Raw genomic sequence first — 60,948 nt, 5'->3', positions numbered from 1 at the left:
TGCTGGGTCTGTCTCGGGGTGATTAAAACAGCAAATGGCAGAAAGAGCCTTGCCAGTTTGAAGACAGGAATAGTAGCAGGGGGAGGTATGAGCCCCAGAACTGGCTGGGAGTTAGAGCAGGGCAGAGGGGCAAGGGAATCCTAAGAGTCTAGAAACTGGATGGGGACTTTGATCACTTGCAGGCTCTTTTGGGTAAATCAGGAACTGCATGACCATTGAGGGGGTGGATAAGGGAAGTAATCAAATGATCGCTTTTCCGGTCAAGCAAAATGCTTGCCTGACAAGATTTCTAAGGAATGGGCCTTTAGGTTTTTGAGTATCCACTAGCAAGCACTACTGCTGTTTACCTGGCCAGAGTCCAGCCATAGCTGAGTCCAGACTGTCATTTAGAACATTGCCAACAGCACTGCCATTGGGGGGGGGGAGCACTTTGGACCTAACATAAACAAGCTAAAAACAGATCTGTAAATTTTTATTTGGGGTCTTTGACTGTTGTTGTAGTCAATAATTGTTGAGGTTTATATATGTTCCATTTACTTAACATCTGAGCAGTGAACAGTTATTCTAGAAATATTAGAATACAGGAGCTAAACAGTTTATGAGAAAATAGTTTCAACACTGTGCCAATGTAAAATTTTTGAGTCCTTAAAATGAGTCTTCCTTTGGCAAAAAACACTGTGACTTCCTTTTGTTTGGCTGGAAACTCCATGTCGGCCGCACTCATCCCTCTCCAAACCCTGGCCCCTCAGAAACACTCCCAAAAGTCCAGGTTCCTTCCCTGAAGCTCAAGAGTCGGTCTACAGGGTATTTAAACCCATGCCTCGAGACCTGCCAGGTGGTTTCTCTCTCCCCCACCACCCACCAGCCTCACCTCTGGGCAGCTGGAAAGTTACCCTAAAGCACTTGGCCCAATAAACCTGGTCTTTTTAATTTGGCTTAATCTGGCTTACTGCATCAGTGGAGAAACCTACTATGGGGGTGGGGGGCAGGTAATCAAAAAACCTATCACCTTTATTCACTGGAAGCCACTTAAAAGTTGCCAATAACAGTTTTATCAGGTGGGGTGTGGTGTGGTGGCACAAGCCTTTAATCCCAGCACTCAGGAGACAGAAGCAGGAGAATCTCTGTGAGTTCAAAGAGCCTGATCTATATAGCAAATTCCAGTCTAGCCAGGGTACATCATGAGACCTTGTCCCCCAAAGCACATATATGTATGTATATACATATACATGGTATTATTATATTATAATACATTATTATGTTATAAATGTATTATTGGTATGAAAAGTATAGAAGGAGATTTACATAACTATACAGATTTTCTAAAGGGAGAAAGAAAGCATACTTACTGTTTTCTTACTAATAACTATGTTGAGTAGTAGTTAACCCTAAGGTAAAGGAAACAGGAACATTTTTTAAAGGTTTTAAATGGATAGTATTTATAAAACATCAGGTCTTTTGTGTAAGTTATAATTACATTTAATATGTAATTTCATATTAAATTACAATAACATTTAAATTTTTATAAAATGGAAAATGAATCAAAGATTGTGAGCCGAAGCATTTTTCTTTGACAAGCTCATTTCTATGTGTAAAAATGCACTAATTCACAGTGAACACTTTAAGAATGTATAAAACCAAATATATGACAGAAGTATAGAAAATAAATTATAATTTGAAAGCACAATTGTACAACGGGAGGTATAGGCATCATAGGTTAATTGATACAGTTATTTCAGAAAAGACAAAAAGCCATGTATGTTCCTTTTAGATAGTATCCATCAGAATGTAGTCCTTCAATCTCTTGAGGAATCTCAAGAAACTTCTACCATACTCCTGCTCTTTGTTCCTCGTTTCCAGTTTTTTCAAAAAACATGAAATCCTGAATAAAACAAAAAGAAAAGTTTTCAACAACAAAACAGAACAATCCTCACATACAAAGGCAAGTTTTAAAAACTAAGCAGCACCAGAACAATGGGAAAATAGAACTTTGCAAGCTCCACCTTCCCTTCCCATTTTAATAGTAATCAATTCACCTCTTCTCCCTGACTATCGCCGTCATCAATTCTCGAGATACCATGTTTACATACCCCCCTTGAAATCTTTTCTTATCTTGTTTCCTTAACTCCTGCTAGTCCTTTCTAGAAACGGACTGCCTCTAGTAACAAGAGTTCCAGGTTCTGCTTCTGACTTGGGTCTGATGCAGCCTTCTTAGTTAGAAAGCGTAACAGGTGGAGTTCACTGGCCCTCAGTAGGCAGCTCTCTTCTGAGCAGGCTTATTGTCTCCCCAGACTGTATTGCCCTTTGAAAGTCTAACCTGACATTTCCTCTATGATTTCTATCAAATCGTAGAGACTTTCTTGGCTCTCTCTTATTTTCGTGTTCCCCTTCTATCGATTTGCTCTATGATTTCTATCAAATCGTAGAGACTTTCTTGGCTCTCTCTTCTTTTCGTGCTCTCCTATCGATTTGCTAATCTCTTGGCTTGAACAATTGCACAGCCACTTCCTTTCCAACCAATTATCACACAGTCATCAGGATTTATCTTTGTAAAGGTGGATTTCTAACAACTTTGCCTAATTTTAAATGAACAGGTTAATTAAATTCTTCATGACCTAGTCTGTGCCTAAAAAAACCGCCGTCTTCCCCAAAACACCAATTTTGTGTTGTAGAATAACTGTAAGCCCCAAGACCTTTGTCTCATGGGTGGACATAGTCTCTTCCATCAACTGTACTAGACTGTGTCCAGTGTCATGTTAAAAGGAATCAGACCAAGTTGAACTGTGAGTAATGATATAAAAGCACGTTCATTTTATAAGCCATTCTGGAATACTGAAATAAGTCAATCCAAAATACACAATTTGGTGAATGATTTCAGAATGACACTAAGAAAACCACTGATAAAGAGGATTAGCAGGAACAGACTTACAATGAGGAAACACGCTCCAAGCATCACAGCCTTCATCTTCACATCAAGGTCTAGGGGAAACTGGATCCCAAAGTTATCTGCATCTGTGAAGGCCTCTCTCACAAAACCAGACCACTGCTTGGAAATTTTGCCAACTACAGATCCTTCATCTAGAGATTTGAGCTGCATAACAAAAATAAAGTCATAAACATTTCCCAAAACTAAATGTCAAACATACTTTCAAATTTGCAATTCAATGAAACAAATATTGCATTAGATTTTATAAACTAGTAAGCACTCACAGATTTAGGTAGGTCCCTAGAACTATTAATTGTAGACTGACAAAACTAACATTCTCTGGTTCCTGCTGAGACAGACAATATAAATTTTGACACTTAAGGCAAAAAAAATTTCAATAGAAAAAATTTTAATACTTCACTGATATACATTCTAGAACCATTGGGAAAATAATAATTGCAAATACTGCTCAAATGCTGCTTTAAGAAACTTAGCCTTCTTGTAGTCTGACATTTAAATGTGGTAGAGGCTCACTGCCACCCATATGTGGTGGGCAGTAGGGGCTGAAGGAATGCAAAAGTCAAGAAAGACCAGCTGGTGAGTGGAAGGAACCAGTAAGAAGCTCCATGGAAGGCTCCTGGGGCAGAGATGGGGTAGGACTTGATAACAAATGAAGAGTAAAAAATAAGAGAAGAGAAGCATGTAAAATCCGATTGCCAATGTGAAAAAGGTTCTGATTTGGGGCTCTGTGGGAGGAAAGTCCAAGGCCCCATTTTACAGTAGAACAGATAGGGCACTAACTAAAGCCACTCCATAGAGGTCATGTGGATGCTCACCAAAGTATGTATACATAGGCATGAAGCAAATGAAGAGGAGGTATGTCCTTTCCAAACTTGCAAAAGGCATCAGAGGAGGGAACAGCCTCCTTTAAAGCCCGGGCCTCTGACAGGATCCACCAAGTACACATGGGGACATTCAGGTGGCAGTCAACATCTTGGTGTGGCTGGAGGAGGATGGTACCTTAACTGTGTTTATGTTTACTTCTAATATGAATGAAGTCACAAATTATTGCTCGTTGAATAGTACCTTTACTCCACACCCACACCAGGCATAGTACACTTTGTGGTCCTTGAGAATTAGGTTTTGTTATACATCTAATTTGATGACAGGGATGGCAGATGACTTGAGTGTTGACCATGGCTTACTGGCTTCGCCTGGATGCGCATCCAATGAGTAGTATCACCTACTGAGCAGCTGTGGGTACAGTCCTAGTGCTGGTGGCCATGTCAGAGGAGCAGCAGGTGGCAATTGAAGTTCAAGGTGTCAGCCACTAGGAGCCAACTCCCTGGTGGGTGAATCTCAGATAGAAAAGGCTCCGAGACCACAGACTGCAGAGTGTTTTTTTCTTCTGCTTACTTTTACATGTTTGCTGCTGCCATCTTTCTCTGGTATCTGGCATGGTGTGAATGGGTGTGGGGAGATCCCCACTGCCTGTAATGTAGTGTTTATCTCATGGAAACATCCTGTTCTACTGGGCATTTTCACCTGTAGATCATTATGAAGATGATTTCTTCCTAAGCTGTACTGTCTAATTGATACTAATAATAATAATGTTAGTTTAAATAGAGTTTTGATGATAAAAAAAATTGAAACAAGGAAGTGTCACATAGCTAGAACACATGAGTTTCTATTGAGGAGCCATACAGACTGTGGCTTAGCTTAATGATTAAGAAAAACAGTTGAGTCCCAGTAGCCCAGCTAGCTTAAAATCTTTTAACCTTAATGTTGGGAGATGTGTTCACAAGTTTAGGAGTGCATCACAGCTGAAACAAAGCTTTGAAAATAACTTAAACCTAAGATGTTTTTGTCAAATAACTTTGAGGTGAACAACACAAGAAGATAGTGTAAAGTTTTAGAAAAGCACATAGTTGAGTGAGGAATTCATTAAGGTCAGGGAACAAGACAAAGCAGCCCAATTATCATTAGCTGATGTGCCTTTCTTGCTAGGATGGGTTGATAACCAACAGGGATGACCAATTCCTTATACCCGTTTCTGCCCTCAATCTCCTGATATAAAAAACTATTGATGATTGGATATATACCCTAAAGATTTAAAGTAGAGCTAATTGATACTTTTTTTTTAAAGGATTTTTTAACTGCCTTAAAAAAAAAAAAAGGTTGATTGATTTATTTATTATGTATACAATGTTCTGCCCGCATGTATTCCTGCAGGCCAGAAGAGGGCACCAGATCTCATTACAGATTGTAGTGAGTCACCATGTGGTTGCTGGGAATTGAACAAAGGACCACTGGACGAATGGGCAATGCTCTTAACCTCTGAGCCATCTCTCCAGCCCCTGATACTTTTTCATGTATAAAAGTTTATATTTGTGATTCCTGATAGGATTACCTTTCAAGTGATTGGTCCTTTCTTTGTAACCACAAAACGCAGCCTGCCAGTAAAAGAATATCTTACTTGTTTATACTCTGTTAATCAAGTTGCTTGGGTATGAATGTATGTGGGTTCTTGGGATAATTTGTTTTTCATCTATAATATATAAAATGTTTAATCATGTTAAGGGATGTGGAAAACATGCTTTTTTTTTTTCTACTTGTATTCATTGTAATCATTCATTTGAAAAACAGAATGTAACCACATTATGATTTTTATATTGCCTGAAAAATTTTGCTGGGGTATATAAGCTGTAAGGGAAAGAATAGAGTTAAAATGGGTTAGAAAGAAAACATCAAGAATAAGAGAGTTAGAAAGAAAACATCAAGAACAAGAGAGAAGGGAAACATCAAGAAAATTAGAAGGAGAAGGAAAACATCAAAAAGACAGAAAGAACATTTCTGGATAGAGATAAGAAAAGAGAATATAGAACACAGAATGAAGAACACAGAAGAATAAAGGAAATCATCGAGAGAGAGTAGCTTTTCCCCTTACCCCCTCAGATAAAAAAGGATTATTAGTATGTGCTGACTCCATAGATTCCCTTTGAGCCCTGTGCTGCTGGAGGCTGGTCCCCCAGGCAATGAAATATGGTGTCTGAAATCCTAGGACCCACTTTCCTTGAGCAGATGGGAGGTCACTTCCTGGTCCAAGTTAGCACCATCTACCTGAGCTTCCATCAATACCCAGAAACTCAGCTGACCTAAAGGTCATGATGTGAATGTAGTGATGTTGACATGAAATCAAGGACCATTATAGTTGCATCATTTTGATAAGCTGGCTTAAAACAAATCCTCTTTTGTAATATTTTAGTATTTTATAGGCAATAGCTGTCACTTAAGCATTTATAGTCAGTCATAAAGGGCCACATAAACCAAGACTGATACTGATAAAGGACTGGAGATGCAAAAAGTACTTAGCAAAGTGCAAAATGGTTTACTGTTCATACAATTCCTGTTATAGTGTTTATTGTATAAATCAAGAAAACTAAACATTTTAAAAAAGACGTCAGTAAAATAGAAAAATATGATAATACCCTATGATGAAAGTTATGGGAATGCGTGTCTCTCTCAAAAATCTTATTTTCTATTAACCCTTCCCTTGATGAAGTGAGTTGAACAGTGCTAGGGAGTGAGGTGAAGGCTGAAGAGGTTATGTGGAGGTTTAGGCTAATAGTTACTCAACCTGTGGGCCATGACCTCTATGGAGGTCCAACAACCCTTTCACAGGGGTCACATATCAGATATTTATATTATGATTCAAAACAGGAGCAAAATTACAGTTAAGAAGTAGCAACATGAGAAACTGCATTAAAGGGTCGCAGCATTCAAAAGGTTGAAAACCATTGGGCTAATGCATAAAGGCTCCTTGGTCATCCAGTGATAGAGCAGAAGAGCGGGTTTCCTGACTGACGTTTAAGATGCTACGTGTAGGACCTTGTGGAGGGTGTGCAGGAAGATGGCTCACATCCAGTCAGGATGGAGCAGGACAGCCTCAGGTTAGTTCGCACTACTGGAAATAGGGTATAATTTACATCTTATAGAGTATTACTTCTGGAACCTTCCATTTTATATTATCAGAGCCATTGTTGACTATGGGTAACGGAACCTGTGAAAAGTAAAACCTCATCTAAGATGAGACTTTTAAACTAATCATATTGAAACTGTCATTAGTAAGGTATATTAGTTTGCATTTGGACCCTCAGCATCCATGTAAGAAGGTGACATATAGGCAAATGACTGTGTCCCACCTCCTCCAGGGAAAATATAGATTGACATCTTGGTCAGAATTCTAAATACCAAAAGTGCAGACTTTCCCTAGAACAGCTGGAGCTTGTAATGCAGAACAAGGGAAGAAGGAAGAAAGGGTCCGGGAAACCCACTTTAGAGGCTTGGTTACTCTTCTAATTTAAAACGTGCAATACAAAGTATAACCAGTTAGTATGTATGTGTGTATACTGTGGGTGTAGGTGTTTGTGTCTGTGAACATCAGTATTCATTTGTGTGGAAGCCAAGTCTGTGGACATATGGTTGACTGCCCTCAACCTTATTTTTGAGACTGTGTCTCTGAACTCCTAATGCAGCTAGGCAGCAAGTCCCAGACAGTCATTTGTCTCTATCTCCTCAGTGCGGGAACATAGGCATTTGCTTCTACGTCATGCTTTTTACATGGATGCTGGAGATCCAAATGCAGATTACTATACCTGTACAGCAAGCACTTTGTCAACCAAGCTATCTCCTCACCAAAACATACAAAAGTTTTAAGTGCTAGATTTTTTTTTAACTTTTCTTTCCCTTTTTTCCCCACTACAGACCTCTGCTTTTTATCTACACTGACCTTTAATCAGAGTAATTGTTAATCATTAACCAGATGAGCACACATCAGTTCAAACTATTTAGGCCATGCATTAGCGACATCCTATAGGAGTAGTATATTCTTTTCATGTCAGCAAAGCACATCCTATGAACACTGTGATACTTCTTACCTCAAAGTCAATGTCTGAACAGCAGCTGCACACAACACAAGGACCAACAACTTTTAGAACATCCTGCCTCTTCTCGTTTTGGAGAGTGAACTTTGGCAGACAAGGGTGCCAGGTCTGAGTCACATAACCGACCGGCACACCAGGAGGAGCTTGGATTTCTATCTACAAAAACAAGAAGAGTGCATGTTGAATGTAACCAGAGCCACACAGTCCAGGTTTAATGCATTCTTGAAAACTCCTGTTGCACTCCTCGGCTGCTGTGGGAACTTCACACTGACCTCCTGGAGGCAGCAGGGGAAGCAACAGCTACTGCATCTCAGGGGTCTCTCCAGAGTCATGACTTCTCGGCCCAGATTATCCAGGATCCTCAAGGTGAAAGGTCTTGCTGCTCCACAGCAGTTTCGAGTACAGCAGTCAGTATCTTCCACAGCAAAGTAAACTCTCTGCCCAAGGCTGTTCTTGATTTCATATTTGTTATTCGTTTCAAAGCCTGTTAAGACTGAAAACACACAGGGGAAACCACATTCACCACTTTGCTAGGACCAGTGACTCTCTCTTAAGGTAGCAGTGGAAAGGTGTGCCTGAGGCTGCAGGGAACAGTGGGAAATGGGAGACAAGCAGTGCAGAGATGATCTGGACTCAGGACAGGGCAGTGGGAAAGGAGAAGAAGATGAAGGTAAGAAGGAAAGACATTGTCCATATGTGAGACTTCCTAAGGGAGCAAGCTCCATCTCCACCTCCATGGACTATCATAAGGGGGCTTCAGTGTCTGTGGTGGTGGAGTGCTGAGGGAGAAGGAGGGGCTAGGTGTGTGGATAAATGCCCAGTCTTCTCATCTGGCAGAGTTTTGCTTTAGAGCTTACAGAGTGATTGTTATGTTTATAGTCTGTGAATTGAATCAGTGTGTGTGTGTGTGTGTGTGTGTGTGTGTGTATGCATGCACGCAGTGCCTTTTCCCCACCATTTGAGCAAAAGCAATAAGAAGGATTTTTCTAAAAGCACAGATGTAAATAAGGAGAATGAAAATGGACGTGAATCTGAACAGGACATTGGGCCAGGGAAGCCATGTTTAGCTCAGAAATAAACAATTCAAAGTGGAAGGGGGGTTTTAGACAAGGGGCATAGTGCTTAGCAGCCATATCTTCAATTCACAGCCTACAAGGGTTATGACACCATGGGCCAACAGAGGGGTGCTAAGTTCTCCCACCCAGAGAGTTTCAAATACTTGCTATATTGACTTTCACACTGCGATCTTCTATTTTTGGTTCAGCCAGGAAGACAGAATAAATATTGTTCCTTGTTCATAGCCCTCTGATACTAGGGTTATGGCTCATCAGAAGACTGCCCCAAACCATGAATAATTATTTAAAATTTGCCGAAGCTCAAAATACCCTATGCCATCTATGTGCAAGGACCTTTGGTTATCTGGAGATGTTCTTTGTCATGATGAACTCATTGACGTGCTTTTGGTGGGTCTGAGACAGTCCCTGAGCTCAGCATTCATGGGAACTTCTTTCAACACTTGGCTGTCACTCAACTGATTTTTAGCAGACAATCATTATCCAACTTATTTCTCTTTTAATATTTTTAACCTCAGAAATCTTGAGCTTGGTCATGAAATTTAAAAACATTTTTTAGCCTCTAATTTTCCTTCCAAGTGCTGGGATTAAAGGCATGCGCCACCACCGCCCGGCACACTGCAGTATTTTAAAGCTTATATATCCAAGAGGAACTGTATTAAAGGATCGCAGCACTAGGAAGGACCATTGCAAGAGAGCTGTCTGAAGCCTCCTGGCTGAACCTCCCACAGAATAGTGCTGTAAGACAGGCAACTGGCAGGCCCTTAACAGTATGAACTGCCCCTGTTTCTAGAAATACCATCATTACAATGGATACATACCTTCCAGAAGTTCAATTTGCTGATGAACCAGAATCTGATCTATCTGTTATAGAAAAAAAGAGAATACTTGAAGTAATCAACATTTCATATTCATATTGCTTTCTACTTAAAAGATAATATCTTTAAATTTGCAAACATTTGTGGAAATTATTTACTATAAGATAACATTTTAGTCAAATAAATCTGATTTATAACAAGTCCCAGTCTGTATAAAACATCATTCTTTCTAAAAGTTTCTCAAGCAATATTCATTAACACTTCCATCAATTTATTAAAGCATCTGTTCTACCAGATAAAAAAATATCATGTGTGATCAGTGACATCATTTGTAGTATGGGTAGATTTTTCCTGATACATATAGGATCCTAATTTTATAAAATCTGTTTTGAAGTTATTTTATGATCAAATGATTGATAAGACTTTCTCCATCTTACACTTTTGAGTAACCTGTGGAAAATCAGGTGGTTAGTACAGAGTATCCACAGAGATGCTGGACTGACTGAGAACTGGATGGTTATCACAAGGCTATCTGCTTATGTTTATCAATTGAACATATTTTATTGCTCCTATTTCACCTAATTTCCTTTATCAAATAAAGGCTAAAAGTCATACTGCTGTATTGTGGAATATTTGATCACACTGTGAACCCTGAGTTTATGTTTGTGTTAATTAAATAAAATAAACCTTGGGTCAGGAGGCCAAATCAGCAACTAGTTGACAGAAAGTAATCATAGAGAGTCACAGAGTGTCTGACTGGGTTCCTTTGTTTTGGCAGAGTGGAAGGATGCTCTCTTTTGGAGATGCCAGCAGAGAGAGAAGGTCAGCTAGTTTAGTTGCTGCCCAACTTCTCTGAGCTAGCAGGTTTTCACCCCAGCCTTTTTGAGTCTTACTGATAAACAGAACAATAGAGATTTAATTAAAAGCTTTATTTGGCAGCAGCCACAGAGCCAGTGCCTGCGGGAACAGAATTCCTGCCAGGCTACAGCCTGAGAGGTCGGGCCAGTGCCAGAGAAGCAAGCAGGCCAGTAATTGCGGAACCATAATTGTTGGCTAAAACAGCAGTAGATTAAGGTACAACCTCTGCACTGTTGGAAAAACAACACAGCTGTAACTCGTTATCAAGTAGTTCGGCATATGCATGGCGTTTTTATCTGTAGGATTTAAAAAACTGTACCATTCAAGGGACACAAGCAAGAGCATAGGTGAGTTTTATTGGTGGTAAAAATGTGAGTCATATCATGAGGGCGTGAATTGGTGTCAACATAAAAGAACACCGAGTTCAGTCCCAAAGTCCAGATTAGAAGGCCAGGCCCACTGTCGTGGACAAGGTATATAATTTTTTTGCACCATCTTGTTTTCTTCTGAGAATCATGATGATTATAACACCTGTACAGCAGAGATTTTCCTATAATGATTCGGTGAAAAGAAAAAAAATACATGAACTGAGTAGGAAAATGAATTTAAAACAGTGCTTAATAACCATTGTCTAGGTAAATTCAAAACTACAGAAAACATAATCACTTTGCACACTAATATTCTCCTTAAAAAGTGAATCGGACCTAGCAGAATTAGAAGTGTCTAGTAGTAGAAAATGTTATTTTTCTATTTTAGACTTTTATGAATTTTTTGGGGGGTCTGGTACTCCAGCTTAAAAACTTAAAGCACGCATTTGTTCATTCATGAGTAGTTCATGCATTTACACTTGCCTGAGTTAAGTACTCCAACCCAGGTGGACAGTTCAGTGGAGGAGGCGGTGCTGGCATCCATGGGGTCCCTCCAGGCCCACCTGGATGATTGTACGCTGGCTGATTTTGGACAGGAAAGCCACTTGGGCCAGCACCTGCATAGCCTCCTGGTGGGACTGGGTAGCCAGCTTGAGGCCCTGCATAGGGACCCTGGGGCCCTGGGTAAGGACCTTGGGGTCCTTGGTAGCCATACTGGGGTGTAGGGAAGCCATTCTGTTCTGGAGGTCCTGAAATGAAAGCAAGTGAAGTAAATCATAATTTTACAGAAAAACCAGTTCATTAGAAGTATCCCAATCATCTATAAACTGAGTTATTCTCTCAGAAATCCTATAGGATTTATCCGAACCTGTAACTTTTATCTGACAGAAAATAGGTTCTAATAACTGGGAATGGGGAAGAAAACAATCTCTGTCCTAAAGATACGGCAGTCTGAATAGAGGATAATTCTGGGGTTTCAGAAAGCAGCATATCCTATGTGTAGAGACCCAGGAAAGAGTTTTCTCCATCTCCTAAAGGAAGAACTGGGAATATATGGACCATTTCCAGAAACCCTGAACTGGGAAGGAGGATGGTGCTGTGATCTAGTGGGTGGAATCCAGGAGTGTTACTAAATAAACATCATCCAGCAAAGATGATAAATTCCATGGAAAAAAAGGACTGTTTAACTTAAATATTATCATGTTACTGCTGAGAAATCCTAGTATGTAGTTAAAGACAAATCATTCTTTGTAGTACATTCCAGCTACTTCTTTGCCAGGAGTTTTAATTCAGTGTATTCCTCTGAAGTTCTTTCTGTCCATTGAAAAAAGAGATCTCCATCCTTATGATTATAAATTTAAATCTTACTATGTAGTTCCATCTAAGCTCTAGAAAATACAATTGATTAGCCAAAGAATATAACAAAAGCTAGGAGAAATTTTTTTTATTATTTCATTTTATGTATATGGGGGGTTTTCCCGTATATATGTTTGTGTACCATGCACATGCCTGGTGCCTGTGGCAGTCAGAAGAGGGCATCAGATCCCCTCAGGTTGGACTTACAGACCATTGTGAACCACCATATGGGTGCTGGGAATCAAACCAAGGTCCTCTGTAAGAGACTACTATGTCAACTCTCCAGGCCCAAGCAAACTTTTCAATAATTAACAGAAAACAGGAGTGAATTAATACAAGTATGCTACATAGTCTCCAATGAGGAATGATTACAGTGAGCTTCCTAAGTCTATCTACAGAGTAGCTACTACATAGAAATGGAATATATATTCAAAGGATTATATGTATCTATGATTTCACATCGAAAGACACGCAAAGTTTAACACTTAGAATCCACAGTTGATAAATAAAACACTTCTGACAAAAATCCATGTCTCACTCAAAAACAAGGCTTAGAAAAATTACTATACCTCACAATGCTCCTTAATTGCCTTAATAATTTCTGACTATAATGGCAAAGGGTCATCAAGGAGAAATTTATGCAGGCTGTCATGTAGAATTCAGGGGTACAAAAAGAACTGACTCAAGAGGCTTACAGTCAGCTTTCCATCCATTAACAAACAAAAACGTGCATTGATGTGAAGGAATCTGTGAACAAGATGGTGGCACAGGAGGTGGTTGCTTTCTGTAGATTACTTTACCCTGATCCATAGCCATGAGAAGGAAAGGGCTCTCTATGTGAAGGACTGATGAGATGTGTTTAAAGTGGAATGAAAGAGTACACCGAAGCCCTCACCAGGAGGAAAGAGGGAGACACACGTGCCTACTCTAAGTTAACTATGAGGCAGACCAAACCATTCTCTAACTCTCTGGCTCACATTTTACATTTGCTGGAAATTCTCCCAACATCGTATTTTGGGAACTCAGCAGAGGTTCTCAAGCCTGGTCTCATAGTAAAAGAACCTGGTAATTCAGAAATTACCAGTCCCTGAAATCACAGGTCTACTAATGTCCTTGTTCTGCTACATTTAAGTTGCTCTTAAGTGAAGGCATGGCTGCCAACAACTACGTGAGGACCATGAAACTTAGCCGGACTGTATTCTTTAATTATAAACATCTGATAAAGATCTGGGCTCCACAGAGCAGTATCTATGACAATCTGTTTGCTCAGCAAAGAGAACAGACTGCATAAACCCTTCTTCCCAATCAGTGCACTATGATAGTAACCTTCAGGTTGTTTTTTGAAGACGTGGATAGCCTGCTACTGGAAAGTCTGGATAAACCATCTACTTCGGCATTTGCAAAGGTTGGATAATGCTGACAACTGCTTTTGCTACATGGAAATCTTTCCATTATTTTATGCATTGGTTCAAAATGAGACATAAGATTTGTATCCCTAGTATATAATGATATGATTCATCTACTTTTCTGAGACACGAAAAACAAGAATCATCATAATTAAACCATTAAGGTATTTTTTCTTTTCTATTTTAGTAATGGGGATTAAATTTATGTTCTCACACATACAAGGCAAGCATTCTACAAATTTGCTTCATCCTGGCCTTATTTGTGTTTTTTATCTTGCATCAGGCTTTCAATAAATGCTTGAATTTACCATCTACCTGCTTTTTCTTACTACGTTCTGGGATTACAGACCTGCATCTTTAAGCCTGGTTAAGAATACAGCTGTTCATCATCCATGTTGCAAAGCAACAAGAACCCTAAGTAGCTTCCAGTGTTAAGGAGCCTTTGCATTGATTCATGACTTCACTGAACACAATTAATGCCCAGTCCTGTATGACTCAAAAACACCCGTGGAAAACTGTCCTAATTCTTGTGACATGATCACAGTCTTCACAACAGATGAGCAGTCTATAAAATTAACTCTTAATTGTGTGTTTAAGTGAAACATTGTTGCTCAGTATAAACATGCTCCAGATTTTACAGCTTTTCTTTATAAATAACCCTTACTAAATAAAAAATATTCCTATGGAAAACACATGGGACAAAAGAAAATAAAAAAGAGCGAAGCTGCCAAAATTCCTTTCATATAATTTCTTGAAAGAGAATTACTAAGATAAAGACATGTGTGCCTCACCCCTTCTTTCTCTCCCTTCCGAATTTCAAATGATTAGTGTTACTTTTCCTTCTGTAACAAGTATTTTACCTTGGAAGGCTCCCGGTGGATACTGAGGGGCATACCCAGCCGGCAAGTGTGTTCCTGGCTGAGGAGCCTCTGTTTGCATGCCTGCAGTTCAGAGAGAGAGGTACATGCATGTCAGCTTAAATAAGATGTGCATCGGGAAGAGCAGTGCACAGTGACAAGACTGTATGCCAAGTAGAACTGAAACAGCCTTGAGTTCATGGCCTGGAAAATAGCTGACCTGAAGGAGACTTTTGATTCAATCACACTACGAAAACTGATTCATATGGTTGAAAGAATGGCATGTGTTTTATGTTTTTGGAATTTAATGTAAGTAGCTTAGAAAAATCATAGACCTATGAGATAACTATCACTAGAGAATATTTAATTTTATTTTTATGTATACATATAGATATGTATATATTTTATGTAAACTTATTCATATACATGCACATTTTATTTCTTTTTTGGCACAAATATACCAATATGCATGTAACTATTTGAATATAATGATTAAAAAAGTGATTTGCCAATGGTCAAATGAATTTCTCTAAGCTGAATGAGCTCGTAGCATGTAAAACAGCACCCACCTACACAAATTTACATTTCAATGGCTTTAATTTTGTTTTATGAATATTTGGGTTGAGAAAAAAGTCATTAAGAAGACTAAGTGGTGTGGCCTGAAAGTTGTCAAATATACTCGTCAAAGCTAGATTATCATAAGATATGGATAATTTTGACCATCTCAACAAAGATGAGAGAAAGAAAAAAATACATTTCTGAGAAAATAATTTGACTAGTACTATTTTCCAAGATATGTAATGTTTTTCTTCTCAGAACCAAAATTTTAATAAGGCAAAATATTTTACTGTAGACTTAATATATGTTTTACTTAGAACTTTTCTGAGAGGGAAAAAAAGAATAGAAACAACCTGATCAATATTATGAAATTCTAAACAATGTGAATGTTATAAAACACACATCATCAAAGTATACATCTGAACACTTTTCAGAACGAACGATAACAAAAAATGTTATTCTTTGATTAGTATGACTAGAATAATCATTATGTATATAAATTGTGCCCAAAAGCCCAGAAAATAAGACATAGTATGCTCTATCCAACATACACATCTGTACGCCTAACATATACCTTTCTCTGTGGCTTTCTTGTTACTAATTAAATGGTATTGACATTTGTGTCTGTCTTTTCTATGCTAGAATACTGAATAAGACAGTGAGGATAATAGCATAACAGCAATCAAAAAAGCAATTTCAAGAACTGAATGAAACATTACAATCAAGTAATGCCTTATCAGATGATATTATAAAGCAGAAGCCTAAATATTCAACATGAATTACTTACTTTGCTTCTCCATGATTTAAACCACTCTGAAAAAAGAATATAATATCTGGCATTAGTGCATTATTTACAGATTTATAGGAGTGATGTGACTGCTCCAAGGTGCTCAGGAGTTACCCAGGCACAGGTCCGGTTAGTCCTCCGAATTCGTCTAGTCTAGCCTGATCCACTTACTCAAACTTTTGGGTTTGATCCTCATCCCCATACTCTTATTCTTAGTAAAATTTCAGAAGTTTTCAGCTGGTCATGGTGAACATATTTCTAAGAGTCTTTGGAAACAGGATCCAAGAGGGAACACTGAAAGACCCTCCAACTGGCAGCAGAGCTAAATGGGTGGCCTTCACAACCTGCACTTTTAAAAGATGCATGCGGCTCTTATATGAATCTCTGAGCTCAGCTGTAGGGATGGTCCAGCAAGGGATCAGAAGTGAATTTCCAGGGCATAGGACTGGAGTCTGAAATCCAGGATCTATGGACTGTCCTACCCAACTTGAGTCACAAATTTGAGAAGGTTTGATATTCTGTTCTGTGGATTAAAAGTTGCTTCTTACTAGGGAACATGATTAAGGTTCTAACGGTAACAGCATTCTTGACAATCCGAGTGACTGCATCTAACTATTGCGGAAGCATGCATTACAACAAAATTTTTACTCCGTACTGTTCCCAGTAATTGGACCCCATCTTAGCCTTTTCCACTACTATCCAGGTACCACATACTGTGCTCTGCATGACAACTCACTCGGTGTCTACTGCTACAACTGAAGCATAGCAGACTAAAGTTCTGTTACAAAACTTTGGATCCTCCTGAATTCAGTTGGCGCCTCCTCTTCTCTGGCACACTCCAGTGTTGGCTGTCCTTTTACTAACTCCCTCTACTGTGCAATTCTGAGCGACAAATCATCCAGTCAATGTGACTACAGAAGTAATTAAATCCAGTATTCTCAAGAAGCAAATGCCATCTTCTACTTCACTTCAAAATTGTTTGTCACTGGCAGTTTTAAGTAAAAAATTTCCTATCTTAATGAAATACTTATTTCTAGGTACTATCACCCCAATTTTAAGTACTTTGTATGCAAGAAGTTCAGCAATGATCAAGTAAATCTCAATAGGTTTAATCTAAAATAAATCTAAAAAGTTATTTGTGTTATTCATTAAATTTCTGTATTTACTTCAAACAAAAGGAACGTGACTTTGTATTAACTGACCAGTAACCAGTTCCAGTGGCTCTCAGCAATCCTTAAGGGCAGAAATACAAATACATATTTTTCTCTAATTAATCCATAGGGCTAATAATAAACTAATAAGCATTTGTAATTACAGTAGAATATAAGGTTATATAGGGCCATGTTAATCTTTCAGAGTCTATTATATGAATACATACATATATATATATATATATATATATATATATATATATATATATATAAACATGAAATGAAATCCACACAGAATGCCATGACCATCTATCTCAACATCAAATTTTCATTATGAAAGGTTATTCATTGAAAGGAATATCAGTTTTTATAAAATATTAAATTAAAAGTAAGACAAATCTTGGAGTAGAAATAGGTAGTATCCTTTATTTAATATGTGAGTTAAATGTCTTTTAAGTTTTCACCTGCATCATTTATATTTTTAAGAATTACTCATTCTTGTTGTCTGTGTTTGAGTGGTTTTGCTTGCATGTATGTGTGTGCGCCGTGTGTGCCTGATGCCTGAGGAGGCCAGTAGAGGGCTGTGGATCCTTTGGAACTGGAGTTACAGACAGCTGTGAGGCACCATGTAGGTGCTGGGACCCAGACTTGGACCTCTGCAAGATCACCAAATACTATTATATTATTATTATATTGAGCCTATGGCCTCAAGTAAACAAAAACGTTAAGGGACTGAATCTTTTATGTTTCTTAAATTTCATAAACAGAGCCCAGAACTGGGGAAAAAAAACCCTTTCATAGTTTTGATTTCAAATATAAAATGAGAAGAGATCCCTCTCCCTAAATCATCTAATGTTCAAGATAAACCAACTCAACATCTCAAGCTTTGAACTAACAATTTAATTAAAACTTTTTTTTTCACTGTGTGGGGTATGCATGCAGGTGGACATGCATATTTGCATGTGGGTATGTATATTTGCATATATATGTACATTTGCATGCATACATGTATGTTTGCCTGTGTGTAGACAGGAACTGTAGTTTGAAGGGCTGAAACTGACCCTGGTATCTTCCTCAATTGCACTTCACCTTATTTACTGAGGCAGGTTTTTCCCTGAACCTAGAGCTTGCCAACTCCCACTAGTCTATCTAGTCAGCTTGACTATGGGATCTTTGTTTAAAAATATTTCTTCTCAAAATGTGGCTGTTTTGGTCTAGAAATTTCTGTGAAACCGGAAATGAAGGGCATGCTAGAGAGAGGGGAATTCCTAAGCCATGTCAGGTGGACCTTAAGAGTGTGGTGGTGTAAAAGTTCTGTCTGCATAAGGTAACCAACTGAGAAGACACTGGATTCCTTTGTCTTGGGAGCTAGAGAACATTTCCTCCTTGCACAGAAATCCCCAAATAGTGTTTGTTTGTCTCTCTTTGATGTTTTCTTATTATTTTATTTAGTAATTTTGAGACTTTATCTATGATCGTGAGGAGAGGCACTTATTAAAAGAAAAACCTGTAGAATAAAATGTGGGTTCTTATTCACCTGGGATGTTAACATCATCTCAAGATTTAAAATTGTATGTGTGGGCTCTAGAGTAAAATATTACATTGCCACTAAGCCTGTCCATGTGTCACTTAAAATCAGCTGCATGTGTCTAATGAATGAAGGCATCTGCATGTGGGCTGCCCACCCGGACTAGTCTCCTTAGCTGTAGAAATGATCCTCTGCCTTCACTTTGGCAGAGCTCTGTCAGCACACCTTTGAAAATAACTTCAATGTGTTCCTCATTGAGGCATGCCACTCATTATTTCAACCTGATGACTTTTACATAGTGTTTTCTGTTCTTGTTTTTTTTTTTTAAGTTTCAGAAAGTTTTCATGAAAAAAGAAATAATATTTATGATGTACCCAAAGGAGGGAAAATATGTAATAAACTCACATATAGATTGCACCAGGGAGTTGCCATTTCCTCAGAACAAATAAAGAACTTTAAGAAATATCCTGATTAGTGAGTTCTTCTTTGCAACTATATTACGTGACACATTTATAGGAAATTGCAGCACCATATACATATTAATATACATAAAGTATACATAAATACAATTATATATAATTTTTGTTTTGTTATTATAATAGCAAATCCCCATTTCTTTTCTGGGGTTTCTTTTTTAATTAATAATTTTAATTAAGAAAGTTTTTTTTTCTTTCAACTGTGTGTGAGGTATGCATGCATGTGGATATGTATGTTTGCATGTGTGTAGATATGGACTGTAGTTGAGAGGGCCAAAGTTGACATCTGGTGTCTTCTTTGATTGCAGTTCACCTTGTTTACTGAACCGGGACTTTCACTAAGCCTGGAGCTGGCCAATTCCAGCTGGCCTATCTAGTCAGCCTAACTACAGGAGCCACCCTCTCTGCTTCCTACAAGCTGGGACTGTAGGCAGTGGCCACACCTGCTAGGCCGACATGTCGATTCTGCTGATCCACCTGCAAGCCTTGTGCTTGCACAAATGCCTTAATCTACTGAGCCATCTCTTCCTCAGTTCTTTTCCGGGTTTTTTTCATAATTGTAAAACATTCCCACCTGGGCCAGGGAGAAACCACGAGGGACCAAGATTACGTTTTCACAATCCATACATGGTACAGAAAACATCTATCTCTTGGGATCTTGAAATTTCTGTTGCTTTTAAAAGCACTTTGGGGGGCTGGAGAGATGGCTCAGAGGTTAAGAGCACTGGCTGCTCTTCCAGAGGTCCTGAGTTCAATTCCCAGCAACCACATGGTGGCTCACAACCATCTATAATGAGATCTGGTGCCCTCCTCTGTATACATAATAAATAAATAAATCTTTTAAAAAAAAAAGCACTTTGGAATATTTTAACATTAGCCATGTCTATAAAATAAGTACAAATGAGATTGAGGTTGTTTAACTAGAATTTACTTGTAAAATGTGTAAGAATAAATGCCTCTCCTTAAATTATCCACTGTAGGAGATAAACCAGCTCACATATTCTTCACAGCCTAAATGTCAATATATGCCCTGACAAGATTCAGCAACACCAGACTGCTTTAAAACAATTATTAGAATCTCAAAGTGCTGAGCATTTGAATGAGATATCACGGTGAGTAAAGAAAAAAAATTAGTAGTAGTCCAAGAAGTAAGGCAAAACCGCAGTAAGTCACATAGCAAATAATTTTCAAGTACTTTTGGCAATGTTTTAGTTAGTCATAAACCAAATGATTTTCAAGTACTTTTTAGTTAAATTTTTAAGTAGGCTTTGTGCATTTGGAAAGATTTGGTAAACATTTAACATGAACATATTTCATCTGTTAAATTGTGGAAATGGTGATAGTCAAACAGAGGCAGATAAATATGCACATATATTTCCACAAATGGGTACTTCAAGGTATTGGTGAGCGTCTGGGGACAGGGCACCCTGACTGTAAACTTGTACAAGAAGTACATTGCTTACAAATGCAATGTCCCTTGTAATAGGAAGTTTCTCTCTCAAAATCTACATCTTTGTTTCATGCTCATAAAAAGGAAACAAGCTTAAACTCTGAATGAGCATAAATTATACACCAACCAGAAACTACTGAAGGTGTAGTGGTCAAGTGTTCACAAGAATGAAAAGTAAGTTTAAGGAAGCAGACATACGTCTCGAAACCCAGTTATGCTTACTAGGTTCCTGCATGATTTCAAAATGCCCTTCTGGGAAGCTCTTTCATTAATATTCGGTATTTTTTTGCTTGCTAATAAATGGCACACCTAGGCCCATGGACCTAAAGCTGTTGTTGAATGACACTCAGTTCACTAACTAGCTGAATTAACATGGTTTCTTCTCACATCTTCATATTCTTGTCTTTGGTTCACTGAAAAAGAAAAAACAAACAACCAAAAAAAAAAAAAAAACCTTCCAACTTTCATTGAAATTGGTTAGCAAATATTTTAAAAGGGATTATGTAAGACAGCAAAGCCTCAGGTTCGAGTTTATTCTTGTGATCAGTAGTTCAATGGCGATGTAAGCTTCTTTCCAAGAATTTAATTTGCAAATGAATAGAACCCTTTGTTGACACACATTAATTAGAGAGTTGGTTCGTTGAGTCCTACTTATTTAACACTGTACTACAAGAATGTGTTGTGTACACAGAGGCATATATACTTATATAAAAGCTTCCTGAAGAAATATTCACTTTGTGAGTATCCTGTGGTTTCAAGGGGTTATTCAGAGTCTATACTATACATATAGTATATATATATATATATATATATATATATATATATTGTCTATACTATATAGAGACAGTATAAAGTCTACATGTCTATACTGTAGACGGCGCAAAACTCTATACAAACCCTTCACCAGTAAACCGAGAGACCCAGGACTGATAAGAAAACTAAGTATATTGTGTAGAACATTGAAAATGCTGAGTGAAAATGATGGGCACGGATTTACACGGGAGTAGTGGCAGTGACCTCAAGATAGATAAAAGTCACATTCAAAAAAAAAGTATCTATTTGCCGGGCGTTGGTGGCGCACGCCTTTAATCCCAGCACTCGGGAGGCAGAGCCAGGCGGATCTCTGTGAGTTCGAGGCCAGCCTGGGCTACCAAGTGAGCTCCAGGAAAGGCGCAAAGCTACACAGAGAAACCCTGTCTCGAAAAACCAAAAAAAAAAAAAAAAGTATCTATCATCAGCCAGGCCACAGCGTTAGGGGTGTGGGTGTGTGCAGGGAGCATCACAGTCAGGTGGGAAGACACAAGCAGAAATCCTGAAGCTAGAATCTCACTTCATTCAGGGGAACGAACAAGGTGTCAATTCCACAGCGGAGGGGGGACAGGTATTTGGAGGTGATAACCAGAGGGGTGCAGGAGACAGCCACGCAGGCAGTGTCTCCACCTTACTCTAAGCTCCTTCAAGGAGCCCGATGCTAACGGCCCAGATGCAGGGACTCTATCTGGCTTACCACCTCCTCTCTCCTTGTGTTTGTTCATGATTCAAAGTGGCCCTGTTGTGGTAGGTGCCTGGGTAGAAAGCTCTGTTGTTAGGAAAACTCAAAAAGGAAAAAAAGTCCCAATTTGCCTAGGGCTTTTCATCACGCTTCACTTGCACTTAACCATTTAGCTTCTATTGCTAAGCCGGGAGAAAGTATAATTGTTTGTCTTGGAACTGGGAGGTGATCATAGCCAATTTCCAGGAATAAGATGACAGAAATCAATCCACACAGGAACCAGGGGGAGAGCTGCAGGTGTGGGGACTTTGTCAAGTTCTTGATAGAGTGAAAACTGATTTTCACTTGGTTCTTTATTGCAACTTATATTAACTGATGCCAAAGTGACTGAACTCTTCTGTTGTTGCTGTTCGTTTATTTTGTTTTTCTCGAGACAGGGTTTCTCTTGTGTAACCCTGGCTATCCTAGAACTTGCTCTATAGACCAGGATAGCCTGGAACTCAAGAGATAAGATTTTGTCACAAGTGATGGGATTTTAAAAAGTGACTCTTTTTTTTTTAAGTCTTGTACTAGTTAACAATTTCAGAAAATATCCATGAAGAAACTGGGTCCGATTTCAAGGCTATGCTGTAACAGAAGCCTGAATCCGGAGCTAGTGGTCTTCTCCACTCTGACCTTTACCCCCTTTGTATTCCCACCTTTGTTATTCTAGAATGCTAGGCATGGTTTGGGTTCTAGTCAGAATCCACAGGAACACGGCTTAAAGAGCTCCCAGGCTCTTTGAAGGACTGACTCTTCAATTTTGTTTTTTTCCCCTTCCCTTCCCTTCCTGCAATGGGAACCAAACTTGGACTGCTGATTTGACTACAGTGCTGCTGCTGAGCTACAAGTGAGCCCAGCTTCTGGCCCCGATTCAGGGCTGCTCAGCAGTGGGCTAAGCTGAAGACGGTCCTGTGGGGACTTTCAGGGAAATGACACCAGTTTGGTTTCCTGAGCAATGGTGGGGACAACAGGGCCTCTAGCTGAATTCTTTCTCCACTTCCGGGGTCACTACCCCAGGTCTTTCGGCTACTTTCCCCAGTCTCCGGTCCACTTCCCCCAGTCTCCAGACCATAACCTTTGCCGCCAGGCCAAAGGGTCACTAATCCTTGCTCCTGCTTAGCCCCCCTCCACACACCCTCACCTCCCGCTCCGCATCCTTGTACCCTGCTCCGATGCGCGCACAGATCACGAGCTCTGTCCTGGGTGGCACAGCATGCCGGGCTCACCTGAGGCTCCTTTTGCTTAGCAGCCGGGGGAGCTGAAGTCAGGGATGTGGACGGCGGGTCCTGGTAGTCCTGAGTCCCAAGCCCTTGCTAGCGGCGCCGCTGTAAGCACAGCTTTCCCAGAAGCCTCGCAAAAGGACTCCGAGTGACGCCGGACAGCAGCCCGCACTCCAGCTGTGCTCTGAAGCCAGGCAGTCCACCTTCCCGCCCCGCCTACCGAGCAGCTCTCCGACTGGTTGGTGCAAAAAGGAAGTGGGATTTTGATGGCCTTGGAAAGAAAGTTCACTTATCACCTGGGGAGTGGCCTCCTTCCTCTAGGAGCTTTTTTACATTACCGGATTTCAAGCTCTTCAGCTATTGGGAGGAGGATGTCAAAAGTTACTTTTCTGCTTTGCATATTTTCCTAAGTGGTAAAATGGGTTACCACATCTGTTCCATCCCCCTGATAGCACTCTCAAGTTTTGCTGAAATCTTTCCCTAGCAGCATTTTTCTCGTCTTTTCAAAAGCCATATGGCTTTTACAATCGTTTGGTGCCTTTTGGTGTAAGGAGTTTTACTTTCTTTCTATAGAAAATTACTGTCCTTAACTTGAAAACATTCAGGTTGGGTTTTGAACTGTTGCTTGCTCACAGGAAAATCAGCGTCTGCTTTTGTATAGTACAACGGTGCTTGTCAAATTACAGCCTGAGATTGTACAGCCTGAGAAGAATCGCCAGGCTAAACTATCTTTGAAGGTCATGCTTTTAAAGTTTCTGATTTAGTATGCCTGGTGTGGAACATTTTCTAGGAACTTTCCCTAGGACGTGGAAGGTATTTTTTCCCACCTCACGTTTTATGAATCATCTGGTGTTCTTTGAGGAGCTGTGTTGATGTAACGATGATGGAAGAGGGTTGCAGGTGAATTTTGATTAGTGAGCTCATCCTTCTTTCCCTGTGATTGGTGCATTTCTAAGTATATTCAACTAAAAGAAAATCTGGAAATCATCTTGGAAAGGGCTAACTACTTTTTTATGCATATGTTTATCTGGACACACATAATCATGTGTGTATAGGATATATTGTTCTTTCATAGAAAGCAATGATGCAAGGAATTTCCATGTTACTGTGAGCCATAAGAGAGCAAGTCTTGACAAATGTGAGGCTCTCATGAAAAGACCCTGAGAGCATGGCACAGCAGTACTTGACAAATGGACCCTGAACTTACATAGCTCAAGGTGGTTTGTGACTTGAACTGGCTTGCTGTTATGAACTCAGGATATTTATCATTATTCTTTACTTGATTTCATACTCCGGCCAAACAAGGGTCCTTACTACCATCCCCTTCTGCATAAAAGGGTTCATTTTATTTAATGTTAAAATATGGTTATAGTTATTTGTGAGGTTTGTTTTTTTTTTTTTTTGTTTTTTTTAAGCTTAAGCAGTTGAAGTTTCTTTATAGGTAAAGCTTATGGCGCTGAAAACATTAGTACAGTTTGAATCTTGTTATTACCTGAGTCTGTTGTGTTTGCCAGGCTAACTTCTGTTACCAGTAGCTCCAAGACTGTCCTTGCCACAGGGGAATAGGGGAGACAGAGTCTCCTGGGAAGCAGCTGCAGGGTAGTGACTCACTTTGGGTTTTTTTTCCCCTCCTAATGTCCCCGTGGCTCAGGTCTACCTAAGGTTTCTACTTGGAAAAACTAACCTTAGCAAATGATTTCAATGTTGTATCACTAGCGCTAATCCATTAGGAATGACAGGAGGTCAAAAAGGAAACATTGAACGGGTAACCACTGAATGGGCATGTCTCTGTCTGCAGCTATGTGTGGTAACCTAGCAGTATCCTAAGACCCAGACTCTGTACTCTTTCATATACAGCTTTCCAGGTTGTTTGAGGCTTTAACATATGGTCTATTCACAAAAGAAGAGGAGGGACTTAGCCATATACAGAGGTTCATGCAATGAATTGATAACACATATCACTTCTATTCTTGGAGTTAGGTTAAAGGGTTACATAAATTGCAAGAAAAGCTTGGAAATGCAGTGTGGAGTCTTCCCAGAAAGAGAAAGAAGAAAGTTTCCTAGTGAGAAAAAAAATTTTTAAATTTTTTTTTTAAATTGTACCATCGTCTGGGAATTTCCACTAAAACTAAAACAAAAACACCTCTTAAATTAATGAGCAAGCAAGCATTTAAGCATATGTATCTATAAATCTTAAATCTTTTTACTTAAGAAAAAGGTTTCCTGAAGTTTGTAATAAAAATATAATTCCAAATGAACCACATATTTAGTCCAATGCTTTTCAGGTCCTATTGCAAAATGGAAGTTTGACATTTTAAAATAATAATGTATAGAAGTGCATCAAGATTATCTAGACACTTATTACAACAAAATCATAGATATTATACAAAGAAGTTATTCATGAAGCAAGAAGAGTAATGACAGCTTTCTGTAATAGATGGCTCAACTAAGTTTCAAAGGAAAAAGTGGGAAGTAGCCATGAGCAGAAGGCCATACTAATTTGTGAAGAAAGGCAGTGGTGTATTTCAAGAAAACAAATACACACAGCTTCAGCAGAAGGAATGGTGTTGACAGAGATTCCTCAGCTTGCAACAGAGACCCAAACTGGTGTTCTCTCTTCTAACAGAACACAATTGTTACCGAGCAGTGGTTATTTGCCCTAGAAATATATTTCCCTGTTTCCAGGTGTGATTGAAATAGTATCACTGTCATCTAAGAAACAGAAACAAATCTGTTACTTCCAAGCCTGGAATCTAGAAAGTAGGTGTGCCTTGGTGGTTCCATTGTCTTTCTATTATCTTATTGCAGAAGGTAAGACATGTTATAGCAAAGCAGAAGGGTCTTTCCATTCTAAAATACCCTCTCATAGTCTCTCTAATTCAACGCTAAGATCTGCTCACCAGTCATAAAAATCCCACCTTGCTAACCATGTGGAAATATGCTACAGCTGCTAGCATTATCTAATTTAACCATGGAGGGGTTGAGAGGGAGTTATAGGGTCTAAGGTCTTGTAAAGAAGACACTTGATTTTATCATGGAAGGTAGAAGATGGTGTGATCTAATATTAAGGACACAGGAGACACTATTAAGTTCTTGTTTATAAAGAATGTTTACGTGAAGAGTGATTTTTTTTTTTTTTTAGGACTAAAGAAACAAACAGAGGGGAGATTATTTTATTGACATTTCAAGACCAAAACAGTGTGATGCTAAACTGAGACACAGAGATGATACTTAGTAAAATTTAAAAGAAGAGGAGTGGCCGAATGTGAATATAATCAAAACATATATGCATGTATGAAACTGTCACAATGAAAATTTATCTTGTAAAAACAATATACACTGATAAAGAAAAATAAGCGGTTCCTGGTGATTAGATAAATTCTGAGAGGGAAAGGAAAATTGTCACAGGGATGTTCCTACCTTAACCAGTTGACCATGCTCAAATTCTGAAAGCATCACAAAGGAGATTTGGGGCAGAGCTAGATGGACTGAATTTGTGATCTTGTAGGATGTCAAAATGAGGACAACTTTGTTCTTAAGATACTCTGGTTACAGTTTTTTGGAGTGAGTAACTGAGCACTTGACTCAGAAATTGAGCCCACCTAGCCGACTATTCAGTACTCTAAAATGTTACAGGAGGGTGCAGGGTGGAGTATTGGAACGGGGGACAAACTCATTCTTAAAGACCATGGATCCTTTACTTCTTCCTGTAAGAGGGAAGGTGTGAAAAGGGAAGGGTGTGGAAAGGAGAAAAGCTTGTTTTTATGAGACTCAATGAGGAAGCGATCTGCTATGACACTCTAAGCTTGAAGGAAATAAGAGGAGTGTTTGCGGATCTGAAGGGGCCAAGCTTTGCTCCTAAGGTAACAGAACCTCATTACTTAAGCTACACATAATAACAATGGACGAGGCCCACAGGTAACTCAGTGCTGACCACAATGTCTACTTTATTGTGCTCTCCACCTCTCAGCGGGAGGTACAACTACATAGGGGAAGAGAAGGAACAATCAGAGATCACGCTTTGTCTACGCTGTAACTAAACCCTGTGACTGGATACCACGAGTGTGAAGAAAGTAGAACCTCCTCACGTAGTTTCTACCCAAGGGCTCCTTTTTTTTTTTCTTTCTTCCAGGCAGTGCATTCCATCGAAGGTAGTCATTAAGTGTGGTGAGAGAAGTGGTTTGCTTCATCTGTTTGCTATGGGGCAGGCAGGGGCGACATTTTTGTGCCTGCGAGAGCCTATAGTGATTTTATCACACACACCTGGGGCTTAGGTGTTTACTTTGCACACGCCCTTTAGCATTCACTCAAAATGCAAATCAACAAAAGCAAATAAAAGGAACTTCAGGCCTAAGGGTTCCTACTTATTTAAAAAAATGGCTAAATGGCTACCTGAAATACAATTATCATTAGGTTTAGAGAAAAACAAGAAATTCTAAGAATGAACAAGAGGTTTTTACAGATTTCCTCAACATTCTATTCATAGCTGCCAGCAACTTTAAAAATAAGGCCACAATCTTAATTGGAATGGCAAAATGGAGTCTGTATTTCAGTTGTTTAGAGAATAAAAGAGAAAAACATGAAATATAGACGATGACTCAGAAAATACTATTGTTGCTAATCAAGTTTACTTAAAAGCAATTAGCATTGGTAAGGCCATTAGCCACAATTATATATCAACACCTCTCAAAGGAAGAGAGAGAGAAAGAGAGAGAGGGAGGGAGGGAGGAGGGAGGGAGAGAGAGAGAGAGAGAGAGAGAGAGAGAGAGAGAGAGAGAGAGAGAGAGAGAGAGAGAGGAGTTACTTTACGTCCACCAAGTGAAAGAGAGTTCAGTTGAATGCGGAAGCCAGAGGACCTTGTATCCCATGGATTTGGAACTACAGGTGATTGTAAGCTGCTTGATGTGGGTGCTTGTAACCAAACCCGGATCATCTGCAAGGGCAGTACGTGCTTCTAAATGTTCCGCTGGAATCTCCAGCTCACCCCTGCTTGATCCGGGAAGCCCCATTCCTCACTCTTCAAACTCCGCCCTCAGAGAATCTCTAAGGAAGCAAAGCCACCCAAAGCCCAGTTCCTCTTTCTGGGTGGCTGCAGCGGCTCCTCCACTGAACTTGTCAGTAGCCCAGTCCCCTCCTAAAGTGTTATAATTAGGCACAAACCCAGTTTGTGGAGGACACACCACCACCCCTCACCTACAGGGTATTTTAACTCCATTCTTTAGTTTGGCCATGTGATTTCTTCTGCCCCTTCCCCCACCTCGGTCTCTGGGGGCTGGAGAACTCACCCAAGAGTTGTTTTGCTCAAAATAAACTTGTTCTTTTACTTTGTCAATTCTGCTTGATCTGGCCTACTGCAAAACCTATTATCAGGGTACAGAAAAACCTATTACTAATCTCTGAGCCATCTTTCTCAAGCCAAGCTTTTATATTGGGAACATAAACCTTCCTGAGAACATCATAAATCAAACAAGAATATAGACATCTTGTTAAAGTTCGAGGGCAATTTTGGGTCTTCTACCAGCAGATTGCAAATTTAGGTATAAGACATATTCACGGTTCTCCAGAAAATCATACTCACTAGGATATATGCATTTCTACAGAAAGGACGAAATGTAAGTGGGTATCATCCTGTGACTATGGAGACCGTGAAGTTTTATATTTTGCCCACTATAGTCTGGAGGCCCCAGAAAAAACCAATGGGTTAGTCCAATCCAGGGCTTAAGCCTGGAGAATCCACTGAGACAACAGTATGGCCCCCCAGATGGAGCCCCAAAACCCGAGAACCTAGTTAGCCTGAACAGTGGCTTTGTCTTGCCCTGTGTTCTGTTCAGGCCAACTTTCACTTGTGCCCCACTTCGGTAATGAAGAGTCTTAAATCCTGTGCTGGGTGCAATTCCAGTTCTTCAGTTAAACAGTTCAGCAAGCTGATATAGGGTGAATTGAGATGCCCTAAATACTGGCTAATTCTTCAGGGCCTTGACAACATCAGAGCCACAGCAGATGTTCCCCCTGGACAGCCCTGAGCACTGTTTCTATCTCTTCTTCCACTACGGCCTTTGACAATGCTTAAATTTGGTTCAAAAATGACGTGAGTTGGACATAGAATCTGTTGAATGTAAGCACCTAAAGTGTGAAGTGTGAATATTTTCTCAGTAACAATGAGAGCCCAGTTGCTGATAGAGCATAATTGGGAACTTTCTTACTTTGCCACAGTGCTGCATGGACAGAGAGCCTCAGAGGCTAATGCTGGGAAACAAGGTAAGGGTGAAGACATGGAAACAAAATGTGTCTGCATTACTTTAAAATATGTCTAATCGCAAACAGATTTCAGGTCATTGGTCGTACACGTTTTCTACAGTAAGTTAGCTCTTAATGTGTTTGTTAGATTTCCTAGGCAGTATTTATGAGAAATCCCTTGCTCTAAATATTCATGCCAAGCACTATACTTCTATGTGCTCTGGGTTACATTTTATCCCAATTTTAGTCCTGATGTATGTTTTACACAGAGCTGAAGATGGGATCACAGCTGAAGGGATTGAGCTTGTTGACTACTCTTGGGGCCAATTCTCTTAAGACGATAATATCCTGCTTTCTGCTTTGCTAACATAAATGCAGCCAGCTCCCAAATAATGATACGGAGACTTCTTATTAATTATGAAAGCTCAGCCTTGACTTAGGCTTGCTGCTAATTGGCCTTATGACTTAAATAAACCCATTTATATTAATTTATGTTCTGTCACACAGCATTACCTCTCTTCTATCTTGTACCTCCTGTTTCTTCTCTGTGTCTCCTGGCTTCTCTTGCCCCTCAATTCCTCCTTTTCTTTCTTGCTCTCTCTGGAAATCCCACCTATACCTCCTGCCTGGCTATTGACCATTCAGCATTTTATTTTACCAATCACAGCAATACACCTTCACACAGTGTACAAATATTCCACAACAAGTTATGAAAAGTAACATCCAATTATATGATCCCAGTATGCAGGTGCCTCCATTAAGCTGAATTTCCACATGCTTGTGTTGACAAAAACACACAGTTTTCACCTCAAAGGGAACAGAGATAGTTTATTCTTATAGCCAGAAATGAATGACCACAGCCCTATACACACATTCAGTTTCCCCAAATACCATGTTCCACTCTGGATGTGCTTACAGAAGATTTTATTAGTTACAGAACAAAGAAAGTAAAAAGTCAAAGCATTCACCAAATACATTGGTAGAAGCCACAGGGCTGGGGGTCAGAGGGAGCATGGGAAGGTTCTACAGTAGGTTTCAGATGACCACCTCAGTTTTTGTATTGGTGAAAGCTAGTGATCTACTAGGAACAGAGTTTAAGATTTTGAGAGTTACAGATGTTAGGTGAGGTACAGGGGTGGGTTGCAGATAACTGGAACTCAAAGTAGCCCAAGAGAATTTATCTTTGCTTTACATCATTTCTTGTTGTTTACTTTTAAAAAGAATTTACTATCTCTTGACATTGAAAATGTAATATTTTTATTCATTTCTTGAAACTTTTGCACATGCAGTGTCATGTATTTGGGTCATATTCACGTCTCATTCCTTCTAGATCAACTCCTTACCCCCACCTAACTTCATTTCCTTCTTTTCCTCCTTTTATTGAAAAGAGATTCTTTTCTCATATAATATACCCTGACTATAGCTTCTCCTCCCTCTTCTCCCATTTCTCCCCACCTCCCCTTCCATCCAGATCCACTCCTTTTCTATCTCTCATTAGAAAAGAACAGGCTTCTAAGAGATAACAACACAACATACCAAAATAAAATATAATATGATAAAACAAAAACCATCACATTGAGGTTGGACAAGGCAAACAGAAGAAAAAGCCCAAGAGAAGGCCCAAGATTCAGAGACCCACTCATTCCCACACTCAAAAGTCCCTTAAACATACCAAGCTGCTGTCTGTAATATATACACAGAGGGCCTGGTGCAGACCTATGTCAGCCCTGGGCCTGTCACTTCAGTCTCTGTGAGTTCATACGTGCTTTGCTTAGTTGGTGGAGAGGGCCTTGTTTCCTTGGTGACCTCTCTCCCTCTGGATCTCACATTCTTCCCACCTCAACATTTCAACTTCTCATAACCTCGATGATGTTCTGTCTTTTAATATCTTTAACATAGATTCAGCTTTTCTCTTCTCCTCATCCTCCTTTTCTTCCTCTTCTCATCCCTCTGCCCTTTTCTTTTGAGAGCCTCAGTTTACACTTGTCCAAGAGACAGTTTCTATAACAATATAGGCACATACGTAGAATCCGTATTTTAGGAAGTCAGACTGGGAAAATAATTTAGCCACGAGATAAATGTAGCTAGGTGCCTCAGCTCAGCTACTTTAGCTTTTCTTGGACTCAAGGAACAGCCCCCCACCCCCAGACAAGGAAAGGCCCAGTGAAGGCACTTCCAGTGGTAGAGGCATTGCACTCTGCATTGGACCACGGCAGCTGGCCAGCACTGTCTTTCCCAGCGTATCAAACTGGTCAGTGTCTCAGAGTTGCTGACTTTAGATATACATCAGCACCTGTGCTCATATTCACGTGCAGCCCCACGCTCCAATTTGTTACACTCAGAAGTCACCACATATGACCAAATACAATGAGTGAGTTGACTTGGTAGTGACGAAACTATAAACTCTGGAAAGATGGCAATGTGTACAAACACTGCCACTCTGCCTCAGTGCCTTCCTTGGCCATCTCCTTTCTTAAGCGTAAGTAACAGTGTCATCAAAATTTGATTTGATATATTGCTTGATGTATTTCCTGACATACATTGTGTATTCAATATCAATGTGACATAAATCAGACTATTATATGGAAATATTATTTGATTTATTCCTGCTTTTATACCCTTTTTATTTCTCATTAAGATTATGTTTAGGAATACAATTTTCAAGATTAAATGAGTGGTTGTATCCACGGGAAAAAGCTCAGTCACACAGACAACCTAGGAAGAGACTAATAACCTGAGAAATATAAACAATGTTCTAACTGGCTATATGTCTTCTCTGTAACTGGAATTGTGCTACATCAGAACCTCCTACAGCTAGGTAAGCTTTTACCACTGAGATATACCCAGCATACAACCTGCACTCTTTATGATTAAAATTCTTTTAGAATTGTGAAGTGCACACACATTTCCATCAGTTGGGAAACTGAATGATTTGAAACAGAATGTGTGGAATCTAATTGTTATTCCGTGGTTGAAGTGTTTCAGTTTATGTTGTGTTGTTGTTAATATATTAAACTTAAATAAATCTAACCATTTTAGAAGATGAAGGTGAACATTTTCCCCTCTCTTTGCTTTCCTAATTTCTTTACCTAAATTGTAAGTTCTTGTAAATGTGATTTAAAAATCATTTGCTAGGAGATATGTTAACTTTAAGCAAGCCAAGTTTTGATGGCATTGTTTTTTGTTTGTTTTTGTTTTTATATAGGATCGTAGAACTAGAATGGCCCCAGGTTCCCTTGTAGCCAAAGATAACTTTGAATTTCTCTAATCTTTCTGTCTCTGCTCCCCAGTGCTGGGATTGCAGGCCTGAACTTGTCTATGAAGCTCTGGGGATTGAACTCAAGGCCTAATGCATACTATGTAATCGCTCTACCGATTGAGCTATATGCTGACTCCAGATGCTTTCTTTATAAAATGGAATCTATAAAATTTCCAAATTGCTTTTCTGAGTTATCTATACATAGCTAACTCTGGATGTCACTCCTAGTAGGTACACCTACATTGAATCATAAAAGCAGCACTTACCACTTCCTGATATTTAGAATCACACACAGTCTTAAACATATGCTCACTAGTGAGTCATTCAGATCAATGTATGTGTGAGATGTTTTCATTTAACTCACTGAGGTAAAGATAAAGAGAACATTGGCATATGTGTTCCGAGGAAGTTAAGATCTATTTTCACTAAACAAACACCGATTATAGCTTTTCTCTTTATCAAGAACCTTGATATGCCTGGGTGGGTAAAAGTTGTTAAAGGTTCTGTGAATGCCTTGTGCTGGCAACTCAAGGCTGCCAGAGACTCTCTGGGGAGCAGGGTCCAGGCTAGTGGCAAGGACTTACAACATTTAAAATCTATTGCTCCACATACATGCACAAACACATTCACATTCCCGTCTTCGACTCGTACTAACTTTCAACAATTGTGGAAAAGTTTGTCTTTTTGTTCATTTCTCTTTTAATACCAGAGTTTTCTAAACGAAATTTAGAGGTATTAAATTGTGTAAACACAGCTGAGTTTTAAATGTTCAAAACTGTCAAGCTTCTGACAATGATATACTTTATGAAAATCAGACAGCTAGGCCACTTGAATAAGCATATACAACTTGTATTGCTAAGCCAAGTTAAAAACAAACAACCATTTTAATATACCATTAATTCTCCTTGAAAAGGTAAAATTCTTAATCATTATGATGGCGACTCCCATTGAAATTCAAGGTCCATTTACTCACAGAGTGACCCTATTCACTCATTTCCATCACTTGAAACATTTCATGATTTCTTGAAAACATTAAAAAACGCTACTAATAATTTCTTTGATATCTTGTATTTTAAGGCTTTATCATCATACAGATGTAAAAATAGGTCTAAACTTTCAGGCTGTTGCTATTTGGCCAGTGTTTCCCACGTTTTTCATTGGTAGCTTCCAACTTTGTGTTTATTAAAGCCCATTTTTCATTTTATGCAGTGTTTAATTTTCGTATTGCGTACAGGAGGGTTTTGGCTATATTGTATTTTGTTCACTTATTGTAATTCTACGTAATTCTACTTCAAGTAATTCTTCATTGGTAAAGGTGACAAGGCAGGTATAATCTCCATATATGGGTATGAATTGTGTAATTTATTTCATATTTAATCCTAGTCTTCAAGCCCAATCTATAAATACAATACTTCTGTATTTTAATTATTCTACTTTCTAGTACTCACTCTGAAGTTCTATTTCACTTTTATTTTTAAGGGTTTATTTTGATTTTTAACTATGCATGTGTGTATGTCTGTGGAGGTTATGTGTGAGTGTGGTTGCCTTTGGAAGCCAAAAAAGGTTGTCAGATTCCCTGGGGCTGGAATTATAGGTGGTTGTGAGCTGCCTGATAGGGGTGTTGGAATTTAAACTTGGGTCTTCTGCAAGTCTTCTTCCTACCCACTCATTCTTCTTTTATTAGTGTTGTCTTCCTCATAGATTCATCAAGATAAGTATTAGAACATAAAGTTCAAAATACTACAAACAGTTCTGCATGTATCATAACTCTTTAAATATTTACACCTATAGATTAGTGCATATCTCAACCTTCATCAGAGAAGCTTCATTTTTGAGTAGATGGCACTGAACATAGAGATTTATAACTAGTCAAAGTGAGGAAAATAAGAAACTGAATTGTTCAATCTAAATGGGACATCTGTATCATAGCCTCTTGACCTACGCCTCAAATACAATCAGAGAAGATGCAGCAGAAAGACTGTAAAGGCCAGAAATAATGGAGAACAGCTGTGAAACAGTGTTTTCTGGTTATGACAGGACCCTTGCACACATGAACCCACAGTGGCTTTGATTGCATATACAAGACCTACCTATACAAGATCAAGTCAGGCAATATTCCAGCATGGATTGGAAAGGTGATCATATAGTCACATGTCTAGACGAGGAGCTATTGGTGGTTGATGACTATTGGAGAAGGGAGAGTTGATATTCTTCAGGGATGCAGTCTCTGGTTGTTTGCTCATGTTCCACTGGATGGGTCTACACCCATGTGCACACTGACAGCACTGAGTGGACTCAGTAGCTTGAACAAAAGAATACATGAAGTTGGGAGAAGAAAGTGATGGGGGGATATGGTAGATGTTTGAGGGATTAGAGTGGGGCATGGATTTGATGAAAACACATTTGCATAAATAAAATTCTCAAACAGTAAATTTTTAGAGAGGATTTGATGCCTAGCTTTAGCAAGCATCACATGCCAAGTAAGTCCTGTGGATTCTAATGAAACAATATGGAGCTTAAGACTTGAGTTTTCTTTTCAAACTTTATTTCATTTGAATTCATTATATTGTATAGAAACTTGATAAAGCAGAAGGAAAATTCTGGTAAGACTTCCTTTGTTTTCATTATCATATGAGTGGAAGGAAATTGTCTCTGCATCTCCTCTTTACATCATCCATCTTGCTAAGGTATGTGCTCAGCCTCATCCCTAAGGCCTCAATCCCTAGCTCTGGAAACTCTTGTTCACATTAGGTGCCAATATCTCAGGGATGAGAGCAACAGTTCTTTGTTTCTATAAGCTGGATTCATTTAAAACCCCTCAAAGTGTAATTGTAATCTAGGAAAACTATGTCTAGTTAACTGGATGGAATTAAGCTTGGTGTCTTCAGAAACTATCTCCATTCTCTATCTTCTCTCTTTATGTTTTATTTTCACAATTTATGTTCATATTTTCCTTTCAGCATAATTATTTCCAATACACCAAGCTTAGCTTGAGGATAGATCAAAAATACAGAAGGAGAAAATCAGAATATCTTACATTAATACTTTAATTTTTCAAGAAATTCACTGCTTCCTCTCATACTTTTTATGAATTCCTAATTTCTTCTTTTCCACCTTTTTTCTTTTCACCCTATTTGTTTTCAGGGGAGGTCCTAGAAACTCATGCTGATTGCCGGGAGTATACAGCAGGTGAAAAGTAGTATTCAACAGGTCAACCTACCAGATGAATAACTCTCTGATGAGGAGCCCCACTAGGCAAAGTCTGTGGGGTCACTGGTTGTAGAAATCAGTTGTTTTCTGTCGGTTCCTTTCTCATGTGCCACCACAATACAGCACTAAAAGGAACAGCTGTGGGGTTCCTTCCACAGCACATTGGCAGTGTGTTTTACATCTTTTGGGCACATATATAGGCGTGGATGGTCAGGAAGATTATTTCTGCTTAAACTGTATAATTCTGATAATGCTAGAATATTTTTCATAGCTGATACAAGAAAGTAACAGTATTCTCAGTCATGAAGACAGTTAATTTTAGACTTCAGAACAAATTCAAAACAGACTAGCTGCCCCTGCAGAGAATACTCAAGGACAAATTCCCAAGTTTATTAAGACAAAGTCAGAGTGACATCATTAAGACATAACTCTCTGCAGTAATGGACTTTTTAAAGCCTATACTCCCACCCCAAGGTTTAGCTAACTAACTGTTTATTGTTAAGTCCTGAATTTTCTGTCTGGGAACCCTGACCAACTCAGCACTACATGCACAGCCAAGCATTACTCATTGGCCGGTCAGTATGACCTTCCTATCCTGAGACAAGCTGTGTGACTTATCATGTGTTATGAGAGTGGGTCAGACCCTGAAAATGTAACATATAATTATCCTGAGTTTGGCTGTGGAAAAGGGGCTGTGTAGAGCAATGTAGAGAAAAGAGCTAGGCAGAAATGAGTGTGTGTGTGTGTGTGTGTGTGTGTGTGTGTGTGTGTGTGTGTGATGTAACTAAATGGGCAGAGAGAAAGTGTGAGAGATGAAGAAGTGTGAGAGATAATCGGAACTAAAGAGAACTGGAACCAAAGATTTAGAATAGTGGGAATTGGAACCTGTAGATGTAACTAACCGTCTTATTAAATAAGAAACACAGAAACAATGTAAAGGAGAAAGCCGAGAGGTCAGAGCTCAGAGCTAAAATCTCACCCTTCCTCCTGCTGTCCCAGCTTCTTGAAAAGAGACCTACTTCCTGTCTGTTCGTTTTTTTTTATAGTATGTTGTTCTGCCTTCTCATTGGTTGTAAACCCAAACACATGACTGCCTCGTCACTGTCTGAATGTACAGCCCCCTAGGTCTTAAAGGCATATGTCTCCAATGCTGGCTATATCCCTGAACACACAGATATCTATGGGATTAAAGGCGTGTGCCACCACCGCCACACTCTTGCTATGGCTCTAATAGCTCTGACCCCCGGACAACTTTATTTATTAACATCCAATCAATTAGATTACCACCACAGGAACCAAAGATTTAGAACTACAGAGTTAGAACAAAAGACTTAGAGGATACTGAAGAAAAATAAAAGAGAATGACCCTCAGATCATGTGTGAATTAATAGATAAGAAATCTTTCTATTGCTGCTCTTGAGAAGTCTTTCTCTGAGTAATCGTGTATAGCAGTTCTGGGAGCTGGACTCCCAAGCTGCTAAAGGTTCGGCAATGCATTACTCTATGCCCCCCACCTCCCATTAGCTTCCATCCTCACACCTGAGATGTGTGTACATTATCTTATGGCTCAGTTATCCAGAGTGGTTTGTTTTTAAGTCAATGTAAATAGGCCACTTAATTCAATATGTTTATAGATTCTATGTGTCAAAACTAGCAGTTAGTTTAAAAACTTGTGGTGTTTGCCAAGTGTGCAGTGTGGCATAACTGGTTTGACATTTTCCCATGTGCTTGTAACTGATTTTTGATTTGAGACCTCGATACAACAGGTGACACAGATCTTCTCTTTACAGAGGGATTTGGGCTCACTTTCTAAGTGCTGTGTGGAATGCTGGTATGTCTGCCATTCAGCAAATTCTCCAAATTTTTCTTCTTACTAAGCTAAGCACAAAATGAAGCACAACACACATAGGTTCCCCTGAACCTCTCTTGGTAGATTTTCTAAGCAAAAACATCATTGGTTCATTATTGATGCTGGCTCTCTGTTGCAGGTGTTTGGGACCCTTCAGGCAGATCAGGGGTATTAATGCTTGCAGTAGGTATCCTGGTTATTCCATGTTATTGCTTCATCTCTCTTAACAGCTTAATGAAGTGAGTGCTGCGTTTGAGAGAGCCTGAGACTTCCTGTGGCCAGCTCTCGCCTCCCAGCTCCCAGATCTCAGTGACCTCTTAATTCTCATCTTTAGCTGTCAGCTCTCTGTGCTCGCTATCCTTTACAAAGGATTATAACTTTAGTGTTGTATATCAAGGAACGGAAATTCCATCAAACACCCACATGCACCAAATTAATGACGTTGTGATAAGTGTGTGAGTAATTCCAATCACTCCACATATGAATAAGATAAGGACTGTTTCTACCCATCTAATAATGACAGAATGTTCAACAGGAGCTTGCCAGCACTCTGCTGTTCTTGGTGACAACCACATTCCAAGCATCAGCATTCCTGTTTTCAACCTGGAGGGAGATATAACTTGACCTCTTTCCAAGATGAGACTGTCCTCTATAAGCTCACACTGAAGGATGAGAATGTCCCTCTAAGAAGTTCACAGAGAAGCCCTCTAAGTTGACAGTTCAACTATTTCATTAAAAGGCTAGAGAATTCTAATTGCCATGAAGGTTTTTTCTCATAGAAGAAATGCTGCCTCTTTTTTCTATCATTGCTTGCCCACTTTAGAAGATAAAGAAATTAGAAACTAGTTTGTTCACAGACTTCATTATGTTCCACGAATTACTTACTCTAAGTCCAGAGCTATTTTTGGTGGTTTACTTAACCTTCAGGAAAGTCTTGAGAGGAATTTACAACCATTGCGTCAGTTTTATAGATCAATGCTCCCGGCACCCAAGTGACTCAGAACAAAGCACACATTTCCTTTGCTGGTGACGTAGATTGTTCTTGATTTTTTTCTTTCTTTTATTCTTCTCTCATACAATACATCGTGATCCACTTTTCCCTCCCTCCCTTCCTCCCAGTCCCGATCCCATCTGTCATGGATTCTTCAGAGAACACAGACTCTACACGTTTCGCCATTCTTTCCCACATGGCCTCAGCTTTGATGCAACACTAAAGTTTGAATTTTTAACTGTAGTGTTTGTTACTTACAGGAAACAGGAGAACTGGAACACACAGTACCATAGCCACGCCTTTGTCATAGGCAGACATTTTTGTCAGTTCCCTTCGCAGATCTTTGATTTCCAAATGATCACAGGAACTTTGACTTAAGTAAAAGCCTTCCTTTTTCTTTTACAAAGACTGCTGTTGACATACCTTCTATTAAAATGCCAAATATTATTTTTAGACAGTGTTGCTAAATATTTGCTTAACTAAAAAAAAACAGAACTGAAATTAACTACATATGAGACCAAGTGTTCTATGTTCGATGGGGACAGCTTGAAAACAAAAAAAAAAAAATAAAGCACAGTTCTGTGTCACAGCCTTCCCAGAATCAGCTCGGTCTAGCAAAGATGGAGAGTAGAAGTTGGGCAGGGATTACACACAATAGGACATGGTGTTTTCCAAGATAAACTCACTATTGTATTTTATTGACATGAAGAGAATTGAGGAGGTAGTGTAGATTGAGTGAAAAGGAGAAAATAGCTTTGAAAGAGAAACCCTTTCATCATTAAACAAGGCAGAATATTTAGACATGTAGAAAATATGAAGTCACTAAGGAGTATAGAAAAACATTCATAAATGTGAGAAATCTATGGGCCTTGAGCATGTCTGAATTTGAGTAAAGCAAGTTAAGCTGTGTGTAATCAAAATCCAGATGTTGTTTTTTGGGTTTTGAAATTAAATTTGAAAGTCTAATACTAGGATTTTGAGTTTCCCACTTGGAAACTCCATTTACTGCGACCTCCGTTTTGAAACAATAGATCTGCAAATTCTGTTTTTGCTTTTGCAATTATGTAGAAATGTATGAAGCATAGGAATCAATGTCTGCATCATACGTAGTGATTGTGGTGTGTGTGTGTGTGTGTGTGTGTGTGTGTGTGTGTGTGTGTGTGTGTGTGTTACATGGAGGCCCAAGGTCCAGTCCTAAATTGTTCTCTTCCTTATTTTTTTGAGACAGGATCTCTCACTGAACCTGGAGTTAGCTCACTGATTAGGTTAGACATGCTGGCCAGCTAGCCTGAGGAATCCTCCTGCTTTCATTTTTAACACTGGCATAACAGGTATGTGCTGTGACACCTGCTTTTTTTTTTTTTTAATTGTGGATGCTAATGATCCAGACTTAAGTTTATATGCTTTCATAGGAAGTGCTTTTCTAATTGTGCCATCTCTCAAGCAACTGGGTAGTGATTTTAGATACATCCCTAGCCCCAGCAGCCACCCCAGTTGGTGTTTGGGTGATTGAAGTCCTCTACACAGAGATTTACATGTTGGCATTTTTCTTAGTTAGGGTTTCTGCTGTCGTGATGAGACAGGAGGACCACAGCAAGCCTTATAAAGGAAAACATGTAATGGAGTGGCTCACTTACAGTTCAGAGGTTCAGTTCATTATTGTCATGGCAGAAGCAAGGCACCATGCAGGTAAACATGGTGCTGGAGAGGTAGCTCAGAGTTCTTACATCTTGCACAGGCAATAAGAAAGTGGTTTCAGACACAGGGTGTGGCTTGAGCATATATGAGACCTCAAAGCCCCCTCCCACAGTGACACACTTCCTCGAATAAGGCCACACCCACTCCAGCACAGCCAGATCTCCTAATAGTGACACTCCCTTTGGGAGCCATTTTCTTTCAAACCATCACATTCCACTACCTGACCCCCAAAGGCTTGTAGCCATATCATAATGGAAAAATGCATTCAATTGAACTTCAAAAGTCCCATAGTCTATCACAGTCTCAAACTTATTTAAAGTTCAAAGTTCAAAGTCTCTTCTGAGATTCTTGCAATCTCTTAACTGTAATCCCCTATAAAATCAAAATTGAAAAGCAGATCACATACTTCCAACATATAATGGCACAGGATACACATTACCATTCTAAAACATAGGGAAGGGAGCATTGTGAGGAAATACTGGAACAAAGTATTTGTTCTGAAAAATCAGCTGGGCAAGCTCAAAACTCTGCATCACCTTGTCTGATGTCAAAATACTACAGATTTCTCCAACTTCTTTCAGCTTTGTTGACTGAAACACACATTTTTTTCTCTTGGTCAGGTATCACTCCCGGTTAGCAGCTGTCCTCACAGGTATGCCACGGCTCTGGGATCTCCAGCATCTTGGAGTCTCCAAGGTAATTCAGGCTTCAACTTCACAGCTTCATAAAATGGCCTCTTTAGACCTCTATTCAGGCACAGCGCTGACACTTGCCTGGCCTCAGCAGCTTTGTTTAGTTGTGAAGGAAGATTCCATAACACCTTTCTTCTATCATTGATTCTAAAGCCATTTGACTGAAGTTCTGCTGCGTGATGGGGCTGGAACATGGGCCCCTTGTTCAATTACATCTTCACATGCCTTCCATTTTCCTAGTTTCCTTTTGATTTTTAAGGTTAGCTGTCCTTGAACTTACTTTGAGACCAGGCTGATCTTGAATTCAGAGATATTTCAATTACATCTTCACTGGCTTTCTATTTTCAATGATTTCTTTCACTGACAAAGCTTGGGTGTTCTGGAACTCATTCTGTAGTCTAGGCTGGCCACCAGCCTCTGCCTTCCAGGTGCAGGGATTAAAGGCATTCACCACCACACCAGGCTCTAAGCTTTTCTTGAATTCCTTTTAACAAATTGGAAACTTAGCTGGTTGGGATCTTGCCCTGAAGTCATCACTCATTTTATTCTATTTATTAATTGGTTTACCTCCTTGAATAGAGGATTTAGCACCATTTTACCTCTTGGTGCTTTGTTTCTCTTCAAATATTTTTCTTTGCTCAGCTTGACCCTTTTCATTATATATCTTCATTAGAGTTAACACTAGTAACCACACAACAGAGTTTTGAGATGTCCTGTCAAGGAAACTAATCTTTTCACTTTAGCATCAGACAAATCTTTCAGACAAGGGCAAATAGCAGCCAAATTCTTTAGCAAAATATCACAAGATTGGTCTCTAGGCCACAAACTAACATTCTTCTCCTCTGAAACCTCTTGAGCTCCCCCACCCCACAGTTCAAATCACCCTCATCACTACTGCCTTCCATGATTCTAAAGTATGATCCATTAAGCATGCTTAAAACTTTCCACTGCTTTTCTAACTCAAGGTACCAAAGTCCAAATTCCTCCAAACAAAAACATGATCAGGCCTATCACAGCAATTCTCTAATCCCTGGTACCAACTTCTGTCCTAGTTAGGGTTTCTATTGCTGTGAAGAGACACCATGACCACAACAAATTTATAAAGGAAAACATTTAGTGGGGTGTCTTACATTTTCAGAGGTTTAGTCCATGATCATCATGGTGGGACATGGCAGGGTTCAGGCAGACATGGTGTTGGAGAAGTAGCTTAGAGTCCTACTGTTGCAGGTAACAGGAAGTGAACTGAGACACTAGGCATGGCTTGAGCATATCTGAGACCTCAAAGCTCTTCTCCACAGTGACACACTTCCTCCAACAAGGCTATACCTACTCCAACAAAGCCACACCTCCCAGTAATGCCATTCCTTGTGAGTTTATGAGAGTCAATTATATTCAAACTACCACAGCCTTCTTTGGAGGCTGCAACCAGTCACAGGACAGTGAGTGATTTGCCCATGAAGGGGGTTTGTGTATTAGTAAATTCACATAGTGAGTCCCACTGTATGGAGCAAAAGGATAGAATTATAAAATGCATATCACTTTGTTAACAGAAATATATTTTACTTCCCATGTAGCAGAGTTTATTTGCAGAATATACCAAGTATATCTTTACAATTATTGCCTACATGCTTTTGTCTGTTACACTTTATTTTTGGTATTCACTCTGTAAAATATATTTTAATTGTATTACAAAGCAATAACATGTTTTGCATATTTGATTCTTGTATCCTTTCATTGTTTGTAAAGGTTCTTGACAAGAAGTGAACCTTATATTCTGATAGACTGAATATTAATTTTTGAAAAAAAGTCATTTATTTCAAAGTATAACACAAAGTTGTATTTGTTTAGAAATGCTTTGATCTTAAGACTTTGCTAGGTGTGTTGCAGCTCACATTTAAAAATAAACCTGCTTATAAAAAATAATGTATACTTCAGGTACAAAAGGCACAGCAAACACTTATTATCTTAACCGAATGTTTTTCTATTCACTGAATATTCTGAGGTCTATTAACTGTAGGAGAAAATTCAATCATAACCTGGCAGTCAGCCTACCTGGCATACTGTACTTCTAAATAAGAAGCATGGAACACCACGCTCCTGAGTATTTCCATAAGTCAGAACACTGAGTTCTGAAGTAACATGAGTTGCTGGCAGCTGGCAGCTAGCCTGCTAAGGTATCTGCACTCCAGTCTCCTTTTATATGCTTCTGATAGAGACCCCTGGTGGTATGATATGCTTCTTCTGATAGAGACCCCTGGTGGTATGATATGCTTCTTCTGATAGAGACCCCTGGTGGTATGATATGCTTCTTCTGATAGAGACCCCTGGTGGTATGAGCGATCACTGTCCAATCTGAGGAAATGTGCTAAGCAATCCTAGTGGACAGGCTTCCACTATCTAAGTGGTTGCTCATGTGCAATAAAACAGATGCTGTTCCATGACACTGTCTCTAGAGGGGCTCACCTCTGTACCCTTTACCAACCCACAGGCATTGTGGTCCTGTGAGGGGGACACCCTGATAATGATGGCAGTTAACATTTCTGTGATCTGTTTAACATTCAATAACTTTACTTTTTAAAAATATCTATTGGGAGCATAAGGCCCTCAAAATATTTTTAAATTCTTAACAACAAAGCTTGGCAATTTAATAAAAATGTTACATGCCAAAAGTTCTGAATCAAAGCAAATTAATTTCTTAATTGTAATGGCAAATTTGTATACATACAGGAGAGGAGACATGGAAAAAGACACTTTGTGGCAATGTTAAACAATGTTTGGAAGTCAGACCAAACCAGAGTTTGTAGATGAGTTCAGATGTTTCTCTGAATGTATAGAATCAAATATAGTGTTATTATAGCTACAAAGAACATCTAAGAGAAATGGTTTCAGATCTTCCCTTTGTGCCTCTGGTTTGCAAAGATAAGGCAGTTAGGGAACAGAAAGCAACACTGAAATATGTCTCAAGACTTCTCCATATCCCCCCTCCCCACTTTTTACTTTCATGAGGGAATTATGAAAGGGATGCATGCAAGGCTATTTTCTTCCAGTTGTGATGTTCCAAATCTACCAGGGGTTTCAGGTCTGCCCTATGTCGGCAGCTAGATCTCAGTGGAAGAAGAGTCAGATAACGGAGAAATTTCTGTGGCGTCAGGTCAATACTTTATGTCACATTTCCCGGAGTGGTTGTGGACAAAACTGAGTCACTGAATGGAATGGTGGACTACAAAGTCCATAAGAGCCAAGAACTGGAGACAACTTTGTTAGTTAGTTGAAGAGACTTGTCCAGTTTTGAAGGGCTAAGGTTTATCCCTGAAATGTCTCAGCTGTAAAAGATCCCTATTTTCAGCCCCTCTGTGAAGGGTCATTACACGATTTAGATAACCCTACTGAAGCGTGATCCTAATTTGTCTTAATAATAAAAACCTGGACTCAGATATCGATGGTGAAAGCTGAAAGATCAGAGAAGCAGAGCATCAGCCACTTGAAACTTCTTACCTCTGCCAATGCTCAGACCAAATGGGGGAGATCCTGTCTTTACAAATCCTCAGACTGAATGGGCAAGATCCTGTCTCCACTTGCCCTATATTCCTGTTTCCACCTCCCTAGTGCTGGGATTAAAGGTGTGAGCCACCACCAACTGGCTCTGTTTCTCTTTTAGATGGGTTCAATCTCATGTAGCCTAGGGTGACTTTGAACTCCTCATCTTCCTGCTTCCTCCCCTCAAGTGCTGGGATTAAAGGTGTGTGCCATCACTGCCTAGCCTCTATGGTTAACTAGTGGCTAACTCTGTCCTCTGATCTCCAGGCAAGCGTTATTTGTCAGAACACAAACAAAATGTTACACAACACCCTAGTTTGCTGAGAGCATTACCAACTAGGATAGTAGAAATTCCAAAGGCCCAGAACAAACTGATGGGGGTAAAGTCAGTGTTGCTTGGGTTGATGGGTCTAAATCATAAGCCGTCTGAGCCATGGTAGTGGAAGGGAGTGTGAAAAATGGTAGCTACCTGAATAGTCGATTTGTTAGTGAATTCAATCCTGCCAGGCTTCTGGGTAACCAGCTCTGACTGTCGCCACGGTGGGATCACCACGCTTGCCAGGGAACCAGTCTGTGTTTTTCAATCTGGCCTTTATTTCCTGGATTTGTCTGAGCATTACTCCCGGAGCTGCTATGGCTACCTATGTCGCCGATGCTTCGGGGCTGACCAGGGACTCTGCAAGGGCAGAAGAGGGGCATGGATAATGAGAAGTATGAAGTCCAGCATTGTACTAAGACAATACCTGCCTTGAAAGTTTACAGAGAAAGCTTATAAACGTCAACAGTGAGCCGGAGGTCTGCGAAGTTGCAGCGCCCCACGAGTGTGGGGTTTCTTCCTCCTCTTACCTTCCAGTGTGATCTAGTTCTTGTTGGCTTTCCTGGAGTTTTTGATAGGACAGTGGACCTAGTCCCATTTGTGTGTGCGTGTAGTTTCACTTTCCTGGGACTTTGGGGTTGGGGATCCACTTAGCAATGGAGTTTAAGAGAACTTTTGGTTGGGAGGGGCCTATGGGGTTTGTTTTCTGTTGCAGGACGTGTGATGTTCTACAAGAATTGGTGTACAATCCATTGGTATCTCCCTTAACATTCATTTAAAAGTCTTTTGCTTGCTTTTGCTTTTTGCTTTACTTCAAAATTAGAAAGAAATGGGAATATTGTTAGAATCAAAATGCAATCAATGCTGTCAACCTCTTTAAAAAATGAAGAGGTAAGAAAAGAATTGAAGGTTTGAAAAGAGAGTTCATAGTCACAACTGTCTGATGGCAGCTGCCACAAAGAGTGCTCGAATCACCGATTTGCAGAAAGGCCACTTCAGCCTTATATAAAATCTTAGACAAGGGCACCTGCAGGAAACTGTCAGTTCAACCTTGGATTTATTCTACGTTTCCTAACCTCTGTGGCCAAGATATCGTTTCAAAATATCTGATGTTATCTTCTTCCTTTTTGTTTTCAGAACCTTCCTCAGGCTTGACTTCTTCAAACACACGACAGTTCACTAAGACACGCTTCTTCCCACTGTGATGCTATTCCCAAATACGGGAGACTCTGTATGTTTGTTCTGTAATGGTTTGACGAGATAGTTGCTTTATAAACTCTTAATCAAGATTGTTGTTCCCTTTGTACATCTGTGGCCCGGCAACGGAGTGGCCCTGTGCCTGTGTTCCTGGAAGTCCTGTGGTGTCACTGGAATACCATCTTCGGTCCCCGCATTTCATCTTAACTCCTGGGGTTTTCCTCTTCTCTTCTTGCTAAGCTTACGTTGAAAGAAGCTTCTAATTCCCAGTGAAGGCCTCATGGCAGAAGGTCACAAATGAGACAGGAAGCCAGCCTTCCAAGATAAATTATTATTATTTTTTGGCATCATTCTTACTGCTGGATTCCATATAGACAATTGTTTCCAGCATACCTTGACCATATGCTTCCTTTCTGTTTTCTGTCTTTACCATGCTTTTCTCTTTTCATTTTCCCACTGTCTCCCATTCCTTTTAGTCTCTCTTCTGCATTTATGTCAAATTGTGTGTGTGTGTGTGTGTGTGTGTGTGTGTGTGTGTCTTATGTATATAAAGAATAATAGGACCCACAAATAAGAGAAAACACGGAATATTTGCCTGTCTGTGTCTTACTCATTTTGATTGAATTACCCATTGCAGGGATGGAGTGATGACCCATAGTTACAGCATTCTTCTGTTTTCCCCGTACCTCCCTTCTCAGAACACATATAGTCCTCCTTACCACAACACCTGTCACTGCAGCTCCAGGGAAGCCAAGAATGCCCTCTTCTGGCCTCTGTGGGGAACTACACACATGTGGCACGCACACACACACACACACACACACACACACACACACACACACAAATACACATACCACAAAAAATATTTAGAATATTTCCAGTTGCATTGATTTCCTAGCAAGCAATAGCATTTTGTTTATATTTTTTTCCTCAATAAAATTTTATCATGAAGGCTGGAGAGATGGTTCAGAGTTTAAGAGCACTGACTGACCTCTTCCAGAGGTCCTGAGTTCAATTCTCAGCAACCACATGGTGGCTCATGACCATCTATAATGAGATCTGATGCCCTCTTCTGGCCTGCAGGCAACATGCAGGCAAAACACTGTATACATAAAAAATAAATAAATAAAACCATTTTTAAAAAACTCTATCATGAATATATACCATCTTTTCTTTATCCATTCTTCTGTTTATGACATTTTCAAAGAATATACATGTTACCATATTTTCATTTGTTTCAGATATAGTAAAATTGCTAATTAAAAGAATTAATAGTTTTTGTCAAATTTTCTGATACTTTTGAATCGTTTATATGGATTACACATTTAAAAGTTTTATAGTTTCATAAATAAAATGGGAAAACCACAGCCTCTGACTTCTCTTTTTCTAATATACAAATCTGGCTACCTTTTCTTGCTTTTGGCACATTTACTAAGCAAACACATCAGCAAGGAATAATGTAAAAGACGTCTAATCTACATGCCTTCGCACAATCTCCTCTTTCTTTTTTTATTATTGTTACCTTTGTTGCTAATATTTACCTCTGTTTAAGAACTAGAAGATTGGAGATTGAGAGGGGTAAATAATACTTAGGATGTTTGTAAAAGAAAGAAGGACTCATTCTTTTATATTTACCTAAAATTATGTGTGTGTGTGTGTGTGTGTGTGTGTGTGTGTGTGTGTGTATGTGTGTGTGTGTGTGTGTGTATGCACACAGGGAGGGGGAATGATAAAATGTACCCTGAGTGTCATAGACTATCTAACAAAAATGCCAATATTAGGCCTGAGAAACCTCCTTTTGAGGTTGGTCAAGGTAATCCAAGAGACTTACAAGACAATATAGGCTATTCCTGTTGCCCTTGCATGCCTCCTGGAAGATGAAGGCAAGTCCCCATACACTTTAGACATGGGGCTTTGAACAATTCAGCTGAATCTGACCCCAATGTCTCCTCCATGAGGACTATCTTTAATAGTACTGGAAGGTGCTATGTAAATTGGCAAAGGAAGAAACCATTAAATAGTCCTACCCAGCTTTGATGCCTATAAACCACAGTTATGATCAGCATGGCAAGATATTCCTAAGGAATTCCAAGGAATTGTACTTAAAGTTTGCTTAACCGGAGGCAAATCATACCTGGTCCTGTAAACCTATCCAACTGTGTGTGGCTATTAAGGTCATGGAACTTAGAAGACAACCTATTACTAACATTTTCCTTAATCATTGAAATTCCTAAGTACATTATAATTTTTATTCTTAGAGATAAGCGTAGGTCTTATTCTTCATCGACAAAGCTTCTTTCTATAGCAGAGGAGAACATTACAGACAGCATAACTGGACAAATTACAGAGAAAAACTGACTGTGGGGTGCCCAGCCCCAACTGCTACGTCTACAACTCAAACTCTATTACCTAAGGCTCAGGGAACATTGCAAAAGAGAGGGCAGAAATGTAAGAGCCAGAGGATGGGAAGTCTGCTGTGAAATAGTCTTTGGTATATGACAGGAAGACACACCCATGAAATCTCAGCAATATGGCTGCCTGAGCAAGACCTGAACAAGGACAACACCAGCTGATGTGCCACTGTGGATGTGGGAAATCTCATGGGGTTCACCCCAAAACAATGAGCTACAAACATTTACAACTGCTGAGAGAGGGAAAAATTAGCCTTCCACAGGGATGAGCCCCCTAAGTGGTTATCCATTACCAGGTAGTTAACCATAAAGACATAAACATTTAAGCAACACTAAAAGGACTCAGAGGTTGTGCAGATGTATGTATGTATGTATGTATGTATGTATGTATGTATGTATGTATACATATGAAAAATGCTATAATTTTGAGAGGGAGATGGAGAGGTATAGGAGAGGTTGGTGAGAGAAGAGGGAGGGAGAAAATTCTGTAGTTATTTTTAATTAAATCCCACACAATTTGGAAAATTGTGCTGGAGAAACAGCTCAGCATGAAGACTATGTACTACTTTTGCAGAGAACTGGAGTTCAGTTTTCAGCATCCACTTTGGGTGGCTCACAACAGCCTGCTAACTGGGCTCTAGAGGATCCACATCTCTGGCTATCTCAAGGGCTGTAATCATATGCACACACCCACAGACAGACAGATAGACAGACAGATACCCCCCACACTAATTAAAAATAAAGCTAATATTAGAAATATAATTGAAAGAGTAATATGTAGACTTTGCTCATTGTGTTACTTATTAGACCATTTCTTAGAAATTGAACCCAAGCTATATATTAAAAACAAATATTTAAACTTCCTTTGAATTTTGATCCTAGATTATCAGTCATAGCTGTATATATAGTGTTTGTTTTCATGAGTTCTTCCTTTTCTTTCATTTTACAGCCTCCTGTTCTCCCTTAATGAATATAAAAATGTCTCCACTTTTTCATTGTTCAGCAGAATGTTGTTTTCAATGTTTTATTCTCTTCCTTTTCCCAGCTTATATTTGTTTCTTCTTTGGAACAACAACTGAGAGATAAAGATTTAGTTGTGCAAGATCTTGATCTCTGTTTTCTCTTTCATACATATATATGCATACACACACACACACATATATATATATACATATATATGTAATGTGTATGTCTCTGCGTGTGTGAATGTGTACATCTATGTATGGATACATGTGTGTATGTGTGTTTATATGTATGTATGTATGTATGTATGTGTATTAGTGTTCTCTAAAGGAGCAGAACTGATAGAATGAACTAATATACATATGTATATAAATGGCATATATATCTGTATATATATGCAGAAAAAGGATTTATTAGAGTGGATTGTAGGCTGTGGTCCAAGTGGGCCAACAATGGCTGTCTCCTGATGAATAGGCCAAGGATCTTATGTCTCAGCAGCCACAGTCTAGCACTGATTTTCCAGGGAAGTCCTAGACAGCTACCTGTTTTCCATATATGGTGGAATCCCAAAGACATAGGTTCTAATACCAGCAAAGGGGAGTCTCAGGAACAGGATAGATGGACTTTCCAGCCAGAGTTGGGGCAAGCAGTCAAAAAACAAAGTCTTCCTTCTTTCATGTCCTTTGATGTGGGCTGCCACCCAGAGGGTGTGGCCCAGATTTAGGGTGGGTCTTCTGATCTCACATAATCTAGGTTTAGGGTAGATCTTATACTTCAAGTAATCCAAAGAAGAAAAGTCCCTCACAGGTGTGCCCAGATGTTTGAGTTTTTTTTTTTTTTTTTTTTTTTTAAGATTTATTTATTTATTATGTATACAGAAGAGGGCACCAGATCTCATTACAGATGGTTGTGAGCCACCATGTGGGTGCTGGGAATTGAACTCAGGACCTCTGGAAGAGCAGTCGGTGCTCTTAACCTCTGAGCCATCTCTCCAGCCCCAGATGTTTGAGTTTTAATTAATTCCAGATACAGTCAGGTTGACAACAAAATTAGTCACCATCATAGGTATATAAGTGTTTGTGTGTGTGTGTGCATGTATGTACATGTACATGCATGTGAATGTATATATGTGCATGCGTATGTGTTTGTACAGGTATATATGTGTATATATGTGTGTACATAGATATTATAATAGTACTAAGTATTTAAGAATAGAAGGCTGGCAGTGGTGGCCCATGCCTTTAATTCCAGAACTTAGGAGGCAGAGGCAGTATCTCTATGCATTCGAGGCCAGCCTGGACTACAGAGAGACTCCCAGGACAGCCAGAAACACAGAAAAACCCTGTCACAAAAACAAAAAACAAACAAACAAAAAACCACCCAACAAACAAAAAACAAGAAAAGAAGACTATTGATGTCATTTTCTATAATGCATGTTTGTTTTTCTGTTAGATGGAGCAAAACTGAAGATGTAATTGTTTTTAGAGTAGTTTTAGGCCTGGAGAGTAGAGGGATTTGGGCTGTCATCCTTTTAATCACAGTACACACATTTTATGTGGCTTGCAGATGAATGTGTAGCTGTGTTTCTGCTATTGCAAACAGGAAATTTGACCTTTTCATGTTATTAATTCACTTCATTTCTCTCTGTATGTAATGTATACAAAGACTACAGCTAGCTTTTTTAGTTAATTTTGACAAGATGCAGTCTGAAAATGCATTAGCCAACCAAAATACACAACATTTGTTCTTAGCCAGAGGGCCAAGAAACAATTGCAAAGTTTGTGTTCTGAAATTGTCTAAATTCTCAGTTCTCCTACAAGTGTTCTGAGAGACTGTGAGGGCCATTAGCTCTCTTGTGGCATTGAGACTCATGCCAAGAATCTATCCCCAAGACATGTCTTCCTATCTGTGACCTGTGTCTATTTTTTCTTCCAAGTTTAGTGGACAAGACTCTCCCTAGGTAGAATGGGCTAGCTTTACTCTTTGGCCTCATTTTGCCAACTCAAATTCAGAAAGTTAGCTCCAGGAATTTCCCCAAAAAACAAACAAACAAACAAACAAACAAACACCAAAACCAACAAAACCCAAACTCCATAAACTTTTTTCTGAAATTAGAAATGGGATCTTAATGCTAGATGTGGAACAAGGATGACTGGACCGCTACTCACATCTCCAGTGAGGCTACCTGGAAAACGGGACCCCAAGAAAGACACGGATAAATGGATGAGATCTACATGAACAGCCTGGACATGAGTGGGAGCAATGAAGGGCAAGGGTCAAGGGAAAGAGAGCGGGAGATCCTAGCTGGATCAAGAAAAGAGAGGGAGAACAAGGAATAGGAGACCATGGTAAATGAAGACCACATGAGAAAAGGAAGAAACAAAGAGCTAAAGAGGCCCACAGAAATCCACAAAGATACCCCCACAAAAGACCGCTGGCAATGGTCGAGAGACAGCCGGCACTGACCTACTCTGGTGATGGGATGGCCAAACACCCTAATAGTTGTGCCATAAACCCATCGAAGGACTGAGGAATCTGGATACAGACATCCACGGCTAGGCCCCTGGTGGAGCGCTGGGAGTCTAATTAGTGAGAAAGAGGAGGGTTTATATGAGCAAGAATTGATGAAACCAAGGTTGAATGAAGCACAGGGACAAATAGCCAAACGAATGGAAACACATGAACAATGAACCAAAGACTGAGGGGCCCCCAAGTGGATCAGGCCCTCTGAATAGGTGAGACAGTTGATTGGCTTGATCTGTTTGGGAGGCATCTAGGCAGTGGTACCAGGTCCTGGGCTCGTTGCATGAGTTAGCTGTTTGAAACCTGGGACTTATGCAGGGACACTTGGCTCAATCTGGGAGGAGGGGACTGGACCTACCTGGACTGAGTCTATCAGGTTGATCCCAGTCCTCGGGGGAGACCTTGATTTGGAGAAGGTAGGAATGGGGGGAAGGGGAGGGAGGCAGGAAGGGAAAGAACAAGGGAATCTGTGGCTATTATGTAGAACTGAATAGTATTGTAAAATAAAAAAAAAAAAGAAAGAAGGAAATGGGATCTTAAAGCCGGGCGGTGGTGGTGCACGCCTTTAATCCCAGCACTCAGGAGGCAGAGGCAGGCGGATCTTTGTGAGTTCGAGGCCAGCCTGGGCTACCAAGTGAGTCCCAGGAAAGGTGCAAAGCTACACAGAGAAACCCTGTCTCGAAAAACCAAAAAATAAATAAATAAATAAATAAATAAATAAAAGAAAGAAAGAAAAGAAAAAAGAAATGGGATCTTAATATTTGTGTGAGATCTTTCCAGCCGCAGTGTTACAAGATCTAACCCATGCCTGCTCAAGTGTAAATTACACATCTAAATACTTTGTAGTAGCAGACCTGGGTCTTGCCTGTGGTTCTGGTAAATGTGTAGCTGAAGAAATTGAATATCTCCTTGAGGTGATTTATTTCTACAACAAGGAATTTAGATCCCGTCCCCAGCACTTTTCTTTTTTCTTTTTTAAATTTAATTTTATTTTATTTTACAATACCATTCAGTTCTACATAACAGCCACAGATTCCCTTGTTCTCCCCCTTCCTGACCCCCTCCCCTTCCCTCCAGCCCACCTCCCATTCCCACCTCCTCCAGGGCAAAGCCTCCCCCAAGGACTAAGATCAACCTGGTAGACTCAGTCCAGGCAGGTCCAGTCCCCTCCTCCCAGACTGGGCCAAGCGTCCCTGCATAAGTCCCAGGTTTCAAGCAGCTAACTCATGCAATGAGCCCAGGATCTGGTACCATTGCCTGGATGCCTCCCAAACAGATCAAGTCAATCAACTGTCTCACCTATTCAGAGGGCCTGATCCACTTGGGGGCCCCTCAGCCTTTGGTTCATAGTTCATGTGTTTCCATTCGTTTGGCTATTTGTCCCTGTGCTTTATCCAACCTTGGTTTCAACAATTCTCACTTATATAAACCCTCCTCTTTCTCGCTAATTAGACTCCCAGCGCTCCACTTGGGCCGAACCAGAGATGTCTGCGTCCAGATTCCTCAGTCCTTGGATGGGGTTTATGGCACAACTATTAGGGTGTTTGGCCATCCCATCACCAGAGTGGGTCAGTGCCGGCTGTCTCTCGACCATTGCCAGCAGTCTTTTGTGGGGGTATCTTTGTGGATTTCTGTGGGCCTCTTTAGCACTTTGTTTCTTCCTTTTCTCATGTGGTCTTCATTTACCATGGTCTCCTTTTCCTTGTTCTCCCTCTCTTTTCTTGATCCAGCTGGCATCTCCCACTCTCTTTCCCTCGACCCTTGCCCTTCATTGCTCCCATTCCATTTCTCCATCATTGGGCGATCCTCATGTCTTTCTTGGGGTCCTGTTTTCCAGTTTTGTATCTGTTAAGATTTGCTTTGTGGCCAAGTATGTGGTCGATTTTAGAGAAAGTTTCATGGGGTGCTGAGAAGAAGGTATATTCTTTTTTGTTAGGATGGAATGTTCTGTAGATATCTATTAGGTCCAATTGGGTCATGACATCAGTTAAGTCCTTTATTTCTCTGTTAAGTTTTGATTTGGGAGATCTGTCCAGTGGTGAAAGTGGGATGTTGAGATCTCCCACTATTAATGTGTGGGGTTTTATATGTGGTTTAAGCTTTAGTAATGTTTCTTTTACATATGTGGGTGCCCTTGTGTTTGGGGCATAAATGTTCAGAATTGAAACTTCATCTTGGTGGATCTTTCCTGTGATGAGGATGTAATGCCCTTCTTGATCTCTTTTGATTAATTTTAGTTTTAAGTCTATTTTGTTGGATATCAGGATGGCTACACCCACTTGTTTCTTAAAACCATTTGATTGGAAAGTCTTTTCCCAGCCTTTTATTCTTAGGTAGTGTCTGTCTTTGAATTTGAGATGTGTTTCTTGTATGCAGCAGAAAGATGGGTCCTGCTTTTGTATCCATTCTGTAAGCCTATGTCTTTATATAGGTGAATTAAGTCCATTGATATTAAGGGATATTAATGACCAGTAATTGTTTATCCCTGTTATTTTTGGTCGTAGTGTGTGTGTACTTCTCTCCTTTGGGGTTTACTGTTGTGGCTTTATCTATTGCCTGTGTTTTCGAGGGTGTACCTGACTTCCTTCAGTTGGAATTTTCCTTCTAGTGCTTTCTGTGGGGCTGGGTTTGTGGATAAGTATTGTTTAAATCTGGCTTTGTCTTGGAATGTCTTGTTCATTCCGTCTATGATGATTGAAAGTTTTGCTTGGTATACTAGTCTGGGCTGACATCCATGGTCTCTTAGTGTCTGCATTACATCTGTCCAGGTCCTTCTGGCTTTCAAAGTCTCCATTGAGAAATCGGGTGTTATTCTGATGGGTTTGCCTTTATAGGTCACTTGACCTTTTTCCATTGCTGCTCTTAATATTCTTTCTTTATTCTGTACATTTAGTTGTTTAATTATTATGTGGCAAGGGGACTTTTTTGGGGGGTCTAGTCTGTTTGGTGTTCTATAGGCTTCTTGCATATTCATAGGCATTTCCTTCTTTAAGTTGGGAAAGTTTTCTTCTATGATTTTGTTGAATATATTTTCTGTGTCTTTGAGTTGGTATTTTTCACCTTCTTCTATCCCTATTATTCGTAGGTTTGGTCTTTTCATGGTGTCCCAAATTTCTTGGACATTTTGGTTCATGACTTTGTTGGCTTTAGTGTTTTCTTCGACTGATGAAACTATTTCTTCTACTGTATCTTCAATGCCAGAGATCCTCTCTTCCATCTCTTGCATTCTGTTGGTTATACTTGCATCTGAAGTTCCCGATCTTTTACTCAGATTTTCTATTTCCAGCATTCACTCTGTTTGTGTCTTCTTCATTTTTTTTATTTCCCTTTTCAGGTCTTGAACTGTTTCCTTTATTTGTTTCATTGCTTTTTCATGATTTTCTTTCAGTACTTTATTGTTTTCTTCTAATTTTTTTGCCCTTTCCTCTAGTTGTTTATAGCGTTCTTCCCTTTTTTTGTCTTTTCTTCTACACAAGCCTCTACCTTCTTCATGATGTTATTCATAAGGCTGTTTTCTTCTGCTTCTTCCAATTTTTGATGTTCAGGTCTGGATGTTGGAGGCGGGGTAGGTTCTGGTGATGCTGTATTGCTCTTCATTTTATTGTATGTACTTCTGCCTTGACGTCTGTCCATCTCCTTGTGGTTCGTTCTTGGTCTTTTCAGCGCACTTGGTTCAGACAGAGCTGACAGATTCAGGAAGTCTCTCTCTCTTGTCCAGATGGGAGCTCTCTTGTCCAAATGAAAACTTCAGGGCAGGATGGAAGTTCTTATCTAGACGGGAAGTCTGGGGCAGGATGGGAGCTTCTGTCCAGAAGGGAAGTCCGGGGGAGGATCCCCCAGCACTTTTCTACTCTATCTTCTCTCTGTTTCCACCTCTCCCTCCCTTCTTCTATGTAATTTTTTAAATATAGTTTTGCAAGCAAATCATGGTTCTGAACATTTATACAAATCAGCTTGCTTTAGTCTCTTATGTATTGTAGATTCTTCCCATCCTTTATATTTATGTGTACGTTCATTTTTTTTTCTTTTCTTTCTAGAAAGTTTGTGTCTGCATAGCTCCTGGAACTTTCTCTGTAAACCAGGCTATTTTTGCACTCAGAGATCTGCTTGTTCTGCCTCCCAAGTGCTAGCAATAAATGTGCACATCACCCCTATCTTTATGTTTTATCGCTTTACAACCTAACATAAACCAGAATAAAATTGCTTAACTTCCTGCTAATTCTTAATTTCTAAGTTTTCTATGTATAAGGGAGGGCCCTACCAGTTCGCCTCCAGTGTCACAGGTGACTGAAACCCTCTGAGTTCCTGTGAGATCCAGCTTAGGACATTAGTGTCTGCAGAAATGCTTTGAAATATAGGAAGGTTTCTAGGTCAAGAGATGATATCACTACTAGTATTATTAATTTGCAACTACTTGCTTATCTGAAATGCAAGTAAAGGAAATAAACCAGAATTCTTCACACAGATCCCAGTGTCATGAATCTACTAAAACCCTATTCACTGATGCTTTAGAAAGAAAAACGTGGAGTATGGACTCAAACTAAATGTACATTTTTCTCAACATTGCATAGGTAGCTGCTATTGCTCATTATAGAATTTTCAAATAGTCTTTTCTTTTAAAAGTATACAGTGACCAAGAAAACAGGTGCACAAATTGAAATTCAACTAGTCTGAACCAAGGCTTGGACACTGGTGTTTAAGAAAACATTTAACCATGTGATTAAATACACTCTGGGTTGAAAATCACCTGTCCAGGATAGAGTGATTTCTGTCTACTTTAGTTCCCTTTTCCCTTCTGACACTACAGCCAGTTCTGCATGGTGTATACATCATGGTTTGTGCTTATTTTAAATCTATTCACAGCAGACCTCCTAATGCTGGCTTGATGATTGAATCACAGTAGGGGAGAGATCTGACCTGATGCAGGAGTCACCCCATTATGATGCCTAGCAATGACCATTCTGCATAGGCTTCCTGCAAAATTTTCAGGCACTTTAGATTTTTGTTTGAGGCTGTTTAAGTCTTTGTGACAAACAGAAATCAGATTTTGGAACCTGCTTCTAGTTTTATACTTGAATCTTTTTTTTTTTTCTTTTTTAACAAAGAGTCTTGCTGCTGTGTTCAGGCTGCCTTGGTATTTATTCACTGTGTGTAAGAGGCTGGCCTTGAACTTGCTGCAGTTTTCCTGCCTCACCCTCTCTAGTCCTAGGATCACAGGAGTGAGTCATCACACCCAGCTCCTAAGCTTGATCTTTGCCCTTGTTCTCACTTCACTTGTTGGACTAACGCTGGTCAGTTTTCAAGGCAGAATGAGGAATATATGCGGTTATGAAGTTGATTGAAATTGCATTCTGTCTAGTCCGTGAAAGCAGAAAGTATAAAACCTTTGTGTTATGCATCATGCAGCTAGAAACATAGTCTGGTTCTCTGTTGATAAGGAAATGAACATCAAAGTTCACCCTCTTCCCGGCGAAACCTGCATGCTTTCCCAGATTACAGAAAGCACAAAGTGAATTGCTAATAGAAATGTGCTTTTCCCAGATTCCTCTTGCTTTGCTACATTGTGTCCATGATAATGTGAACTGTTGCTGCCATCTGCAGCATGGAAGAATTATTAAAAACATTCCCTATACCTACCTTACGTTATTGCATTTTAAATACATGGTGCTGTTTTAAAAGTAAGAACCTTCTAATTCGTTTTACTCTTTCTCTGTGTTTTCTGTTGCTGCCATTCATGGTGTTTAAAGACAGCCTAAAATACACGAAGTACTTGAGAATGAGGCATTGGTAGTGAAATACTCAGCTTATATTTACTGATTATTTAGTTATGCTAAATTAATTTTGAAAGGCAATGAGCTCCTAAACAAAAGGGGCATTCATAACTTACTGACATCAGGAATGATTCTTCAAGTCTACCACCATGGGCTAAATATAAATATTAATCTTGTCTAAAGTTTTTCAACAGGAGGGCTTTTCCAGTTTATGCACAGGCTGCTTCCTCTAGTTTATGGGGGAGTCATGTCAAAGCCTACTGCTCATGCGACACTGAGAGCACACTGTTGGCAGAGGGGAACGTCTAAGTTCATTGTTCCTGTTGCTTTTCCAGATAAGAACGGCCGACGGCGTCGAAGAGACACCGCGTATTTCAAGGAAATGAAGACGCTCTTTCCCTGCACGTCCGGATTCTCGCTCTGTGTGTTTAAAAGCCCCTCCCTCCTCCATTTTCCGTCCACTCATAGTCTCATCCTGGAAAGCAGGCACAAGCTGACCAGGTCTGTAAAATCGAGCAGGTTACTTTACATCCACTCCTGAGACTCATTTCGTCACTCAAACCTGTGAGCTTATAATAATTATTTTTTTGTTTTAAATCAAAATTGGATGAGAAATGTGTAAAAAGCCCAGTCTTTTATTCTAAAATATTCATTAATGCAAGCTTTTATACATTAAAAAAAATATTTGTTTATTATGTATAAGGTGTTCTGCCTGCAAGGATCCCTGCAGGCCAGAAGAGGGCACCATATCTGTCCAGAAGAAGAAAACACCAGATCTCATTACAGATGGTTGTGGACCACCATGTGTTTGCTGGGAATTGAACTCAAGATCTCTGGGAGAGCAGCTAACGTTCTTAAGCTCTGAACCATCTCTCCAGCCCGCTTTTATACATTTATGAAACATTTTCATCATGCTTTAATTTTGTTTCAGGCAAGGTACCAAATCTTAAAGTTTTTAAATCTCTTATAATTCCAGTGTAGGTGATCTTTTAAAAGCAGATACTTATAAATAGAAACTTCCCAGAAGTGAATTTTGATATTTTTATGGCACCACTAATAAAGGTCAGCTACAAAGCAATGGCTCAGTACACAAAACCCACTGTATTTTCCTCCTTTTCTTTAAAGGGATTTCAATCAATTTAATTTTTATTTATATCTGCAATATCTAGATGTCTAAATGCAACTTCTAGTGGGTTAAGGACTGACAACCTGTCAGAGGCAGTGACTCCCAGTGGTTTGTTCCCCTCATTTTGTTCCTCACATCTTGTCTTTGTGATGTGCTCTTGAGCTGAAGTGTAATTCCACACATTATCTGCAGTTAAAAGGAGCCATGATATACAATATACATGATTAAGTACAGTCTTCATTTGATTTCAGTGGAAAAAATAAATGTCATATAATGAGAAACACACCAAATTTATGTATTTTTTTTAGATAATTTTTATTTAAAAACATTATTTTTTTTCTTCCAAGAAATGCCATAGGCTCTGAAAACAAGTTGTGAAGCTCCTCGACCTTACCCTAGGACCTTGCACACACACACACACACACACACACACACACACACACACACACACACTGGTAAAATTATTGATCCTGCTCTGCTTAGCCACCTGCTTCCTGAACTTTGACTAAGCATCCACATAGACAACAACTCCTGATAAGAATAAGACCCTTTGTCTCTCCCTACACCCATACCACTGCCCTGGAAAGAAACCAAGCAACCACAAATGTAGCCCCAAGTAGAAAGATGTCCTTGGACTCACCCAGCCCTATCCTTATTAAGACTTAGTCTAAGCACACAAAGTCAATAGTGGTCAGATACCTCAGTCCTTCCATCTGCTTGTCCTAGGGCTTATACAGGGAACTCTAATGTGTCCACCAATGATATCAAACAGAACCATAGATTATCTGGCCCCAAGTTTTTGCCCAAACAGGTTTACATGAAGCCAGTGAGACCCCAGGGACTCTATTAGCCTCTGAAGTCAAATCACCCTAGCCTCTCCACTTACAAATAAAATTGAAGGACCAAAAGACTGAATTTCAAGCACCCCCTACCTTCTCTAAAACAAGCCAAGTAAAAGTAACAGCAACAAGAGAATGAACCCACCATCCAGCACAGGTAGGCAAGAAACTTATCAACAACCCAATTCTCATTTCCCAGGCCCCTCTATAAAGACACAAATAACATATCAGTGCTGTGGATATCCTTCTGTATATATAAAACACTGATTGGCCAGTGGCCAGGCAGGAAGTATAGGCAGGACAAGGAGAGAGGAGAATTCTGGGAAGTGGAAGGCTGAGAAAAGGAGACATTGCCAGTCACCTCCATGACAAGCAGCATGTGAAGATGCCGGTAAGCCACAAGCCACATGGCTAGGTATAGATTTATAGAAATGGATTAATTTAAGATGTAAGAACTAGATAGCTAGAAGGCTGAGCCATTAGGCCAAACAGTTTAAATAATATAAGCGTCTGTGTGTTTATTTTATATGTGGGCTGTCGGACTGCTGGAGCTTGGCGGGACCCGGAGAAAAAACTCTCCAGCTACATATCAATGGTTGAAAAACCAAGACAATATATCCCCTAAAGGATGATCAATCCCAGAGCAATATACCTCAACATGATAATGTAGATCAATCCCTAGATGCAGGTTTTAGAGAACAATTATAAACATGTTCAAAGAGTTCAAGTTCAATGAGGACATAGGTAAACACCTGATTGAATCTAAAAAGACAGAATAAACTCTGATTAAGTCCAAAAAAACACAAACAAATGGCTGGCTGTACAATAAAGACAATTCAGGATATGAAGAGTGAATCTAATTAACAGAAATACAGAAGAAAACCTAAATTGAAATTTACTTGATATGAAACATTCAGTAAGTTAATTAAAAAAAAATACCAGTGGAAAACCTCACCAACAGAACGGGTTATGTAGAATGCAAAAGAATATGATCATGCAATTAAAAGGGGATAATTTTTT

General features: G+C 39.6%; 1 protein-coding gene across 2 annotated transcripts; it reads right to left on the bottom strand.

Annotated features, from left to right (window-relative positions):
- Positions 1–1,411: 1,411 nt before the first annotated feature.
- On the bottom strand, positions 1,412–23,629 carry LOC114690951 (phospholipid scramblase 1). Of its 2 annotated transcripts, XM_028865982.2 has the most exons (9): positions 23,316–23,629; positions 15,951–15,976; positions 14,609–14,689; positions 11,470–11,735; positions 9,764–9,806; positions 8,142–8,362; positions 7,864–8,025; positions 2,930–3,091; positions 1,412–1,882 (listed from the first exon to the last, which is right to left on the bottom strand). In XM_028865982.2, exons 2-9 carry the CDS (start codon positions 15,961–15,963, stop codon positions 1,826–1,828), a joined length of 1,005 nt encoding a protein of 334 aa, XP_028721815.1. In that variant the 5' UTR covers positions 15,964–15,976; positions 23,316–23,629; the 3' UTR covers positions 1,412–1,825. The 2 variants fall into 2 exon arrangements, with proteins under 2 accessions (XP_028721815.1, XP_028721816.1); XM_028865983.2 differs by lacking the exon at positions 15,951–15,976.
- Positions 23,630–60,948: the final 37,319 nt, after the last annotated feature.

The sequence above is a fragment of the Peromyscus leucopus genome, chromosome 7, assembly GCF_004664715.2.
Source record: "Peromyscus leucopus breed LL Stock chromosome 7, UCI_PerLeu_2.1, whole genome shotgun sequence".
NCBI lineage: Eukaryota > Metazoa > Chordata > Mammalia > Rodentia > Cricetidae > Peromyscus > Peromyscus leucopus.
This window is presented reverse-complemented; position numbering and strand designations above follow the sequence as displayed.

Excerpts from the sequence above, each read along its gene's own strand:
- LOC114690951 (XM_028865982.2), bottom strand. Across the intron at positions 9,807-11,469 it reads GGTTGGAGTACTTAACTCAG|ATAGATCAGATTCTGGTTCA; the intron begins GCAAGTGTAAAT and ends TTTCTATAACAG. Across the intron at positions 3,092-7,863 it reads GTTCAGACATTGACTTTGAG|CTCAAATCTCTAGATGAAGG; the intron begins GTAAGAAGTATC and ends TTTGTTATGCAG.